Genomic DNA, 72089 nt, shown 5'->3' with positions numbered 1-72089 from the left:
AATCCGTTTGTTTCATCATATTTTTCGATGAGGTAAAATTGTAGCTCTCACGTGGTACCACAAAATTGGTCGGACACAGGAACCTGCCAACACAGGATTTGGCCGACCACTTTTTTTTTACTGTCCTCAAAGGCAGCCATCGTACCATACCAGTTTCATACGATTTTTCGATAAAAAATTTTTGATGATTTTTTTATAAATTTGGTCGGACTGCAAAAACTGCCAGGTTAAGGTGAGGCCGACCAAGACATACGTCAACAGGCTTATTTTAGCTATTATAATCCGTTTGTTTCATTCTATTTTTCGATGAGGTAAATTGTAGCTCTCACGTGACCCAATAAATCTGGTCGGACTGCAAAAACTGCCAGGCTAAGGTGAGGCCGACCACTTTTTTTTTACTGTCCTCAAGGTCAGGTATCCTACCATACAAGTTTCGTTCTATTTTTCGATGAGGTTTTTTTTGATGAATTTTTGTCCAACGTTTTTGCCATTTGTACAAAATCTGCCAGGTTAAGCCTAGGCCGACCAAGTGCGTTGGAAGCTACTAAATGTCAGGTACCTCTACAGGGTAGGTATATTCTATTTTTTGATGAGGTTTGTTTCATGCAGCCGGCCACCGGACTATTAGGAGATAGACAAAGACCAACATTCACAGATATTAGAAAAAAATATTACTCACAACTCACAATCGGGAATCAATCCCGATCAATGTTTGAAAAATATACTCCTTTTTTTAGTAATACAAAATTATTATTTTTATCGTTTGCTAGAGCACTGGATAGAGATTCAGACGTAACACCCATACAAATATTGTACCTACGTTTGCGTGTAGGATACAATGTAGTTCTAAGTGAGAACACGAAGTTACTAATAACTTACTAGCTTTAGTTACTAATAAGTTACTAAGCAAAAATGGACAAGTGCGTATCAGACCAGACCACGCATAATAATTAACCACCCCTTATTCATAAAACTTTACGGGTCTGATTTAGTTAAATTATGTTTTAACCCTTTCTTACAAATACATAAGTCAAAATGGCAAATCGTTAAAATATTTTTTATAATACTTAATAGTTTCCGAATAACATGACGGACGGACGAACGGACGATTCACCATTCATAACAACAAAAAACTGTGACATTTGTATTATCATTCAATTGTTTACCGTGTGAAATAAATTCCGATGCGACGATGATTTTCCGTTGCGACACATAAAATGACTTCAATTTATAGTGTTCAAAAAACACTATAAAATTATGGTCATTAATCAAAACAAAACCTTATTATCTATAATTCAATACTAACCTACACCTTATTAACTATAATTCAATGATATTCTGACAACTGACGTAAATACAATTTTTTTTAAGTAAGTTGAAAAATTACCTTCTATTATTGAGCACTGTGCACTTGACATAACCCTCGTGTACCTACACAACTAACCTCTGGTCCGTTCACTTATATTGTGATGCAACTTAATCGACCACCTAGATTACCTAGAATATAAATCGTCGTAGTATATGGAGCTCGGGGTAATTTAAATCAGAAAAATCCTAACAACTTATAGGCTTTGTAATTTTATGTAAAGGACGTTTCCTTTCTACATTGATATCGTAATCGTTACACTCTAATTACATTCATACTGCTCTGGTAAAAAAAATCCAAAGTACTTTGGATCTCGGTCTTTTAAGTTTTTAGTTTCGGTCAAGATTCTAATGTAAAACACTTTTTTGATGGTATTATATCTACTTACTTAAAAAAAATACGTAATGTTTTAATTCTAATGATGAAATGTGGGACCGGCCCTTTATAAATGAGACACGTTCCTGACTTTTCTCATAATTTCATTCCTTTTTTCCGATGAATAGCTGCCAGATGTCTGCCGGGCTACCACATGATTGTCTCGACAGTATCTCGTGGCGAGATAAGACTATCCGTCCCTCTTTTATTAACATAGTTAGAAAAAGACGGGTAGTCTATCTCGCCGCGAGATACTGTCGCGCCAATCATGTGCTCGGCCTACTGGATCCAGTAATAGGGATAGCAAAATACCTCCGAGTTTTATTGCTCTCACAACTTCTTCAATCAAAAACGTCACTTTTGACACTGACAGATCAGTATCGTATCGGTGTGATATCCTATAAACATTGTATGAATCGGGTCGTATGGCTATTATTTCTTTCTGGTGACACGTTCTCCGACCTGAAAGGAAATACCTTGCGTGTTCTATTCAATGTCTGACCGGTTTAAGGCTAACGGTTTTCTAAGTAACTCAAGCACCTATAGGTAACATTATAATGCCTACACTTCTAGTTAAAGGGAAAGTATTCGACCTCGCTTAGCATTTTCGTAGATAATAATATTATTATTATCGAACGAGTGAGCGAAGCGAAGTGAAGTTCTTACAATCTACTTGAAACATTCGGCATTGGGCACGTTTTTTTTTTATACCACATCGGTGGCAAACAAGCTTACGACCCGCCTGATGGTAAGCAGTCACCGTAGCATATGGACGCCTGCAACTCCAGAGGTGTGTCCCGGCATTTCGATGTTTTAGGCTGATCTATTCAGCCGCGTGTTCCAATTTGAATGTAAGAACTTCGCTTCGCTCGCTCCTTCGAAATATTTCGGACGTCCAAGATGCTAACTCTTAAGGCCTGCGCAAACCGGCGGAGCGCAGCGCAGATCACCGAGTAGGATGTACGCCGGCGAGGTAAAATCCCCCGCGATACCGCGAGCGCCTGCCAGCTCGGCGCTGGCGGCCGGCGCACCAGGGCACACTTCGGGCGATTGTGCACTACAATGAATTTTACTGTGCGGCAGTCCGAGTTTTCATGGTCCGATATAGCATGAAAAAAACGGATGATTGGCTTGTGCACTTGTCCGTCTTTTTACTCGCAGGTGCGGCGCAGTGGCATGAAAAAACGGATGATTGGCTTGTGCACTTATCCGTCTTTTTACTCGCAGGTGCGGCGCAGTGGCATGAAACACACACCCCCCCTAGCCCGCCCCCGCCCGGCCAGGTCATGAATAATACTAATTCCAGACGCAGTGCACAAGCATAAACACGTTTTTCATAGCTGTCATCTCGGACCGGAAAAAAACTATCCGGAATGGGGAAAAGTAAAATGTCGGACGGTAAAATTACGTCTAGTGCACAAGCTACTATATACATTTAATGGCGTGCCATATCGGACCTTAAAAACTTGGACTGCCGGACAGTAAAATTCATTGTAGAGCACAATCGCCCTTCGGCGCAGCCCGGGGGATGCCGCGGCATGCCGCCGCGTGTACTCTATCAAAAGGGATTAGTGACTAGTGTGCACGAGTTCTCCCCCGTCGTTCCGGCGCTACCCCGGGGCACTCGGGAGGCCTCGGCGCATACCGGGGGATGCCGCGGCATGCCGGCGCCTACCGCCGCGGTATCGTCTAATGTGCTCCTCAATACCGCGGAGTAACAATACTCCGTGATGCTCCGGGGTCGGTTTCAAAGCATTTAAATGTATACCTGAAGGTAGGTACCTAATTGAAATAGGGAAGAAAATAATTACATTGATAATCTTAAAGTGATCTGCGCTGCGCTCCGCCGATTTGCGCAGGCCTTAAGAACTCAGTTCTTAAACTATATAAATGTTACACAACTCACTTCACGGATCACAGTGAAACATTAATTGATGTTATCTGTTCCAACATGCGCGTAAGCAATATGAAAGTAAATTATATTCCGACTCTAAGAACTCACGCATTCCTCACGTGTGAAATGCACGTAAAGAAACGTTTTAACCCTTAAACAGGCCTGACGCATTTTTTACTTTTGATTACTGATTCGGGTAAGTAATAGTAGCTTTATAAGAAAAGTAATTTCTCTTTTTTATTATTATGACTAATTCATAAAAAAACCCGTGGTTTTTATATGCCCACTGCCCGTTACCAATGGTGCTACGTGGTCCTTATATGGCCACTGCCTTGTTAGCCATACAGAGTACATTTAAGGGTAAGTCACGTACACATCACATTTACACTTGCGTTACAAAATGCACTAACTGCCAGCACTTGCTTGGCTCGCGCGGATATCGTGGCTCATAAGATTGACAGTTTTTAAATATTTAATTTAAAAACCAAAGGAAAATATATTAGTTTTGTACTGTGAGGGCTCATTCATACTAATAAATCTTACCCTTAAATTTCATGTAAACTCCCTGCAGGGCAGTGGCCACATAGAAACCACTTGAACGTGCCCCGAACGGGCAGAGGGCTCATACGAACCACAAACTTTTAGAGCGGATATTTTATCCAAAAACAATGATTAAGGTAAATTATGAATTACTACGGGTCTCTATTGTTTCCCAAATAGTTTTAAGTCATAATGTATTGTTTGTCAGAATTTTCGTTAGTCATAATTGGTTTTTCTCAGAAACGCGTAACTTTTCAGGATTGCCATAAAACAAACCTAACCTAACCTAACCTATCTATAGAATAACCTTACGAAAATCTACACATACATTATCCAATAATCTACCAAAAAAATACAACACAAAATACGTACAGTATTTGTTTTCGGCGTAACAAACGCACAGACGTAGATATGACCGATTTAGGCGGCCAAAAGTCGATTTTGCAAAAATCAACATATTGATAAAAAAATACCACGTGGAGATAGTCTATAGACCCAGGCATATTATATGACCCTCCCCACTCCTTATCATCAAACCTGAACCGCATAACAGGCAGTCGAACTCTGACTATCGCTCAGCGCGCAAGTTTCTGTTCTCGACGCTCCAAAATATTGCAAGTTTTCCCAAGTGTTTAATTGGTTTTTCTGACGTTTTCATAAAGTTTTTTTGATGGATTCCAGTTATTCAGGTAAGAATTTATATATCTCAATAATTTTATATTACATTTTTGACATTTATCATTTATTTTGAGCTCGTTAAATATGACCCTTCACAAAATGTTGTTTTTTCATAGATTTTGATTTTCAATGGTATTTTTGTTATACTTCAGGGTGCGTCCCTGTCTTGTATTGTATATGCCTGAACAGACTACTTAGTCGTCTTTATGGTGTCTCAGAAATTAGCCGCCACTAGCCGCCCCTATATGGTCTTAGAGGCTTTCAAAGATAACCTATGAAAAAAAAAATATTTTCGCACATTTAAAAAAAACATTGTTAATTTAGTTTTATCTTTTTACAGGTGAACCCAGTGCTTCGGGGAGAAAAGTATTTGCTCGAAAATATATTTTTGAGCAAATACAAGAGCAAAATTTGCCAAGTTTAAGTGAAAAGTGCGATTATTATGAAAATTATCTTGTGCTTACCTACGGAACATCGGAAGAGCTCAAAAATATATAAAACATGAATTTTCTTATGTGAAATCACAAATAAAACAATGGTGGTTGAAAGCAAACAAAACAATAGATAAGTTTTTTAAATTGAATGAGTCTTGGTTGGAAGGAACTTTTGAGATTCCAGTGGCATCCTCTAACACGTCAGGACGACCGTGTAAATCCTTTGGGGAATTAAGTGAGCGAAGCAAGAGAAGGAAAACCGAAAAAATTCGAGCTGCCCTACCTGATGAAATTATTGTTCATGCAGCACAATCGGTTCTTCAAACTAGTGGCAAACTAATACTCCAGAATGTGCTAGTAAATACAAAAGATCATCCAGCGTTAATGAAATAATCGCTCCACTGACACCACAAGAAGCTCTACAAATGTATGTAGATGCTGACCTCAGCAGGCATCAATACGAAATAATAAGGTCAACAAACAAAAAACAGAGTGATTCTGATGGAAATATATTTATGAGTTCTTTTGTGCCTTTACAGATCGTTTGCGGAGAAGAAGGCAAAAAAGTGGTTTGGAATAATCCGACACCGTTTTCGACACGATTTTGTCGTCCAATCAGATTTCGTTACGTAAAAGAATCAACAGATGTTACAAAAGAAGAAATTGATTATGTGCAGAATTCTGCTGCGCACCTAAATGATTCTAAAGTGACCTTGCATGAAAATGAATTTTTGTTTGGGTATATTTTTAAAATGACCATGGTTGACGGAAAGGTCTGTAATGCGGCAACAGATACAAAATCCACGAGCAAGTGTTATATATGTGGTGCTAATCAAACGAAGGATTTTAATGATCTCAACAAGAAAAATGAGGAGAGTCCGGAAGCTTTGGATTTTGGATTATCAGTCTTACATGCTAGAATCCGTTTTATGGAAAGCATCCTGCATTTAGCGTACAGATTACCTACAAAGAAATACAGACAGAGAAAAACACAAGAAGAAAAACTTATGGAAGAAGAGAGAAAAAAGGATATCCAAGAGAGATTCAAAACTGAGACAGGATTGCTGATTGATATGCCGAAGGCTAACTTTGGCAACACCAATGACGGCAACACCAGTAGGAGATTTTTTGATAATCCGGAATTGGCGGCTGATATCACAAAAGTCACGACTTGATTTTTAGGCTGAAAGTTATTTTAGAGGTAATATCTAGTGGTCATAGAATAAATATTGCTAAATTCGACGAATACGCTTATGATACAGCAACATTATATAAGAATTTGTATGGGGAATGGCATCCTATGACTCCAACCATGCATAAAATTTTGATCCATGGGGGACGCGTAATAGAAAACGCTCTATTACCCATTGGCCAGTTGTCGGAAGAAGCAGCAGAAGCCCGAAATAAACATTTTAGGGCATACCGACAAAATTTTGCAAGGAAATTTTCAAGAGAACAATGTAATTTTGACGTTTCTACTAGACTTTTACTAACATCCGATCCACTCATCAGCAGTATGAGACCAAAAAAGCAATCGCCTTGCAACAAAGCCTTTCTTCCTGAGACAATCGAGCTTTTGTTGCCTGCCGAACCATATATACCAGTGTAGATTTGTGTGTATTTTAATTTTGTATTAAATAAATTTAAAATATTTTTTTTCATATTTTTTTTTATATTTTTTTTTTGTTTTTAATTGACAGAATACAATTGATTTTAGTATAAAACAACGTTTTTACATTTTTTATCCCATTTTGTACCGAATTATACCCTAAAATAATTTTGGCCGCCTAAATCGGTCATATCTACGTCTGTGAAACGTTTATAAAGTCAGACCAAGAATAGTCTGCAGCGGATTTGATAGCCCACGCAGTGAAAGTATTATTTTAAACGTCAAACTTCTATGAAATTATGATGCATAAATGACACTTGCACTGCGTGGGCTATCAAATCCGGTGCAGATTTTTTTTGGTCCGACTCTAGCAGGAGAAACGTACAAAAACTGCCATTTGTTGTCGATTTGAAATTTACAACTAAAATGTCAAAGAACATTGTATTGACACCTCCTATTTTTTACGTTCGGAAATGACCCACTTTATAGTATTACGGCAATGACATTTTGCGGTCGTTGTATTTACTCTGCTCGTCAAAAAAAATCATTTGTTATGTGGTACCTGTTTAAGGGCGTTTTAATATTCATGGGTCAAGATCAACAAGTTTCCAAAATACCTATCAGAACTACTAGGATTTGACGCAAACGCAGTGTATAAAGTTACTGTAGTCATCTATTATAAGTTTATCTGAATCCAATGTGTGTAGTGTGGTGCTCGCATTTTTGTTACCGTTCAACTTCAATCGACTTCGCATGTACGGATTTTAAATACATTTAAACATTAATATAAATTTTACGACGAGAAAGCGTTAAGAGGTGAGTTAGTCAATACGGATATAATTATATTATATTAAATTATTTTAATTGACATTTGACACAAAAATTATAGTATATTTTTATTAGTATAATTTTGTTCCTTAGTACACCTAATACTATGACAAGAAATGTAACTAGCATAAAAGGGTAAACTGTGGTTTTTATATAAGACTTTCCATTCGAATAATATTTAAATAATCTTTAATAGAAAAAAAAAACGACTTCTCAGAACAGTTTGAAATGCCAAATAATTTTTTGGCTAGTATTTAACTGATCACCAGATAATCTGCTTCGTCACCTTTTCCTGACTATGTTTCTGTAAGGGTCTCAGTTCTAACCTAACCTAACATAAACCACAAATTCGAAATCGCCAAACGTGTAGGTACTATGCGTCGTTGAAGAGTTCTGTTTTGATCATCATCAGCAGTTCCACTTCATCAGATGCGACAGTTTTTAATGTAAATGCTTGATATTCTGATGAAAATACAAAAATCTCTATACGCATGCAAGATTTGAGGAATTTGACAAAAATATGGCTTAAAAACTTAACTAGCTTAACAAACATAACGAAGAGGACAAATCGCCAAACGTGAAATATGCGTCGTTGAAGAGTTCTGTTCTGATCATCATCAGCAGTTCCACCTCATCAAATGCGACAGTTTTTAATGAAAATGTTTGATTTTCTAATGAAAATACAAAAATCTATACGCATGCCTTTAAGATTTGAGGAGTTCCCTCGATTCCTCATGGATCCCATCATCAGAACTCGAGCTTGACAAAAATGTTGCTTAAAAACTTAACTTGCTTAACAAACATAAAGAAGAGGACAAATCGCCAAACGTGAACTATGCGTCGTTGAAGAGTTCCGTACTGATCACCATCAGCAGTTCTACTCGAGCAAATGTCACTTTTTTGAATGTATATGCTTGATTTGTTGATAAAAACACAAAACTCATTATATGTATGCCTTTAAGGTTTGAGGAGTTCCCTCGATTCCTCATGGATTCCATCATCAGAACTGGGTTTTCACAAGAACGGAACCAATCTGTATGCATATACTGTATGTATATGCATACAGATTGGTTCAAAACAATAATTTTCAAAATTGGTCCAGTAATGACGCAGATATGGAGTAACAAACATAAAAAAAACCACAACCGAATTGATAACCTCCTTTTGAGATTTGGAAGTCGGTTAAAAAAATTAGAATATAATTGTAATTTTTTAATCAAAGTTCCACTAATTTCAATATTAAAAAAACAGAAAGTGTGATTTACTAATATATGTATCTTGTTTAAATATTGAACATTTTACAGAAAAGGCAGATGGCAGAAAAGGTAAAATTGGGTAATAGTGCAAAAACTGAAAAAAAAACTAAATGTTTTGCAGTTTTTCACCAACTACGCATGGAGCACAACTTTTTTTGCTTGCAAAAAATATCATTTTACCTTCCTCTAAGGACTTTGCGTTATTAGGAGATTTTTTTGCAAGATTAGACTGATGTATATGATTCAACGACGAATAGGGATGATGACACGTGTTGAACTTTATAAGAAAATCTAGTAAAATAGATAGCAAATAAGCAATTTATCACAATATTGTAGATATTAAAAAAATATATGGAAATAATTCAAAAATACAGCACCTGAAAGTTTCAAAATTTAAGTTTATTTTAACTGCCAAAAACTAAATAAGTAAGGATACCATCCGATTCCTCACATTTTATCCAAAAAAAGATTACATACTATATACATTAAAGACTATATAGGTACATAAATGCGATATTTCACCGACAAAAACGCAATTTTCTTGTTTTGTTCACACTTCAAGATGGACTCTCAGTGACCTTGACGTCACGGTCACTTAGCCTTTTGTTAGGAGAGTTTTGCGAGTGAAGTACGACTGTCGGACTTTGACTATCATTTCTGACTTTTGTATTGCTTTAATGCAATGGGTCCCATATAGACATTTGATCCTAAAAACAAACCTGATTGATTGATACCATAAATGAAAATTTGTCATCTAGCCTATTGACGGAACTCCTTAAATTTTATAAGTATACGTAAAGCGGGCTTTTTTTTATTTTCTTCCAAATACCAAGCATTTGCATATTCAGTGGTATTTGGTGACAGGTTGATGAAGACTAGAATGGTGAACTCTTCCACGATATAAATACTATTTTATTTACATAGGGGCTCATTGTAATTGTTACGTGATGCACTATGGTCGTAAATAATTTCATTTCATTTCATTTCATTTATTCCTCGATTAGTGTGTGTACAAAACGTTTTATTTGTACCCTCTCTCAACACAACCCTGTGAGGGTATTTTAATACATTTAAGAGAATTTCAATGTCATTTCAATCTGTTTTGTGAAGTTTGGTTTGTATATTAAAATTTACACATAAGTTTGTTTAAATATTTGACCCTCGTAATTAACACGATTTGTTGGCACCATTTAAACATAACAGTTACCTAACATTTTATTTATTCCAATAAATATGTTTCAAGCATCCGCCAACTCACGTGCCGGTTCCGGAGCTTCCAGCGTTTCGTTTTCCATGGAAAGAACCACGTGATCACCGATCAGCCATCATAGAAAATGACATGTCGGACTCCCTGGCCTAGGCGTGGCCCGGCCTAGTGTGAGTCATCCTTTATTTGTCGTTTTTGTAAATATTTTTTCTGTTTACAGAATGATCTGTTTCATCGCCCTCGTGCTGTCTGCTGTGTCACTCTACTGGATGAGATGGCGGATTAAGAACAAGAAATTACTGTATATTTCAGATCAGCTCCCTGGTCCTCCTACGATACCGATCTTGGGTAACGCATTACAAATAGTGGGCCCTCCTGAAGGTAAGATTATTTCCTGTCCAACCTTAAAACATCGGAAAAAATACGTAGTATTTACTGAAACGTTTTTGTTTACCCAGTTGGAGACCTAAGGTTCTTTGAATCTGCTGATATGGAAGGCTCGTCAGTGGCCTGCTAAAATGACAAAGACCTCCGGTGATCCAGGTTGGTTTTGTACCAGCATCTTCAAAGTACATAAAATAAAATGTTTTATTGTTACAGAGTTAACAAATACTATTGGAAGGTACCTGCAAGAGTATGGTGACGTCTTCAGGGTATGGATTGGACCTGACCTTAATATTTTTGTGAACGACCCCGATGACATTAAGGTAATTATAATAAAGAAAGCAATTTGCAAAACACTAAGGCTGTAACATTATTTATCCTTTCTTTGGTTTTGTCATATCCCATAAGGGTACATTTCGGATTGCGATTGCAGTAGCGTTGCAACAGCAGAAAACGGGCCATCTCTATGAAACCGCAAAAATAGCTGACAGAATTTACTTATATTTAAATCTTTCGTTTCTCAGACGCTTCTCAAAAGTCAGAAGACCAGCATTAAAGGGCCCCAGTACAAGTACATAAAAGATTACTGCGGATCCGGCCTCCTCAGTGGCTCAGGTACCTCAGAACTTATTTATTTACAAATAAGTTTGTTGACGAAACTTATTGTAATGATTCAAAAGATCTCCTATTGAATATTTAAGTCCAAAATAAAAAATGTACTAGGTATTACACAATTTTCAATCGTGGCTTAATGAGGAGGCACACTGAAAGGTTAGGACAGATGTCGCCTCTGTAATCCGTCATTGTTTACGATTTGTGACAAGCGTATGGTTGCAAATTTTTTACTAATCTAATACTTACTTGCGGGACTTCCGGATCGAGCGCCATCTTGATGGCACGCGGCGAGATTAATTGATTCGTTTTTTGCTCATTAATATTGTTTAAAGTGTAATATCGATAGCCTATTATACAGTAAACTAATGTGGTAGTGTGCAGTGAATGGAGAATTTATCTTGAAGCGCGTTTAACCATCATTTTGGAATCTACGGCCGGTTGTCCACGTGTTTCTTGTAAAGCCCGCTATCGCTTTACAAGAGCTAAATCACCGTACACTGTCTTGTACTAACCGTACAATTTCAATCGTTTTACCCTGCTACTACGACCTTGACACTGGCGAAATAGCCCTGGGCTGAAGCCATAATTTTAAAAGAATGAATGAATACTTACTTGCGATTTATCAAGAAAAATGTATTCACTTATGACTGTACGGAAACTACAAACCGAGCTTCGAAGGAGAAATGCTACAGTTGGTGGAAAAAAGGCTGATTTGATACAAAGATAATCACTAAATATATTTGAGGTTATCTTGTATATTTTACCGTTTATTAAAATTTTCGAAGGCTCACGTGCAGTGTTTCCTCTTATATTACAAGTGTTCGATCGAAAACAAAGCTTTGGTGTATACCTGGATCACTTGGATGTACAAGAAGGCGTTTCATATACGCCCGCCCTACGACACGTCAAATAGGTACACAAAGTCGTGATGCGTATTGGTCTAAGAGCTAGCCACGGCAATAGGTATGCAATTTATAGAGCAACGAAATCCCTCTAGTTAGTATGCCATACTATCATTATTAATTAATCCGGGCGCCTGGCAGCTGTCTAGCGGTGGGTGTGGGAGTGGATGGGCAACAAAGTGGTTGTAAAATCAATTGAAGGTGTGCAGCTAATTATGTATTTAATTCAAATATAACAATGCCAGGCGTTTTATTTGGGGGAAAAGTAGTGCCAGGTGATGAAAATACACAATCACTTGTGCGCCTGCAGGAAGATCACGAGCAAATTTCACCTGACTCACAATTGCTTTACGAATAGTGTCGTAATATGTCTTCTACTTTTTCCTAATCCTAACACTTACCTAGGCGTAATTGAACAGAGTAGTACCTACTGTTATTTATTCTGTGACCGAGTACAAAAAGTAGAAGACATACGACACTATGCGTAAAGCAATTGTGAGTCAGGTGAAATTTGCTCGTGCCGACCCTGTCAAAAAAATACAACATGGCGGACGAATGTTTGAAATGTCACCGTATTTAAGAATTATTTCTCTTAAAATTATTTTTTTTATTCGCAAGTGTGATGAAAACAATGTGTGTAACTCCGGGGGTAACAATATTGCAAACTCGGGTTTTAAATTATTATATCGGGGTTAAATTTCACTTACCCCCACGTTGCACAAATGTAAGTACTATAAAATCCAACAATTCTAGGTCCTAGTTGGCGAATCTGCAGAAAGACGGTACTACCGAACTATGGCAAAAAAGCGTTAGAAGCCTACGACGAAGTCATCAACCACGAAGCAAATGAAACTGTAAAACGGCTTGTGACTAAATCGGGAGGAAAAACGTTTAACATCTACGATGACGTAGTCTTGGGCACTACTTACACTGTTTGCCGTAAGTGTGGTCTGAACATTAGTATCACTAACATTATACAGACCTACATATATTATGTAAGGAAAGGCCTTTTCTCGTTCTTTATATGAGGGGTTCCGTCTAAATAACAAAAAATCAATATATGTCTATTTCTTTTGTTATACCATAGAGAAATATAGCACGTAAGCCTAGAGTGTTCACCGCATACATACATAATTATTTGTTTCTTTGTTTTTTATTGAAGTGAAAACTTCTTTAGCGGCGCTGAGCACTTTTTGAGGTGGGGAAAAAATGATAAACTCGAGACAGCGTAACGCGTAACGCGTAAGGCGTCTCTCCTCTCTTTCTACCGCACGGCGAAAATGTATGCCTGAGCCTGCTGTTTCATGTAGGCGGCGCAGGGCGCTTGCGTGACTTTATGTTATGTGACTTATGTGTGACGGACAATGTTATTCACCAAAGAAGTTTAGTCATAGTAGTATAGTGACGTATCATAATCAGGTCAATTACTTAAAACTGGACTTTTATATTAAGCAATAAAGCTCAATGTTCTAATCTTGTACGAGCTGAAATACGAGGATCTCACAGTTACATTCTAACTTTATATCACTCCAATATAATTCAATAAAGCTACATCTTGATGAAATCGCTAATAAAAGTGAACTCTAGTACTGGTGAATAAAACTCAAAATATCATGACCAAATATATTTAGATGCGAGGTCTGCAAGGTAACTTTACAATTTCTATTCGAATTTTAAACAATTAACGCTACAAATTTAAGCTCACTGGCCAGCAATTTCGGTACTAAAGTTTTTCAATAGAAAGGAGGATGGGTCAATTATACATAGTGCTGCAGACATTTTGGACTAGTCATTGAGTTTTTACTTCTGTCGGCACTCCCGGAGTGCAACCCGTTGTTTTTTTTTGTTGTAGTATTTTTAGTCACCCGCGCGAGTGACAAAAAATACGTGAGTGACCCGTAAAATTAACTTAAAGTTATTAATTATTATGTCTCACGATAATTTACATTCGATTATTACAATAATATTATATTATTATTAGCCCGCAGGGCAGCTTGTGGCGAGCTGTTGGGGAGTAACGACCCCACGGACCCGAGTGCTCCCGAGAGTCGGTCAGGGTCTCCGTCTCCGGCGTGTCTTCGTCGGTCGGAGTGGACCCCAAGGGGACCCGCAGGACTCTCAGCTCTGGCTTGCCTTCATTGGCCGTCCAGAGAGGAGTCGCTAGAGCTATTATGCTCCAAGGGTGGAAGTGAAAGATACATAAGACGCGAGTTGGCACAGTGGCTGGTAACAGCCACCGGGTAGAAAGCGGCGCACACCTCTCGACACCCCTGAGCCGCTCACACCGATGTTGCTCCTGGTCGTCTTCGCGACGGCAGTTTCAGGGGCCCATCTAGTCAGCGGCAAGTCACCGCCTGCCTCGTTAACGTGTAAAACATTATGGCAGGTGTCCGACCTCTCTACAATAGCCCAGTCTCATTGTCCACCCAAACTTCAATCTAAATAATAGACCGGTATACTGTTCACTTTTTCTACAATAGTCCCAATGCCTGCTGAGACTAGTTCATGGGTGTCTATTGTTGCACCTGTGAACGGGTTTCAGCAGGCGTTCTACATGACATTAAAGCTCTCCAAGGGGCCTCTACGTGTTGGGTCTATATCCCCACGTAAGCCTATCAAAAGACCGGGATTTATAGGCCCGTGAAATCCAAAATGGAGTACAAATATTATAATAATAGGATGATATTTTTTTATAGGTATTTAATTATAACTATGTTATAGAAAATTGTAGTTTTGTAAGAAAACATTTTTTAGGCGCAAACTAATTTTCAAAAAGGTACCAAGATCCCAATGCAGATTTAATAAATTGTTACAGTTTTTATCTCATTTTGATACGACCTTGAAAATCACACGCTGGTTGGTGAATGCGAAATGACGTGAAATTTGTGCGTTATATGCGCGCCAATCATTAAGACTTTAGAGTTCAAGTCGATGGTCAAGCTCGTATCAAAACCAGTTCAATCAGTAACAATATATTAAATCTGAATCGGTACATCTTTCAGCAATGACTTTTAGAACGCTATTTATGACTTACCTACCTGAAAAGATTTTACTTTTTCAGAGACATTAATGGGATTGACAAGGGAACAGACCATAGACCTACCAAATATCAATGCCTTTCTACAAGATGCTCACGAGTAAGGAATCTTTTGTATTGCAATTTCCCATGGATATCAATTACCACAAAGTTGAAGATTGGAGTAGTAGTCGTGATTTCTCTCCACTATTAAAACAATTGAAGGACCAAATGAACGTAATAAAACGATTTTCAACTTGTTGGGAATCAATTTTTCAAAATTATCGAATATGATTGGCCTACAGTGAGTATTTCTATTGTTGAGAATATGAAAGCTACTCCTATCCATATAAAAACAAAATATTTTTTCGTGTACGTATGAAAGTAAGAAAGCCATTATTTTGTCTGGCCCAACTCGCATTTGAGAACTTTTTTAATACTTATTTGTTACACTTGCGTGTAAATTAGCTATTTTTTTTTAGTATTTACTTAATAGTTTTCATGAGAATGACTAAATGGTACCTTCAAGTTGATCCATTTTACTGGATGACCAAATATTACCAAAAACAAAAAACGTTGATTAAAAATATCACTGAAATTGCAAACACAAATGTAAAGCATAGACTGAAAATTCTGGAATCGATGGACGAAAGTATGGTCAAGGAAATCCTGAACGCAGAGGGTGACAGCACACATAACACAGAGCTCAGCGTCATCGACAGGCTCTTATTGTCTAATCAACCACCGAGCCACGAAGAACTGGCGAAGCAATGGTTCACCCTTTTTTCAGCAGTACGTATATACACATATCTATTACTTGTCAGCACATAGATACTAAACAGACTTCGCATTATGATTTCACAAAGAAGTGCCACGACGATGATGTCATCTTTGTGGGATGACCTGGCAACACATAACTTAAACATATAACAAAAATAAAGTTTACTGACATATTTATGATGTGCGTGTATCTGTGTGTGTATATTAGCTTAGTTACAAAATATAATATTTTACTCAGCTTCTCAACATGTTCACAGAGTCAAGAGGCGACTGCTAAGATAACATCATACGCTTTGCTAATGATGGCATTTCATCCCGAATGCCAGGTAGGCAACGCTTACATTATATAGGTAATCCCTTACCATTATGAGTTACAATTGGCGAGAGGTCGCACAGGACCGAGAAAAGTGGTGCTGTCTTGTGTCAGAGGCCAAGTCTCATTTTGTGTCGCTGAGCCAACGGAGTAAGTGAGTAAATATTATGAGTTTCCCACAACCGTGTACGCTTGTGGTTGACGCTAACGACTAGTGCATCTCAAGCATAGTGATGTCATCAGAATGAGCGAGACGCACTGATAGTCTAATCAAAATTCAAAATGGAATATCATTTATTATCAGGCAAGTAGTGGTAACTAAGGCCCAAAGCTATTAGCTACCTACGTACAGACTACAATACATTAAATAATAAATAATAATCTTCAAAATAAAGAATCATTCAGTTTAGGTGATACAACAGCTTTCCGCTGTTTCACCAATTCTGTAACGTATTTACGCATTCGCTAGCAAATGACACATACTACTTATATTTGGAGACAAACGGAAATCAAATATTATCTTACTTCACATAAAATTAACTATTACCAAAATGTAAGAAGCACATTTCAGACGGATACTCGTAGTTAACGGTCTGATGTTTATGTTCAGTCCACGTTTTAGATAAATTATAACGTACAAAAAAATGGTATGCGAATGTACTTACCTGTTAATAAAACATTGTTTTTTATAATCAGGAAAAAGTCTACGCCGAAATAAAGGAGGTTTTCGAAGATAATGTCCGAGATGTCACCGAGAACGACCTGAAATTGATGCCGTATCTAGACATGGTGTTCAAGGAAGTCATTCGGCTCTTCCCTATCGGAGTGATGCTCCAAAGAACCATAGCTGAAGACATTGAAATAAGTATGTACGGAATTCTCTTGTACAACAAGAGGCTTTGGGTATCTCTGACCTGAATCTCTTATATCTATGTTTAAAAACCCAGAGGGGTTTTTATAATTTATAACATTTACTTAGGTGACGAACATGCGTGAAAATATATTAAATTAATCAAACCAGTTCAAAATAACCCACGAGGGAAAAACTTGACTGATTTTATTAAAGGGAAATACGTAAACACAAACGTCGTTCTATTGGTGTTCTGTTACCCTTTATTTGCCTCAGTAGAATGCTAGCGAAGCTTTAGGATTAATTTTATTGTGCCCATGGATCTGAGAGAATAATATTAGAAATTCTTTGTGTTGCAGGCAAAGCGACACTGCCCGCTGGGAGCTCGCTCGTGGTGCCAATATACCACCTGCATCGTGATAAGCGGCATTGGACTAACCCGAACGCCTTCGAACCGGAAAGATTTAGACCTGAAAACTCCAGGCTACGCCATCCGAATTGCTATATGCCTTTCAGCCTTGGACCAATGGATTGCATAGGTAAGATTTTTTCATTTCTCATGCTCTGAAAGAGGGCATTGTTGTTCTAAAAGGTGTGCAGAAAATGATACGTTTCTGCACTAGAGCATTTTAGGTTCCAAGTACGATTTTTTTTACGATAAGCAATTGAAATTTGGGTATAAATAGATTTGTTATACAATTTCCATTCTGATATTTGACTCCCCATTCCATAAATAACTATACTTTAGCCTAAATTGTTAATTGAAAGTACCCTCAAAAAATAGGTACTATAAAAATTTATACTTAGTCATGTTTTAAAAAAAAACACATGCATTTTACTTTCCTCGTACCTATTCGAAATGAAAAGTAGAGTGTTTAACTCGGGTGAAAGGTATCATTTCATCGTGCTTTCATCCCTTGGTTAACAATCTACTATTTTCTGTTACACGCTCTTACCTGCACTGCGTGTATTTTAAGTACCTATTATGATTGCTGCTCTATTAAGAAGTTTATTTTGTGCAATGGTTTTATAATTAACTTCATTCGAATCTTTTAAGATGAATTTGAACAACTTGCTTGATGAATTTTAATAGAGATTAACAAGCAGTGGTAAAAAAGTGATCAATGATCAATAAGAAAAAAGTAGCAGGAGTTTTTCTCGACCTGAGTTCTGCATTTGATATGGTTAACCACGACATATTGCTAGGAATACTAGAGCACTACGGTATCATAGGAAAAGCACTGCCCTGCTTCGTTCGTATTTATTAAATTGGAAACAGTTTGTTCAGATACGATGGATGGAAAATGATCATATAAAATTCAACAAATCTAGTGTTGCTAAGAGAGAGAGAGAGAGAGAGAGAGAGAGAGAGAGAGAGAGGAGGAGTCCCACAAGGTTCCATTTTGGGACCCATATTTTTCATCATATTTACCAATGACTTGATATCTTTTGTACATAATAAAGTACAAAACACTAAATTAGTCCTTTTTGCTGACGACACAAACGCGGTTATTTTCGGGGATAACGTTTCACAGCTAAATTAAAGAGTTAATTATGCACTAGAAACATTTGTTGAATGGTTTGAAATAAATGGCCTTGAGTTGAACTGTAGTAAAACTAACGTTCTTTTTTTCAAACAGTTAGAACGAAAGACTCGCTCCAGCTTAAAATTAGAGGCGACACCGTTGAGCAAGTGGAGTCAGCTAAATTTCTTGGAGTTTGTATTGACAGTAGTAACTGCAGTCGTAGGCTCTGTAAGTTCCGCGTGCTTTGCTCTTAGGAGTCTTCGGGACGAGTTAGAGCTGGCACAACTAAGAATGGTCTACTACGCCTTAGTGGAATCCATGATACGCTATAGTATAAAATTCTGGGGTAATAGTTATAAGTATTATAATGTCCAGGCTGCATTTGTTGCGCAAAAAAGAGCAATTAGAATTATGGCTAAAATTCCTCAACAAACATCTTGCAGACCATACTTTATCAAGTTTAAAATTCTGCCTGTCTCCTGTCTGTATATTTAAGTGGTGCTTACAGACTTGATCAAGCACATGGACGATATTGAAACGCTGGAACAAAGAGTTAAACGCCTTGCGACAAGGCGGAAAGCCTTGCCACTACAAGGCATCACAAAAGTCAAAGTGGCCAAGCACTGTGCTAGTTAGTTACCAATCTGTCTTGTTATTTAATAAGTTACCTGCTGAGCTTATTTTCAATACAATCTTGTTTAAAAATAAATTGAATGCTTTTTTGGTAGAGAAGTGTTACTATACGGTAGAAGAATTTTTGACGTAGGTACATATTGGTAGGTATAAATTGGGTTTTTTTTAAATATTTATTGTATTTTAGTTTTTTTTTAATTATTACGTAGAATTTATTATTGTTACATTTTGTAATATATTAATGCTCTTGTAAATATTAATTCTGTTTATTTTTAACATGTAATTTATGTTGTTAAGTAATTTGAATATATTTTGTGTATTTTTATATTTCATACACAATTAATATTGTTCATGAATAAATAATGATGAATGATGAATGCAAGTGATTTTTTAACGGAATTTAGTTGGAATTTTAAATTTTACTTCTTCATATAGAACGTCAGATAATAATATACAGTAAGGAAATCTACTTAAATTCGTAAACATATAGGATTTGGTGGATCTTTAGTCCATTTTTCTCGCAGCCATGACATACCTAATGTTCACATTTTGATTACAGGGAGGTACTTCGCTATCAAACTTGTGAAGACTATATGCATCAAGGTACTTCAAAAATTCCGGCTGACTTCTCCAGAGTCGTACGAGGACATGCGGCTCGTGATGGCAATATCGGTTGTCTCCGTCAATGGCTACCCTGTTCAAGTGCATCCGAGGAATTAAATATGTGTTCGCGTTAACTGTAATACAGAAGAAGATGGTGTTCAGAGATTAAGCTGGCGTGCACGAACATAAAGTCAAATTTTATTGTCTGCTTTTAAACGCGCTCGTGTATTCCCTGTAGAGAGAAAGTTATGCTGTTCACAGTGACTGTAGTACTCAATACCTATTTGATATTGTACTACAACAGATTTTTATTACACTACAAAATTAAAAATAGGTGCCCATTATACAGGACGTCCCACGACATTGCCACATGGAGGGGAAGTACGTACTTTAAAATTTAAATACTGTAAATATGACATTTTACTGAATGAAGGCTTCATTTTTATTTTTAAAACAAAAGGAACTGCATTCATAGAATTTTCAATAATCGCCTGTCTGAACCGGGAATCGAACCCGCTAAATATGGTAATGGAAAAAAAGTCAGCCATTTTGAAAAATATAAATGCCAATCGCCTCGTCTCTGAGCCCGCTGTGACATTTGGTCGGGCACCCCCCACCCATCTCGCATAGTTTAAGAGTTGCCATACAAAAATAAAGTGGCCATATTTTACCATATTTAGCGGGTTCGATTCCCAGTTCACAAAGGAGATTATTTAATATTCTTTGAATGCAGTTCGTATTCTCTTAAAAATAAAAATGAAGTCTACTTTCAGTAAAATTTCCTATCCTATCCTACAGTATTTAAAGTACTTCCCCTCCATGTGGCAAAGTCTTGGGACGCCCTGTATACTACTCAAAAGAAAATAAGGGACACTTACCCCCTCATTCATAAACGCGCTACAAACCTCGATTAGCTAATAATCGTTTGTCTTTCTGTCTGTCATTTTGACTTATGTATTTGTAAGAAAGGGATAAAACATAATTTTATTAAATCAGGCCCGTAAAGTTTTATGAATAAGGGGGTAAAAATTTTGATAATTACAGGAAGATTACAGGAAAAATAATTTCATGTTTATTGAAATATGTGAGACAATTGACTACTTAATTAATTTTTATAAGCTCTAATAACAACCAAAGCCTGGTTTTACTCATGGTATAATAATATACTCCGCCTGGTACTCCATTCCCGTCTTTTCTAGGTCACCTAACTGACACGGGCCTACGTCATCATGCGACAGCGCTATATGATAATATGCGGTAGCGCTATATATAGCGGCCATGTTGTTGTGACGTAGGCCCGTGTCACTCTGGGAATGGAAGACCATGTTTTATTAGACTATGGTTTTACTGTTATTTATTAAACTTATTTAAATTTTACTACTATTTTACTAGCTTTTCGGTAAAGGAAAACATCGTGAGGAAACCTGCATACATCTGTGAAGAAATTCAAAGGTGTATGTGAAGTCCCCAATCCGCATTGGGCTAGCGTGGGGACTATAGCCCAAGCCCTCTCGCGGTTTTGTAATTTAGTAAAATATTACGGGAATTTTGGTTTAAGTGATTGTTATTATTTAAGAAAAGTAGGTTTTTTTCAATTGTTAGCAACAATCCACATGCTTTATTATTGCGACATTTATTTATTTTTTGTGTTTATATTAATTTTATGGTTTAATAGTACTTACATTAAATTATGGTATCTGGTGAAAGTTTGTTTTGTCTAAAGTAGCACTTTTATTTTATAAGAGAATGTAGAAACTACTTTTTTTAAATCAAACGACGTTGTTACATTCTGGTTAGATTTTGATCTTCCATTACGTTTTGTATCGTCCAAAGTGGACTTCTTATTAGGGTTCCGTACCTCAAAAGGAAAAAACGGAACCCTTATAGGATCACTCGTGCGTCTGTCTGTCTGTCTGTCTGTCTGTCCGTCTGTCACAGCCTATTTTCTCGGAAATACTGGACCAATTAAGTTGAAATTTGGTACACATATGTAAATTAGTGACCCAAAAATGGGCATGTAACGTAAACAAATTAATTTTAATCAAGGGGGCCACTTTTGGGGAGTAAATGAGAAATTTTAAAAACTGTTTTTAAAACTATATTGTGTTATATCAAATGAAAGAGCTCATCTTGAGAATTTCAAATTATATTTTATTTATAATTTTAAAATATATAGGTTGAAGTTGAAGTTATTTAAGAAAATATCCAAAAAATTACCACCCCCCCCCCCCCCTTTATCTCCGAAACTACTAGGACAAAAATATTGAAAAAATTAAATTACTCAATTACCTTACCTATAATAAATTAATAAAAATTAATAAATAAAATAAAAATAAAGATTATTTATTTTCAGATTCCTGAGATCCATAGATTGTTAGTTACATGACACTTATGAAACTTCATTAGTAAACTTAAAACATAAAAATACTTATTTTCTAGGTCGTAAGACATGAAGGTCGGTATATCGGCGGAGAATATCCGAGTCCCACCTCTCTGCTATCATTCTCAGGATGCTATTTCAGCTCCCCCTCATCCACATCACCACAGATGCCGCCGTCTTCTTCCTTACTATGGCATAAAAGTACATACCTATAGATGACAGGAAAACCTATTAGAAAATTGCAGTCAAGCGTGAGTCTGACTCACACTTGGCCGGTTTTTTTTAAATTGGTTTTACAAAAAGATATAAGATTTAATTATGTTATTGAATATCAAACAAAGGTTATATGTGCTTTGTTTGGTCTTAAGAATGCTCGTATTCATTTTAAGAATTCAAATCATCATAATAGATGTTTTATTTTCATTGGTGAATCCCGGAAACATCTTCACTTTTTATAAGTATACATTTAAAATGTTGTGCAATTTTCTTTAAGATGCCATTAACATCATTTTTAATATATATATTATATTCAGTTCAGTACAGCAAGAGGCAACGCACAGAAACTGCATATAACTTTAGATAATGAGCCTGTAAAAGAAGTGCAAAATACAAAGTTTTTAGGCATAATGATTGACAGTCACTGTAATTGGACGGAACATGCTGCTAATGTACGATCCAAACTAAATAGTTTTATTTTTGCACTTAGACGAATTAGCCAAACTGTTTCGACCCAAGCAGCGCTACTTGCTTATAATGGCTACGTAAATTCTCTCTTACGATATGGACTTGTAGTTTGGGGAAACTGTATTGAAAAAGACGCAATATTTATAACACAGAAGCGTTGTATAAGAGCCATATTTGACATACACTATATGGGCTCATGTCGTACTCATTTTATAGAAAATAACATACTCACTTTTCCTAGCATGTACATTTTCGAAGTGTGTGTTTTTGTACACAAGTATAAATACTTGTTTGTGGAGTTCCAAACAATGGGTCCACGCGCGACAAGGACACAATATAAGTTTACTTTACATAAAACTTCTGTTAATTTGGCACTTTCCTCAAGAAACTCGTATATTATGTGTATTCGTATTTATAATAAATTACCTGACAATTTTAAGAATAATAATTTGAATATATTTAAATCACAAGTCCATGCTTGGCTAATACAGAGATGTTTTTATAGTATTAATGAATTTTTAAATAATGATTTAATGGGATTAGATTGTGTATGACTTTGACTTTATTTGTATTTTATTTTATTTCGTTTTGTTATTGCACGAGTTGTTAATAAGACTTTAAGATTGTGATTTATGATTGTATTAATACTTGACATCATTTGCTATGTAGGTAACATAGGAAATATTTGTTTGTACACCTGTAAAGGTAGAGTCTTGGTGAGTCCGTGAAATATTGTTACAATAGTAATTACTGGCAATGTAACCCATTTCTCACAAGCAATAAAGATTATGATTATGATTATAAGGGTGTGGTGAAAATTTTTGGCAATACATTTAATGCATTCTAAATTACTTACAATAAGAAAAAAATATTTTTGTTTAAATGAATTTGTAAAAATAATTATACTTTAATAAATTTGGTATTAAGGCTAATACCGTCCGGCGACCTGGGCCTCTTTAGAGGATAAAAAGGCCTTGATTAATTTAAATTATTTATAGTAAATTTATTGATAACTCCAGATTTATGCAAAATTTTGGTCTCTGTTGTTCTTCGGCCTCCTCTGATAGACCCTGAGTCGGTACCCGTCGGAGAAGGAGACGGAGATGGCGACGTCGAGCGCCAGGTCCTCGAGGCGGCCATCGGCCTCGAGCCGCACGTGCCGCAGCGTGCGCACCACCAGCGTTTTCACCATCTGTATGGCGTACACGCGACCTGTACCAACACATGATATTTATGATCAAATTACCTATATTGCCTTTGTTTATGGGCGAATTGTACAACGGCACAGTCTATACAGTCGTTCGACGAGAGGTCGACGGGGGGTTCGCGTACACCCGAGCTGCATATAATTATCGTTATCATCGCATTGTTAGTAGCTCGGTACACGTCAAAGGCCGTCGGAGCACTGTGGCATAGAGAAAAAAATACATAGAGTGCTCACTCCATACATCAGTTTTGGTACCAAAACGACTATTATTTTCGTAGTCGACATCTAGCATCGAGTAGCAAAATTATCAGTACTGCTACTTGACAATAGATATTGCGACTACCAAAAAGTCTCAGCTCATCAATTTTCAGCTACTTGTATAACCGGTTTAACCGGAACTCTATTTACCTACATTGGTTAAAGCAAACAGAATGCGCCCTCGACGCTAACGCTGAACCCCATACATTTGTTTTCGGCATGGTATGGTAGTCGGCGTCAGGGTCAAGAGAGCAAAATCCGCGGCGCTCTGGACACTTTATAGGTTTTCCACTGGCAATCTATATCGTCAAGTAGAAAATTTTAGGGTAATCCTGCCATTCCATTTCTTCTGGAGAGAGCGATCGGTATTATTTTGTTTGAGCCTTATTACCTAGACAGTCCATTGGGCCCAGGCTGTAAGGCACGAAGGCGTTAGGGTCCCGCAGCTCTGCGTTCTCGGGCAGGAACCTTCCCGGGTCAACTTTGTCGGGGTCCGGCCAGTATTTCGGATTCCGATGGAGAATGTGAATAGGAATCGCCAAAGAGGTCCCAACCGGCAGAGTGATTTTTCCCTTAACATAATCATTTAACTTTAAATATTTTAGCATTTAATTTATAACAGACAGTTTGCAAAAACTATTGATATGACCCGTTTAAAATAATTATTTACGATACGGATAGTAGGAAATTCGCAACGAGTTGTGAATTACCTATTCACACGTGTATCATACAACGTTTTACAGTACATGTGGCTGTTTAAATTTTCGACATTGGCACGGAAGGTGCTTATTGACGCACTACTAGTTAAGTAGTAGCACGGGAAAGTAGCAACATAAAATGTACTGTAAAGACATTTAAAAACATAAATTCTGAAACAAACTAAATATTTTGTTTAAAAAAAATTGTCTCAAATATAATTATTTTACCGTTTTGTATCTTATAACTACAGGTCATTGACGCAGCTCATATCAATGATGTTGTTGCTATGTTATGGTCGTTATTAGCAAACTCTCGGCAGTAAAAGCTTGAGTAGATTGCTGTAGGTACAATACAATACAATACAATAGTTATTTGTACAACAAGAGATCAAAGTTTGATATTTCTTCGAGTGCTTATTTTGAGTCCCGTGCAAGCGAAAGATTCTATAGTAGATTCACGAGCGTAGCGAGTGAATCTAATTTAGAATCTTGAGCGTAGTAAGGGACTCAAAAGCGCACGAGATGTAAATAACTTTGATCTCGTGTAGTACACAAAATTTTTCATCTCAGCAGTGAGAACATACCTATTAGGCAACTTGAAAAATGTAATCCTTCTTCATCACTGCACTTATGTTTTCTTAAGATATATAAACAATTAAGTTTAATTACCGCAATCGACCACAAAAACAAAACTTAATAATAAATTTCAGTAAAATAATATGGAAGTAACCACCAACTGACACTTCAAACGACAACTCTTTTTTGTAAAAAAAATTGTATGATACGGTCCGAATTGCGGATACGTACTCGTACTATTTGTCAACTATGGTAGAAATTCTTAAAAGTAATATAATTAATTTTGCATGATAATCTGTATATTTTTTGAGTTAATTATTTTAACTGTACAATAAAATACCTAAAATATAGTATTTTATTCGTTTTTATCAAATCTACAACTTTATTTTTATTAATTTATTATTAAGAATTCATATTCGTACGTGGTTTGGAACGATGCGGTCTGAAGTTTTTCGGGGGTCTACTATGAACCGTCAATATAGCGTTGAATGTCGTTTTAACTTTTTTTGTCTGTTTCTTTTTGCTAACAGTGTGAAAGCGACAGAGATAATAGAACCCAAGTATTTCGATCTTATATTAGACCCCGCATGTTGAAATGACATTTGACTATAAAGGTCACTTGAATGTCATTTTGTCTCACTCAGTGAGCAAAATCGCATTTTGCTCACTGTTTTTACGAAGCAAAGTACCCTTGTTCGAGCTGCTGAGGTGAAAATACTCTTTTCACTTCTCATGCTCAAAAAGTGCACCTTTATGTCGTGCGTAGACGACATAAAATCGCATTTTATGCTCTAGAGCATAAAAGTAAAATTTTCTTCTAAGACTAAGGTAATCGGTCTCAACAGCCAAACAGTTAAAACATATTGCACAATTTTACTGAGCAATAAAATTGTGTAGATGACAAAACTTGTTATATTATTTTATTTTTGCTACAATTTATTAGAAATCCGTATTTTCTGTCATTAAATTTAGTAAATCACATAAAATAGGAGTCGATTATCGTTCAAAAATGCTCCGAAATGTTTGACTTGGCAGAAAACCTGAAACTCTGATCACATGTTGAAAATTAAAAAAAAAATTAAAAAGTTAGTTAGCGGAAATTGGTTATGTATTATGTTCTTTCGCTTTACGACAATTTCGTGGTGTAAATTGCCGTGAAAAATATAATTATTTTCCTCGCAATCGAAGTGAAAAGCAGAGTGTACAACAAGGGCATAAATGTCTACTATTATTGCACACCTCAATAAAAGAAGACAATACAAAAGAAAACAGAAATACAAGCAGAGGTAAACAACAGGCGGTACGTACGTACGTATATTTAGTATAATTTCATCTTAAAAACGTCAATTGAAAAGTGATAGAAATTGAACTTAAGTTGAAAAAACCTCAACTCAAAAGGGTCGCCCCTCCCACCGAAATAGTCGAGCTCCGCGATCGTTATGCTATTTAGGGTCTTAGCTAAAATAGTTGTTCAACACCCTTGCGCTATAGAATATACAATCTAGCTAGAATCATAAATGGCTCAACAATCTTCTTTAAAATAAGATGTGAAAATATTGCAATGAAAATACCAGAATTTATAGTGATTTCTTCTTCGACTGTCCTCTGGATCATGGCCGCAATGGACATGCAGCGCAGAACTTCCTTGTAAACCATATCCAGGTACAGGAGTGAATTGATGTGCTCGTCCGTTATGAATTCATCGTCCGGGCCCAGGCGCTCTCGGATCTCGTTGTACACTTTATCCTGTGAAATTAGTTTCAATTCAAACTTTTTGTTACGTAGAATCTTTAAGGCTTCTAAGCATGGCACCAATAATGAATGCATTACATACATCGCGGCATTTGGTCGATCGATTGAATTCGTTGCAAATATGTAGCCGACATTATTTATCTATAGTAGTAACGGATTCCATCCCTCAGGGGAGTGTGATTGGATGCGTACTTTTCATTATATATATAAACGACCTACCTAAAATATTTAAAATATTTAAAGAACCGTGTGTCATGTTTGCTGACGACTGCTCCCTATTGGTTTCATGTAAAAATAATGAAAATATGAATGAAAAACTATACGAAATCATGTCTAATGTTGTACTTTGGATGAAAGACCATAACCTTGAGATCAATTTTTCTAAAACAAAATTAATGCAATTTAGGCCTCATCAGAAACCAGATTTAGATGTAGATTTTACTTTTGATAATAGCAAAATTGACTGCGTTTCGATTTTTTCTCTTCTTGGTATAACAATAGACTGTAATATGAACTGGAAAGCCCAAATCCAGAAAATAAAAACAAAATTAAGCCAATTTATTTATGCATTAAGGGAACTTAAAAAGTCAACAAACATCCACACAGCTATGGTGGCATATTATTCGTTTGCACACGCATGGCTTTCTTACGGAGTTAATTTGTGGGGAAATAGTACTGATGTTCAAGAACTATTCATTCTACAGAAGAAATGCGTTAGGATAATTGTAAATATTAAACAGTTGGATAGCTGTGAACCCCACTTCCAAAGTTTAAGAATTCTAACTTTGCCATGTATCTACATATTTAAAATGTGTAAATTCGTGAAAAAATATACAGAGTTGGTGGCGGTAAGCCTTCCGATTTCAGGAAAATTCAGTCTTGACCGATTTGTGTAAAATCTTGTCTTATTTTTCAGTGGAAATCCGTGGAAGAGTCTGCTGCATCTCCTGACGGCATTCATCCTCGTGGGACTCATCATCTCCGCCCTCACTCCTAACGTCGTCACCATACACAGCACCGGCCCCGGCGGGCCGGGAATGGGGCCGGTAATCAGGCCAATGGGTCCGGGAGTTTCTGGCATTGAATCGTGAGTCTTATAGACTAGAGTTGATTATACTTGGTGATGTGCCACGTCGATTTGAATCACGTTATAAAAACAACTTGCTCCTAACGTCATCAAAATTATAACTTCAACTTCAACTTTCTATTAAGAAATGGACCATACTCTTTGCCATTACGAATTTACAATAATTTACCTGAAGTACTAAAATCTGAAGAAAATGATAGGTATCAAATTTATAAAAGCTCTAAAAAATTACTTAATTGAAAATGCTTTTTACACCGTTAATGAATACTTAAACTCATCAAAATGTTTACAATAACTATACAAAGTCCTAGCCATAACCATGTCATAATATTATGTTCACCTCCCACCCAAATTTAAATACCTACCTAACTACCGTATTGTTATTATATTATTACCTTGACAATTTTACAAATGCTTTATAAAATGTTTTAGGTTTTACTAATTTATTTTACAATATGTTTCCACTTTTACCATTATTAATAAAACTGTAGTTAATTTCATGTTATACCTTTTAAATTTAATTTTGTATTGACAACATTTTTATCTTTATTTTATCTAAAAATACTAATTAATTGTCTATTCTCGGGGGAGCCTCACCCCTAGAGAACGCGTCCCCAGGTGGCGGATATGGGAATGCTCGGCAGATGTGCCGGGCAGGAGGGAAATAAAATACCTCCCGCGGACCAACAGGCCGGAGAAGGTTACTCCGTTATCAAACCCCTGCTGCGGGCTTTCTCGACGTATTTGGGGACGAGGTCGCGGTCAGTGCTGGATGCTGGGTTGGAGCATCTAGAAGAGATGGCGGCGGATGAGCCAACTAAAAGGCCAACGGCGGCGCTCAAGCCCTCAAAGAAGGGCCACAACCTTGGCGTCAGGTGGCAACCGGCCGTAAAAACCAATTGCCAAACAAAACTTCTCCTTGTCATGAAAAAGTTAAGCAAAGATACACGATTACATGTTAGGGCGTACCCCGAAAGCGACGTCCAGGCGAGGGATGTATACACTAATGCGAATAAGAAAGAAGAATATACTAGGGCGTTCCCCGCAAGCGACGGACTAAGCACACAATGTTCGCGTACCATTGACAACCTAAGGATCGCTACCTGGAATCTGGGCTCATTAACTGGGCGCAGTAGCGAGCTGAGCGAAATCCTTCGAAGAAGAAATATCCACGCCTGTTGTATTCAGGAGACAAGATGGAAAGGTTCAAATTCGAAAGATATTGCACTAGGATATAAACTTATCTATCATGGCCTAGATGCAAAACGAAATGGAGTAGCTATCGTACTGAGTGATATCCTCAAGGATAGAGTAATTAACGTAGATAGAAAATCAGACCGCCTTATCGCAGTGAAGATAGCACTGGATAGTTTTGACGACCGGTCTGGCCTAGTGAGTAGTGACCCTGCCTATGAAGCCGATGGTCCCGGGTTCGAATCCTGGTAAGGGCATTTATTTGTATGATGATACAGATATTTGTTCCTGAGTCATGATTGTTTTCTATGTATTTAAGTATTTATATATTATATATATCGTTGTCTGAGTACCCATAACACAAGCCTTCTTGAGCTTACCGTGGGGCTTAGTCAATTTGTGTAAGAATGTCCCTATAATATTTATAATATTTATTTATAGTCAGTTACCTATTAATATAATATCTGCCTATGCCCCTCAAATGGGATGCTCACTAGAAGAGAAAACATCGTTCTGGGAAGATTTTGATGATTTATTAATGTCAATAAAAACTGGAGAACACAAGATAATAGGGGGCGATCTCAATGGCCATATTGGAACCACGATGGAAGACTACAAGAGCGTGCATGGTGGCTATGGTTTTGGAAGTATAAACCCTCAGGGAATAGAAATATTAGATTTTGCAACAAGACATGATTTACATTTGGTAAACACATGTTTTAAGAAGAAAGAGCATCATTTAATCACTTATAAAAGCGGCGGAAAGACTTCACAAATAGATTTCATACTTGGAGATAAAAGTCTAAGACGTTGTTTTCGAGACTGTAAAGTTATACCTGATGAGTCTTTGACCGCACAGCACAGAATTTTATTAACAAAATTTAAGCTTCCCAAACCTATCCGACATATAACCGATAAAACAGAAAGAGTCAAATGGGTAAATCTGACCGGCGAGAAGGGCGGCACACTGATTAGAACACTGAATAATTATCTAGAGGAAGATATAAATGTAGAATATAATAATAGTTCAGATATGTGGCTCAAGTTTGAAGATAAGTGTAAAGTACAAGCGAAAATTTGTTTAGGTGTCTCTAAAGGCATTATCAAAGATAAAGATCCCAGTTGGTGGAACAAAACCGTTAAACAAGCTATCCAAAACAAGAAAGACCTTTTTAAGACATGGCAAATTAGCTGCTCTAACGAAGACCACGAAAACTACAAGAAAGCCAAATTAGAAACTAAAAGAACGGTTGCACAAGAAAGAGCTGCTGCCAGGGTGGGTTTTTATAACAAAATCGAAACTGCTAAGGAGGACACCGAAATATTCAAAATTGCAAAACAACGTTTTCGAAATACATTGGACATCAAAACAAATAAATATATCAAAGACAAATTAGGAAACCTTCTTACCTCTGATGAAGCCATAAGAACGCGGTGGAGAGAATACTTTGATGAACTCTCAAATGAAGAATTTCTTAGTGAGGCACTACCAGATTTAATACCTACCTCTGGACCGATTCCAGCTATTAGTGAAGATGAAGTGATACTCGCAGTAAGAAAAATGAAGAATAGGAAAGCAGTTGGCCCAGATGAAATCCCGGCCGAAATCTGGAAAATGCTGGGTAATATTGGGATTAACTGGCTTACGAAATTATTCAACCTTATTCTCTCAACTGGTAGTATTCCTAATTCCTGGCGAAATAGTTACTTGGCACCCTTTTTCAAAAATAAAGGAGATGTTAGCGAATGTACAAATTACAGAGGAATCAAATTAACATCACACACCCTCAAAATTTGGGAGCGAATTATAAGTAGACGTTTACTAAACCAAATAACACTATCTGAGAATCAATTTGGCTTCACAGCAAATAAGTCGACTTCAGATGCTATTCAGGCATTGCGAATCGTTACGGAAAAACACAGAGCAAATAAAGAGAACCTGCATGTTGTCTTTATTGATTTAGAAAAGGCCTTTGACAGAGTCCCCCGAAAATTAGTGTGGCAAGCGATCAGGGCGCAAAACATTCCCGAAAAATATATCAGCATAATCAGGGACATGTACTACAACTGCACAACTCGAGTCAAAAGCCCAGGTGGCCTTAGCGAACCGTTCGAAGTCCAAGTTGGTGTTCATCAGGGGTCCACTTTAAGCCCTTTACTGTTTAATTTAGTAATGGATTATTTAACCAAGGATATACAACTGCCGGTGCTATGGTGTATGCTATACGCGGACGACGTAGTACTCTTAACCAAGTCAGCTGAAGACATGCAAATCCAGCTTACATCCTGGATTAAAGCATTGGAACAAAATGGCCTCAAGATTAGCGAGAGCAAAACCGAGTATATGCAATGTTTAAATACCTAGGATCTGTCATCTCATCCGATGCCAATATAGATGCAGACGTCTCCCACAGAACACAAGCGGCATGGCTCAAATGGCGAAGCTTATCAGGGGTTCTATGTGACAGCCGTATGCCCATTAAAGCGAAAGGAAAGGTGTATAAAACTGCCGTGAGACCTGCCATGCTATACGGCTCTGAGTGCTGGGCCATAAAGAAATACCACGAGCAAACCCTTCACGTAAATGAGATGAAGATGCTACGCTGGGCTGGTGGTGTCACAAGACAAGACCGGATAAGAAACGAGTACGTTCGCGGAAGTTTCAAAGTGGCACCAATTCAAGACAAACTCCTTGAATCTCGTCTACGATGGTACGGCCACACTCGAAGAAGAGGAAATGACCATATTGTAAAATTTGCGCTAAACCTTCCTGAACGCCCTAGAGGAAGAGGCAGGCCAAAATCCACGTGGTGGTCCAATGTTAGAAACGACCTGAAGAACCTGAACATCGAAGAACAGACAACCCAGAACCGACCACTCTGGCGCAAACTGACAAGGAGACCCGACCCCATATAGGTGGGATAAGGGAAGGAAGAAGAAGAAGAAGACTAATTAATTGTGTATCTACTGGTAGAAAGAATGAATGAATAATTATTGCTACTGAAATCTAGATTAGGACAAAGGGTCTAGCAGGCTAAGCGAACAAGAAGTGCCCCCAACGACGGATATGGTCATTCGTTCAGGTGGTGTACAAGCAGGTCTTAATAACACTCTATGCTTAATATCAGTCCTCGATGTTCTTTTGTTTTCAAGTTATTCAGGTTAAATACCTATATTAAATATATTAAAAACGGGTCACTCACGTATTTTGAGTCGAAGAACGCTGACCCGTTTTTAATATATTTAATATGTCTGTGTCTCACGGAAGTTTTGTTAGTTAACTATATTCTTGACTTTTGTTGTAGAATTATGAAAACTAGTTATTTAATAATAAATTAGCAATATTTATTGTAATTTTACATCAATATGTTGACATTAATGGTATTGTTTTTCTTGTGATTGACATATTCGAATATATTTCAAAAGTAGAATCCGCGCCGGATCGTAGTTTCTTCTGGCGGCGCTAATGCATAAAGGTTGGATTATTGATATTCTGCCCGCCTTGAAAGCCTAGCTTTATAAAGGTTGGATTATTGACACATTAAAAGTGTCATATTTTGCAAACTGTTCAAGTTAGATTAACCAAACAAAATTATATTTGACAATAATAAAATAGACTACAAAATGCATATTTTTAACCTGCATCATGTCCTTATACTTCATTAAGTATAAAAAATACATTTTTTTCTTTCTTATATTTTTGTTGTTACTTTTTGCGGAGGTACACCTACAAAAAACTACTTACTTATAATTATATGCTAGTAACTACTAGTTAGATAATGTTTTTTTGACATGACGCACGAAGATTTCTGCAAGTATTTTTATATGTGTATGTAGTGGGTATTAGTGGCTACTCATGTATTTTTTTTTGTAGGTCCGTGAAATTTAGTAAAAAAATAAATACGAAGAAAAAAAACTGTTTTTTCTTTTTATAATGAAGTATTATACGCAGGCTAAAAATATGCATTTTGTGGTATATTTTTTTATTGTCAAATATAATTTTGATAATCTAACTTGAACAGTTTACAAAATATGACACTTTCAATGATACGCTGATTATTTTACATTATCCTAAATAACTCGAAAACAAAAGAAGATCGAGGACTGATATTAAGCATAGAGCGTTCTTAGGACCTGCCAGTACACCACACCTGAAAGAATGACCTAATCCGTCGTCGGGGGCACTTCTTGTTCGCTTAGCCTGCTAGACCCTTTAAAACCTTATTTTGCTAAGCCCTATCCGGGTCCTAGTCGTTATGTATATGCCTATCTAGCATTAAGTTGCTGTGCCCACTGTATCTACTTGGTTGCAAATAAACATTGAAATTGAAATTGAAGTCACGCGTTCCTCACGTGTGAAATGCATGCAAAGCAAATGGATGTAAAGAAACGTTTTAATATTCATAGGTGAAGATCATCAACAAGTTTCCAAAATACCTATGAGAACTACCGGATTTGACGCAAACGCTAAGTGTATAAAGTTACTGTAGTCATCTATTATAAGTTTATCTGAATCCAATGTCTGTAGTGTGGTGCTCGCATTTTTGTAACCGTTCAACTTCAAACAAGTAAATGTACGCATTTTAAATACATTTAAACATTAATAGAAATTTTACGACGAGAAAGCGTTAAGAGGTGAGTTAGTCAATACGGATATAATTATTTTAATTGTCAGTATTTGTTAAAAACATTATAGTATACTTTTATTAGTATTAGTTTATGGTTTGACTGTGAAAGTGTGGTTTTTATATACTTACATTTGAATAATATTTAAATAATATTTAATAGAAAAAAAAAAACGAATTCTCAGAACAGTTTGAAATGCGAAATATTATTATTATTTGTATCTCCGTTTTAAAACTCTCGGGTCTTTCGAGCCAGGTCATTTATAAGGCGTGCGTGGGGATATGGATCCAACACATAGAGGCCGTTGGGAGAGATTTGATGTCATGTAGAACGCCTGCTGGAACCCATTCACGGGTACATCAATAGATACCCGTGAACCGGTTTCAGCAGGCATTGGAAGCTATTGTAAAGAATATGGACAGAGTACTGGTCTATGGTGAACTTAGCATATCATTTTGTGAAATTCCATAGTATTGGTTTTCACGGTAAAAACGCCAGAACTATTGCTAAAAAGTATCAGGAACTCTAGAACTATGGTGCATGCTAATAGAACTCCAATAAAAACGTGATCTGCTAGACTTTGATATGCCAACTTCACAGACATTCTATGGTTTAAGTTTGGGTGGAAAAAAGACTGGGCTATTGCAAAGAAGTCCGGACACCTGCCATAACATTGCTTACACAAGTTATCGAGGCAGGCGATGACTCGCCACTCGTTAGATGGGCACCTGATGCGCCATCGTAAAGACGGCCAGGCGCAACACCGGCGTGAGCGGCTCAGGGGTGTCGAGAAGTGGTGCTGCGCTTTCTCCGAAGTTACTCGCGGCGTTATGCCCTTTAACACTTCCACCCCTGGAGCATATAGCTCTAGCGACTCCTCTCTGGACGGCCAATGAAGGCAAGCCAGAGCTGAGAGTCCTGCGGGTCCCGTTGGGGTCCACTCCGACCGATGAAGACACGCCGGAGACGGAGACCCTGACCGACGACTCTCGGGAGCACTCGGGTCCGTGGGATCGTTACTCCCCAACAGCTCGCCACAAGCTGCCCTGCGGGCTTATTATTATTATTTTTTTTTTTTTAATTTAGAACACAAACAGTCACATAATGCAAATGGATTTTTAATACAATGTAGTGTACTTAACATACTTAAGAAACAGACCTGGAGGTTCATTAATGGGTAGGTACATAATGTTAACATACATAATAACCACAGAAAGAAAAAGAAATTTGAAATTATGAGCCATACCTACTTAAATTATATTTACCAGTCTTCCAAAGAAAAACAGTATTGTGTGAAATTATATAGAGGGTAGGTAAGTTGAGGGTCAAACAGATCACTGTGTTATGTCTTTCCTGTAGACATACACAAGAGTTAAGGGCTATAAAGGTTAATTTTCTCATTTAACCCTTATCCACGTGAAAAGGTCCTCCTTTTATTTAAAGAACTATGATAAAATCATTACTTACATGCCCACAAGCTGTTAACTATTGCCCACAGGAGAGAAAACTACTGTGTTATCGCGAACAGTACATTTTTCTCTCCTGTGGGCAATAGTTAACAGCTTGTGGGCATGTAAGCAATGATTTTATCATAGTTCTCTAAATAAAAGGAGGACCTTTTCACGTGGATAAGGGTTAAATAAGAAAATTAACCTTTATAGCCCTTAACTCTTGTGTATGTCTACAGGAAAGACATAACACAGTGATCTGTTTGACCCTTGAAAATTGGTAAATAGGTTTAACATCAATATCTATTTTAGTAATCGGATAAGTAGTCGTCAATTTATTTTACTATTTGGTAGGTAGGACAATCGGAAAGTTACATTTATACATTTTGTTATTTAAAACGACGTTTAAGACTTAAAACTAAAACAATTTACGTTTAAGTTCAATTTTGAGACTAGACAAGGAAGAGTGAAAAGGATCAATATCATGTAAGTGCTTATTAACATAACTAGGGACTCGTCTGAAAAAAGTGTGCCGAGAGTAATTCTTACGAGCAAAGCTGATATGAAATAGAGATCTGGAACGTAGGGGGAGGTGCGGACAACTGAAAGGTCTGAAAGTGACTAATTCTAAGAGATTCGGACATTTTATTATTCCATTAAGAATTTTAAATAAAAACATTACACCTAAATAGTGTCTTCGGTTATAAAGGGAAGGAACACAAAAAAGCTTCGCTGCTAACGAAGTACGTTCGAAATAATTGCCCGTTCTGTAACAGAGAGATTTTACAAAAATATTTTGGATCCTTTCCAGGCGATCAATATGAACTTGATACTGAGGTGTCCACAACACAACCAAATTCAAGTATACTCCTAACAAAGGAATAGAATAATAGTTTATAAGTATTAGGGCGCCTGAAGGGCTGTCCGATCCTGAGAATCATCCCTAACTTCTTATAAGCTCGCTTACATATATTATCAATATGTAAACTAAAATTTAATTGTGAGTCCAAAGTAACACCTAAGTCCCTAATGGAAGATACCCGGGCTATATTTTTCCCAGCTAAGGTGTAATTGAAAAGTAACGGATCATTTTTACGATTAAAGCTGATTATGAAACATTTTTCATTATTCAAGAAAAGATGATTATCTGAACAATAGCGGGAAAAGTTATCCAAATCATGCTGTAATGCACGGCAATCTGCTTCCGATGATACAGCTTTGTAGATTTTTGTGTCATCTGCATAGACGAGGTGCTCCGAGTTTCGAAAACAGGTTGCCATATCATTGACATATATGATAAATAGTAAGGGACCAAGATGCGATCCTTGGGGTACTCTGGAAGGTATAGGAAGAAAGCAAGAAGTATAACCCTTCAAGGCAACCGCCTGACTGCGATTAGACAGGTAAGACTTAATCCATCTAAGGAGATCGCCGTGTATACCGAGTTCAAAGAGTTTCTTGATTAAGTTATTATGGTTAATTTTGTCAAAAACATTTCGAAAAATCAGTATACACGACGTCCACCTGACAGCCAGAAGATATCCTATTGATAATAAAATCGGTAAAGGTCAGGAGATTTGTATCCACGCTATGACCTTGACAAAAACCGTGTTGGCTAGGGGCAATGTGCTGAGAGAAAGCAGAAGTAATCTTGTTGTAAACGATCTTCTCAAAGATTTTAGCAAATATGTTTAATTTACTAATGGGCCTGTAATTAGTGACTAGGTTCGCATCACCACTTTTATAAATTGGTGTTATCAAGGCTTTTTCCCAGGAAGGGGGAAACTGGGCTGGTATTTAACTGATCACCAGATAATCTGTTTCGTCACCTTTTCCTGGCGATGTTTCTGTAAGGGTCTCATTTCTAACCTAACCTAATATAAACCACAAAATCGAAATCGCCAAACGTGTAGGCAGGTACTATGCGTCGTTGAAGAGTTCTGTTCTGATCATCATCAGCAGTTCCACTTCATCAGATGCGACAGTTTTTAATGTAAATGCTTGATATTCTGATGATAATACAAAAATCTCTATACGCATGCAAGATTTGCTTAACAAACATGACGAAGAGGACAAATCGCCAAACGTGAACTATGCGTCGTTGAAGAGTTCTGTTCTGATCATCATCAGCAGTTCCACTTCATCAAATGCGACAGTTTTTAATGAAAATACTTGATTTTCTGATGAAAATACAAAAATTTCTATACGCATGCCTTTAAGATTTGAGGAGTTTCCTCGATTCCTCATATTTCCCATCATCAGAACTCGAGCTTGACAAAGATGTTGCTTAAAAACTTAACTTGCTTAACAAACATTAAGAAAAGGACAAATCGCCAAACGTGAACTATGCGTCGTTGAAGAGTTCCGTACTGATCACCATCAGCAGTTCTACTTGATCAAATGTCACTTTTTTGAATGTATATGCTTGATTTGTTGATAAAAACACAAAAATCATTATATATATATATATATGCCTTTAAGATTTGAGGAGTTCCCTCAATTCCTGATGGATTCCATCATCAGAACTGGGTTTTCACAAAAACGAAACCAATCTGTATGCATATACATACAATCAAAATAATAATTTTCAAAATCCGTGCAGTAATGACGCAGATATGGAGTAACAAACATAAAAAAATACAACCGAATTGATAACCTCCTTTTGAGATTTGGAAGTCGGTTAAAAAAATTAGAAGATAATTGTAATTTTTTAATCAAAGTTCCACTAATTTCAAGAGAATTTCAATCTTAAAAAAGTTTTTGGCAAAAATTTCATTTCTGGTACAAGCTTTTATCGCTGACTGTAGGTACTTTTTACGACAGACAACTAATACTCATCGAGACAATTATAAAAACCCCAAACACAATTACGTTGCGTTGTTTCATAACAGAGTTCCTTTGGCCACCTACTGTCTCCATCATCAGATCAGCTCGATGGTACCATAATATTGCATTGTCATCCAATTTATCCACGCATGCAAAATTTCAGCTCAATCGGACACCGGGAAGTGGATCAAATTTAACTTGCAAGATTTGATTACAGACAGACAGACAACGGTCAGGTGAAAGTAAATAAAAGCTTGTAAAAACAGAAAGTGTGATTTACTAATATACCTCTGTATCTTTTTTAAATATTGAACATTTTACAGAAAAGGCAGATGGCAGAAAAGATAAAATTGGGTAAAAGTGCAAAAACTGAAAAAAAAAAACCGAAATGATTTGCAGTTTTTCGCCAACTACGCATGGAGCACAACTTTTTTTGCTTGCAAAAAATATAATTTTACCTTCCTCTAAGGACTTTGCGTTTTTAGGAGATTTTTTTGCAAGGTTAGATTGATGTATATGATTCAGCGACGAATTGAAGGAACTTCTTAAATTTTATAAGTAGGTTTACGTAAAGCGGGCTTTTTTTTTTATTTTCTTCCAAATACCAAGCATTTGCATATTCAGTGGTATTTGGTGACAGGCTGATGAAGACTAGAATGGTGAACTCTTCCACGATATAGTATTTTACATAGGGGCTCATTGTAATTGTTACGTGACGCACTATGGTCGTAAATAATTTCATTTCATTTAATAGTGTGTACAAAACGTTTTATGTGTACTTAAATCATTACATGTCTCAACACAACCCTGTGAGGGTATTTTAATGCATTTAAGAGAATTCCAATGTCCTATTCAAACTTTTTTGTGAAGTCTGGTTTTTATATTAAAAATTTACACATAAGTTTGTTTAAATATTTATTTTGACCCTCGTAATTAACACGATTTGTTGGCACCATTTAAACATAACAGTTACCTAACCTTTTATATTCCAATAAATATGCTTCAAGCATCTGGCGGATTCTCACTCACGTGCCGGTTAAATATCACCTGTCAATGACTCATTTAAGGATGACTCACGCTAGGCCGGGCCGTAGCTTCCGGCGCTTCGTTTTCTATGGAAAGAACCACGTGATCACCGATCAGCCATCATAGAAAATGACATGTCGGACGCCCCGGCCTGGGCGCGGCCCGGTCTATCGTGAGACATCTTTTGTTTGTCGTTTTTGTCAATATTTTTTAGTTTACAGAATGATGATCTGGTTCATCGCCCTCGTGCTATCTGCTGTGTCACTTTACTGGATGAGATGGCGGATTAAGAACAAGAAATTGCTGCATATTTCCGATCAGCTCCCTGGTCCTCCTACGATACCGATCTTGGGTAACGCATTACAAATAGTGGGCCCTCCTGAAGGTAAGATTATTTCCTGTCCAACCTTAAAACATCGGGAAAATACGTAGTATTTACTGAAACGTTTTTGTTTACCCAGTTGGAAACCTAAGGTTCTTTGAATCTGCTGATATGCGATTTTCTTGGAATTTTTTATCATTGAGCACACAACTGGTTTCTACACATTCTTACACTTACACGTTCTAACACGAAACCTTTCTCGGGTTTAAATTATGAAAATGCTGCTTCCTCCTCTTTCTTCCTCAAGTTATCCCGGCATTTTACCACGGCTCATGGGAGCCTTGGGTCCGCTTGGCAACTAGGCCTTGTTGGAATTAGTCCGGTTTCGTCACGATGTTTTCCTTCACCAAAAAGCGACTAGTAAATATCAAATGATATTTCGTACATAAGTTTCGAAAAACTCATTGGTACGAGCCGGGGTTTGACCCTGCAACTCCGAATTGAAAGTCACACGCTCTTACCGCTAGGCCACCAGTGCTCCCAAAAATACCACTTCTAAAAATCAACATCACTCCCAAATACATGGTACCTCAAAAAACAGACAGTTATATCTACAAACAATAAACTTTGTCTTTTACTGTGCACTGCGTGATCTCTATTATGGCTCATTATAGAAACTGTCAGTATGACCCATATATGTCGATTTTGCAGGGATAATTCATTAATATATGAACCAGTTTCAGCAACTTTTTATATTTGAAAGTAATTATTTAGCTTAATATCACATAATTTCTATAATAATAAACAAATTCTGTTAAATTGCGAATTAAGTTTGGAAATGTGTGTTGGTAGGTAATCAAAACTAATTAAGATATATATGAAATTATATTATTCCAGTGTCTAAAAAAATCATAAAAAAAAACATAAAATACTTTCAATGCGTCTGGACTAACCTTGTTTATATTGTAACTGTTCTAAATTTCGAATCGATAGCATAACTGGTTCTCGAGATTTGACCGACTGACAGACAGATTAGGATACCTTTTTGATTTTTTGGTACAGAACCCTAAAGGTGGCCACTGACGAGCCTTCCAACAGTCCATCTAGCGTCGCTGCAATCCAAAATCGGTACATTACTTTTCTATATGACTGCTGTATTTTCAAATGTATATTTGACAGACTTCAATAAAAATTGTCCTAGAGGAATATTTGTTTCAATAGAATGTCAAAAACGTACAATGTTTAATATTAGGATGCCGTCCATTTGGATGAATCCATTGTAACGGCATCCAATTGGAAGGCTCGTCAGTGGCCTGCTTAAAAATGACAAAGACCTCCGGTGATCCAGGTTGGTTTTGTACCAGCATCTTCAAAGTACATACAATAAAATGTTTTATTGTTACAGAGTTAACAAATACTATTGGAAGGTACCTGCAAGAGTATGGTGACGTCTTCAGGGTATGGATTGGACCTGACCTTAATATTTTTGTGAACGACCCCGATGACATTAAGGTAATTATAATAAAGAAAGCAATTTACCTGCAAAACACTAAGGCTGTAACATTATTTTACCTTTCTTTGGTTTTGTCATATTCCATAAGGGTACATTTCGGATTGCGATTGCAGTAGCGTTGCAACAGCAGAAAACGGGCCATCTCAATGAAACCGCAAAGATAGCTGACAGAAATTACTTATATTTAAATCTTTCGTTTCTCAGACGCTTCTCAAAAGTCAGAAGACCAGCATTAAAGGGCCCCAGTACAAGTACATAAAAGATTACTGCGGTTCCGGCCTCCTCAGTGGCTCAGGTACCTCAGAACTTATTTATTTACAAATAAGTTTGTTGACGAAACTTATTGTAATGATTCAAAAGATCTCCTATTGAATATTTAAGTACAAAATAAAAAATGAACTGGGTATTACACAATTTTCAATCGTGGCTTAATGAGGTGGCACACTGAAAGGTTAGGACAGATGTCGCCTCTGTAATCCGTCATTGTTTACGATTTGTGACAAGCGTATGGTTGCAAATTTTTTACTAATACTTACTTGCGATTTATCAAGAAAAATGTATTCATTTATACAAACATCATCATCATCTTCATTTTTTTTTTGTTTTTTTTTATGTATTTATTTATTTTTTATGTTTTCACTTTTATTTTATTTTCGTTTTTCTGTACGGAAACTACAAACCGAGCTTCGAAGGAGAAATGCTACAGTTGGTGGAAAAAAGGCTGATTTGATACAAAGATAATCACTTAATATATTTGAGGTTATCTTGTATATTTTACCGTTTATTCAAATTTTCGAAGGCTCACGTGCAGTTTTTCCTCTTATATTACAAGTGTTCGATCGATAACAAAGCTTTGGTGTATACCTGGATCACCTGGATGTACAAGAAGGCGTTTCATATACGCCCGCCCTACGACACGTCAAATAGGTACACAAAGTCGTGATGCGTATTGGTCTAAGAGCTAGCCACGGCAATAGGTATGCAATTTATAGAGCAACGAAATCCCTCTAGTTAGTATGCCATACTATCATTATTAATTAATCCGGGCGCCTGGCAGCTGTCTAGCGGTGGGTGTGGGAGTGGATGGGCAACAAAGTGGCTGTAAAATCAATTGAAGGTGTGCAATTTATAGCTCTGTGTTTGGTGTGATATAATAGCTAATTATGTATTTAATTCAAATATAACAATGCCAGGCGTTTTATTTGGGGGAAAAGTAGTGCCAGGTGATGAAAATACACAATCACTTGTGCGCCTGCAGGAAGATCACGAGAAAATTTCACCTGACTCACAATTGCTTTACGAATAGTGTCGTAATATGTCTTCTACTTTTTCCTAATCCTAACACTTACCTAGGCGTAATTGAACAGAGTAGTATACTACATTTCAAATACCAAGGCCCGATTGCACTTGAAACTTAACAATGAGGCTCATAATGTTTGCCTTTTGTTATCTAATTTGGAGCACTTCAAATTGGCATGCGTCGGTGCAATCTGCATGCAACTAAAGCGTGACTAAGAAATTTTGGTACTTGAAAATAAAAATACGTACGATTAGTTTTTTACATTATTGTTTATATATAATAGTATGGTATCTTTATATTAATTGAACAATATTACATGTAACGTCTAATAATTAACAAGATACAGACATTCAGATAACTTAAGTTACGACTATTTTAATTTCGATAAAAGTCGTACACAGTTCTTTTCACAAATTCTTCTGTAAAATTATCAATTTTTGTAAAAGAAGCTTTTACTTGTGTTCGAGGAAGATATCTTGGTCCTGATGAGAGTGATGAGACAATCGTTTTAACTGTCCTTTCCGGAACATTGGTGAATATCGATGTTTCTTTAATTACACCTTTTTCGCCCATTCGATTTAACAAAGTTTTATAAACACTTATCACCACATCTTGGGCGTCCTTGCTTAAAAATCTTTTCTTACGTTGCTGCGAACTAACTTCACTACTAGACGGGTCAATTGTGGATGTTACCCATGGTCGAAACATTGTTATTGACAGTATACGTGTATAATCACTAACGTAGTCAGGTGACAACTAACATGAAATATTGTTTACATTCATAAAGATTACTAGGTTAAACTATCAAGATCATTAGGTTGCGTGTAAAATACCACGCCGCAAAAGGGTCTAGCCAGGTATCTTTTGTTATCACTAATCCTATTGTTAACGTCCAATGACCGTCTCAAGTGCAACCGGGCCTTGGTATTTGAAATGTAGTTATACCTACTGTTATTTATTCTGTGACCGAGTACAAAAAGTAGAAGACATACGACACTATGCGTAAAGCAATTGTGAGTCAGGTGAAATTTGCTCGTGCCGACCCTGTCAAAAAATTACAACATGGCGGACGAATGTTTGAAATGTCACCGTATTTAAGAATTATTACTCTTAAAATTATTATTTTTTATTCGCAAGTGTGATGAAAACAATGTGTGTAACTCCGGGGGTAAGAATATTGCAAACTCGGGTTTTAAATTATTATATCGGGGTTAAATTTCACTTACCCCCACGTTGCACAAATGTAAGTACTATAAAATCCAACAATTCTAGGTCCTAGTTGGCGAATCTGCAGAAAGACGGTACTACCGAACTATGGTAAAAAAGCGTTAGAAGCCTACGACGAAGTCATCAACCACGAAGCAAATGAAACTGTAAAACGGCTTGTGACTAAATCGGGAGGAAAAACGTTTAACATCTACGATGACGTAGTCTTGGGCACTACTTACACTGTTTGCCGTAAGTGTGGTCTGAACATTAGTATCACTAACATTATACAGACCTACATATATTATGTAAGGAAAGGCCTTTTCTCGTTCTTTATATGAGGGGTTCCGTCTAAATAACAAAAAATCAATATATGTCTATTTCTTTTGTTATACAGAGAAATAAGCACCTAAGCCTAGAGTGTTCACCGCATACATACATAATTATTTGTTTCTTTGTTTTTTATTGAAGTGAAAACTTCTTTAGCGGCGCTGATCACTTTTTGAGGTGGGGAAAAAATTATAAACTCGAGACAGCGTAACGCGTAACGCGTAAGGCGTCTCTCCTCTCTTTCTACCGCACGGCGAAAATGTATGCCTGAGCCTGCTGTTTCATGTAGGCGGCGCAGGGCGCTTGCGTGACTTTATGTTATGTGTGACGGACAATGTTATTCACCAAAGAACTTTAGTCATAACGTATCATAATCAGGTCAATTACTTAAAACTGGACTTTTATATTAAGCAATAAAGCTCAATGTTCTAATCTTGTACGAGCTGATATACGAGGATCTCACAGTTACATTCTAACTTTATATCACTCCAATATAATTCAATAAAGCTACATCTTGATGAAATCGCTAATAAAAGTGAACTCTAGTACTGGTGAATAAAACTCAAAATATTATGACCAAATATATTTAGATGCGAGGTCTGCAAGGTAACTTTAAAATTTCTATTCGAATTTTAAACAATTAACGCTACAAATTTAAGCTCACTGGCCAGCAATTTCGGTACTAAAGTTTTTCAATAGAAAGGAGGATGGGTCAATTATACATAGTGCTGCAGACATTTTGGACTAGTCATTGAGTTTTTACTTCTGTCGGCACTCCCGGAGTGCAACCCGTTGTTTTTTTTTGTTGTAGTATTTTTAGTCACCCGCGCGAGTGACAAAAAATACGTGAGTGACCCGTAAAATTAACTTAAAGTTATTAATTATTATGCCTCACGATAATTTACATTCGATTATTACAATAATATTATATTATTCAGTCGTCTTATACTTTTCAGTCGTCTGCCGCGCGGCATCGTATGCGCACGCAGTATCGAGAGAACGGGTTAAAAAAATGACGTCGAACGTAGTAAAATGTAAAAATTGTAACATTGTGATAAGTGAAGTGCTTGCTTTTACGCAAAACAAATATGATGTGATGGATGACGAGAGCCTGGCGCGGATTTGTATAACAGCTTTCTCAGCGGCGGATATCAAGACTGCAAAAAACCTGTTGTTCGAATCTGTACCGGTAAAAACAATTCGCAAGATCAACAGAAAAGGAGACGGCCAATGTCACAGGGATATAGATGACATAATTGATTTCTTCAGACGGGTGGATCCAGAGTTATTTCCTATATTTGTGGCAAAAGATCTGCACAAACTACCTCCGGTTACGTTCAATAGTCTGGATGCTACTAAGTTTCTGAAAGACATGTTAATAATGAAACGCGAAATAGACCAAATAAGAGAGGACTACGCGACGACTGAGGATATTAAAAAGATTAAAACTGACCTGGAAATCCTAAAGTCATCGTCAACTGTTAAAAAATTAGACTGTAATGTAAATGCCAAAAGAGGGGCTCATCTGTCAGTTTTATCGCACAATAGTTTTAACAATGATAGTGGTCCTATGGGCTTAGTAACTCTAACAGACCATAACACTCGGACAATAACAACAGCTGATGAGTCATGTTTACAACGGTCACAAGTACAGGCAGACGTTTGTAAAAATAATGAGGGTAGTCGTGGGTCGCCGCCAGCGCATGATTCGACGCAACATATTGAAACGGCGATGGCTAGTGAGGCGGGGGGGAGTGGGGACGAAAGCGAGATGGCGGCCGCTACTAGTGATAACGAACAGCTGACTTCGAATACAACGACCCGTCCCCGTACCAAGAGACGGCGACAGAAAAAACGCCCGCGTACCAAGTTATCGGAGGATCGGAATGTAAACAAAGACATGCTCATTTCAGATTCACATACGAATAAATCATATGTGGAGATGGCTAAAAAAGAAGGTGTTTGGAAAACAAATAAACCGGAAAACGATTGGATAGTAGTACAAAGAAATCGGTTAAAAAATCGTTTTATTGGTAAATTAGGCACGGCACAAAATATTAGTCAGTCAAAATTTCGAGCTGCAGTGACAAGTGTACCACTTTTAATTTCGAATGTACACAAGGAGGTTGAGGAAAAGGATATCGTTGAGTACATATTTTCCAAAACTCAAGTTCATGTTCAGCTGGAGAAAATTATGATGAAATGGGAGAAACGTCATAACGCTTTTAAGTTGAGTGTGCCTTTCAACAAGTTGGCATTATTTTTGGACGATAACTTATGGCCGGATTCAATATCGTTTAGGCGTTTCGTGCAGTTTAAGCAAGGGCGACAGGAAGGGAGTAAAGTAGTTACGAATGGAAAATACAACGAATAAGGTGGTATTCGCTTCTTTTAACTGTAAGAATGTTATAACATCGAGTGAAAGTGTCAAACGACTGTGTCGCATTGCGGATGTAGTCGCTCTGCAAGAAACATGGCTCTGGCCTCATGATGTGCCTCATCTTGGTACTATAGACAGCGAGTTTGCCTATACCGGTAAGTCTGCTATCGATACGTCGGTGGGCGTTATCAGAGGACGACCGTACGGCGGAGTGGCGTTGCTGTGGAGAAAGGCGGCGTTCCCGAATGTGTCAGTGGTATCGTGTAGTAGTGATCGGTTAGTAGCAATAAAAATTGAGTTTACAAGTCGCACTATACTGGTGTTGTCGGTGTATATGCCAACTGATTCCGCTGATAATCTCGTAGAATATACACAGTGCTTAAGTGAGATGGTAGCAATAATTGAAACGCATGACGTCGAGGCCGTGATCATGCTGGGAGACTTTAATGCGCACCCAGGTGAGAGATTTTGTAATGAACTAATGACTTTTTGTAACGAACAATCGTGGTCGTGCATTGACCTTGAATTCTTGCCGCGCAGTACGCACACTTTTCTTAGCAGTGCTAACGAGGCCTTGAGATGGTTGGACCACTGTGTGGTGACCAACTCGGCGCGCCGTTTTGTAGTAAAGGTTTCCGTTTTATATGACGTGTACACATCAGATCACTATCCTATGTTAATAGAATGTGACATAGATATAATTAGACATGTTAGAGATCTGCCCAACTACCCCTGTAATAAAGTTATATGGGGGGAGAGGGACAGTGAGCAGATTGAGAAATATAATGATTTTTGTAATAATAGGTTAAGACTTGTGGTTATGCCAGAAGAGTTATACCAATGCTCAAATAATTCGTGTACGAATGCTGGTCACGTATCGTTATTGGATACACTGCATCATAATATAGTAAGTACTCTTAAACAGGGCGCCGAGTTTTCTCATAAAGGTACAAATCGGCTTAAAAAACGCTCAATGCCAGGTTGGAACCTGCATGTCAGCGACGCGCACAGGGAGGCGAGATTGCGTTACCAGATGTGGTTAACGTGTGGTAAACCTTTGCATGGCGATGTGTACAATAGCATGCGAGAATCAAGGCGATTGTTTAAGTTGAAACTGAAATATTGTCAGAATAATCAGCAACAAATAAAAATGGATATGATAGCTAGGAGTCACTCTAAAAAACGTTTTGGTGAATTTTGGAAGCGAACAAAAAGCCTAAATCCTAAGTCGAGCCTTCCTGCGAGCGTTTCTGGTCTGCATGATCCTGCGGATATAGCTAATGCTTTTAAAGAAAGTTTTAGGGTGCATACGCCGCTCTCTGAGCGGTCGGCGGTGGGTGATTCTGAGGCCGTCGACACCACGAATCTCGCTGTAAAATTTTCAACAAAGGAAGTTGCCACGGTGATAAATAATATGGTTAGAGGAAAATCTCCGGGGTTCGACGGCCTCAGCGTCGAACATCTAAAGTATGCAGGTCCCCACCTACCCAGAGTACTTGCTTTGTTTTTTAATTTGTGCATTGCCCACTCTTACCTTCCCAATGAACTAATGTACACGGTAGTCGTACCAATAGTGAAGTATAGGACTGGAGATGCCTCTGACATGTCCAATTACAGGCCGATTTCGCTAGCTACTATTCTGGCCAAGGTTCTGGACAGTTTGCTTGATAAACAACTCGCTAAGCACCTAAACTTGCACGACTCACAATTTGGTTTTAGGCCGGGGTTGTCCACGGAGAGTGCAATATTGTGTCTCAAGCAAACTGTTCAGTACTACACTGATAAAAATACACCTGTTTTTGCCTGTTTTTTGGACTTGTCAAAGGCATTTGATCTAGTAGACTATAATGCGCTGTGGAACAAGTTGCAGCATGAAACCACACTACCGCCAGAGGTCGTCTTGATGCTTCGCTACTGGTACGGCAATCAAAAGAACAGAGTAAGATGGGGTGGGTCATATTCAGATGAATATGGGTTGGAGTGCGGGGTGAGGCAGGGGGGGCTAAGCTCGCCCCGGCTCTTCAATCTTTATATGAACCGGCTAATCGTTGAGCTCAGCAGCACTAATATCGGATGTCACGTTGGCGATATCTGTGTGAATAACATTAGTTACGCAGACGATATGGTGCTGCTGAGTCCATCGATTGGCGCGTTACGAAAACTGGTCGCAATGTGTGAGTCGTACGCTGTGACCCATGGACTCAAATATAATGCCAAAAAGAGCGAGACGATTATTTTTAAGGCAGGGTCAAAGACCTATACGGACGCTCCTGGTATCTCGCTCGGTGGCACACCTCTGAACAGGGTGCAAAAGGTGAAGTATTTGGGTCACTGGGTCACGGAGGACTTAAAAGATAATTGTGACGTGGAGAGGGAGCGCAGGTCGCTGTCTGTCCGTTGTAATATGTTGGCTCGCAGGTTCGCAAGATGCTCACAGCCTGTGAAAATTACATTGTTCAAGGCATATTGCCAATCTTTTTATACATGCGGTCTGTGGGTCAACTTTACGCAGCGGGCATATAGCGACTTGCGAGTCCAATATAACAACGCGTTTAGGGTTCTGTTGGGGTTGCCGCGGCACTGTAGTGCGTCGGGCATGTTTGCGGAGGCGCGGACCGACGATTTTGCTGCCATAATGCGCAAGCGGTGCGCCTCCCTGCTAGCCCGAGTTCGCTGCAGCACCAACGGGCTCCTGAGCGCGTTCGCGGACCGCTGGGATTCCGCGCTGATGCGGAGATGGACACAGCTCCATGTATCGCGCTCCACGTAGGTAGGTTATAAGTTTTATTTGTTAAATTTTATTTATGTTGTTTTGCACTAACACTAAATTTAAGTAGTATAAACTTGTTACTAACATAATATGGGACTAGTCCTGAAATAAATATTATTCATTCATTCATTCATTATTATTAGCCCGCAGGGCAGCTTGTGGCGAGCTGTTGGGGAGTAACGACCCCACGGACCCGAGTGCTCCCGAGAGTCGGTCAGGGTCTCCGTCTCCGGCGTGTCTTCGTCGGTCGGAGTGGACCCCAAGGGGACCCGCAGGACTCTCAGCTCTGGCTTGCCTTCATTGGCCGTCCAGAGAGGAGTCGCTAGAGCTATTATGCTCCAAGGGTGGAAGTGAAAGATGCATAAGACGCGAGTTGGCACAGTGGCTGGTAACAGCCACCGGGTAGAAAGCGGCGCACACCTCTCGACACCCCTGAGCCGTTCACACCGATGTTGCTCCTGGTCGTCTTCGCGACGGCAGTTTCAGGGGCCCATCTAGTCAGCGGCAAGTCACCGCCTGCCTCGATAACGTGTAAAACATTATGGCAGGTGTCCGACCTCTCTACAATAGCCCAGTCTCATTGTCCACCCAAACTTCAATCTAAATAATAGACCGGTATACTGTTCACTTTTTCTACAATAGTCCCAATGCCTGCTGAGACTAGTTCATGGGTGTCTATTGTTGCACCTGTGAACGGGTTTCAGCAGGCGTTCTACATGACATTAAAGCTCTCCAAGGGGCCTCTACGTGTTGGATCTATATCCCCACGTAAGCCTATCAAAAGACCGGGATTTATAGGCCCGTGAAATCCAAAATGGAGTACAAATATTATAATAATAGGATGATATTTTTTTTATAGGTATTTAATTATAACTATGTTATAGACAATTGTAGTTTTGTAAGAAAACATTTCTTAGGCGCAAACTAATTTTCAAAAAGGTACCAAGATCCCAATGCAGATTTAATAAATTGTTACAGTTTTTATCTCATTTTGATACGACCTTGAAAATCACACGCTGGTTGTGGTGAATGCGAAATGACGTGAAATTTGTGCGTTATATGCGCGCCAATCATTAAGACTTTAGAGTTCAAGTCGATGGTCAAGCTCGTATCAAAACCAGTTCAATCAGTAACAATATATTAAATCTGAATCGGTACATCTTTTAGTAATGACTTTTAGAACGCTATTTATGACTTACCTACCTGAAAAGATTTTACTTTTTCAGGGACATTAATGGGATTGACAAGGGAACAGACCATAGACCTACCAAATATCAATGCCTTTCTACAAGATGCTCACGAGTAAGGAATCTTTTGTATTGCAATTTCCCATGGATATCAATTACCACAAAGTTGACGATTGGAGTAGTAGTCGTGATTTCTCTCCACTATTAAAACAATTGAAGGACCAAATGAACGTAATAAAACGATTTTCAGCTTGTTGGGAATCAATTTTTCAAAATGATCGAATATGATTGGCCTACAGTGGGTATTTCTATTGTTGAGAATATGAAAGCTACTCCTATCCATATAAAAACAAAATAATTTTTCGTGTACGTATGAAAGTAAGAAAGCCATTATTTTGTCTGGCCCAACTCGCATTTGAGAACTTTTTTAATACTTATTTGTTACACTTGCGTGTAATTTAGCAATTTTTTTTTTAGTATTTACTTAATAGTTTTCATGAGAATGACTAAATGGTACCTTCAAGTTGATCCATTTTACTGGATGACCAAATATTACCAAAAACAAAAAGCGTTGATTAAAAATATCACTGAAATTGCAAACACAAATGTAAAGCATAGACTGAAAATTCTGGAATCGATGGACGAAAGTATGGTCAAGGAAATCCTGAACGCAGAGGGTGACAGCACACATAACACAGAGCTCAGCGTCATCGACAGGCTCTTATTGTCTAATCAACCACCGAGCCACGAAGAACTGGTGAAGCAATGGTTCACCCTTTTTTCAGCAGTACGTATATACACATATTTATTACTTGTCAGCACATAGATACTAAACAGACTTCGCATTATGATTTCACAAAGAAGTGCCACGACGATGATGTCATCTTTGTGGGATGACCTGGCAACACATAACTTAAACATATAACAAAAATAAAGTTTACTGACATATTTATGATAAGCGTGTATCTGTGTGTGTATATTAGCTTAGTTACAAAATATAATATTTTACTCAGCTTCTCAACATGTTCACAGAGTCAAGAGGCGACTGCTAAGATAACATCATACGCTTTGCTAATGATGGCATTTCATCCCGAATGCCAGGTAGGCAACGCTTACATTATATAGGTAATCCCTTACCATTATGAGTTACAATTGGCGAGAGGTTGCACAGGACCGAGAAAAGTGGTGCTGTCTTGTGTCGGAGGCCAAGTCTCATTTTGTGTCGCTGAGCCAACGGAGTAAGTGAGTAAGTATTATGAGTTTCCCACAACCGTGTACGCTTGTGGTTGACGCTAACGACTAGTGCATCTCAAGCATAGTGATGTCATTAGAATGAGCGAGACGCACTGATAGTCGAATCAAAATTCAAAATGGAATATCATTTATTATCAGGCAAGTAGTGGTAACTAAGGCCCAAAGCTATTAGCTACAATAGCTACCTACGTACAGACTAAAATACATTAAATAATAAATAATAATCTTCAAAATAAAGAATCATTCAGTTTAGGTGATACAACAGCTTTCCGCTGTTTCACCAATTCTGTAACGTATTTACGCATTCGCTAGCAAATGACACATACTACTTATATTTGGAGACAAACGGAAATCAAATATTATCTTACTTCACATAAAATTAACTATTACCAAAATGTAAGAAGCACATTTCAGACGGATACTCGTAGTTAATGGTCTGATGTTTATGTTCAGTCCACGTTTTAGATAAATTATAACGTACAAAAAAATGGTATGCGAATGTACTTACCTGTTAATAAAACATTGTTTTTTTATAATCAGGAAAAAGTCTACGCCGAAATAAAGGAGGTTTTCGAAGATAATGTCGGAGATGTCACCGAGAACGACCTGAAATTGATGCCGTTTCTAGACATGGTGTTCAAGGAAGTCATTCGGCTCTTCCCTATCGGAGTGATGCTCCAAAGAACCATAGCTGAAGACATTGAAATAAGTATGTACGGAATTCTTTTGTACAACAAGAGGCTTTGGGTATCTCTGACCTGAATCTCTTATATCTATGTTTAAAAACCCAGAGGGGTTTTTATAATTTATAACATTTACTTAGGTGACGAACATGCGTGAAAATATATTAAATTAATCAAACCAGTTCAAAATAACCCACGAGGGAAAAACTTGACTGATTTTATTAAAGGGAAATACGTAAACACAAACGTCGTTCTATTGGTGTTCTGTTACCCTTTATTTGCCTCAGTAGAATGCTAGCGAAGCTTTAGGATTAATTTTATTGTGCCCATGAATCTGAGAGAATAATATTAGAAATTCTTTGTGTTGCAGGCAAAGCGACACTGCCCGCTGGGAGCTCGCTCGTGGTGCCAATATACCACCTGCATCGTGATAAGCGGCATTGGACTAACCCGAACGCCTTCGAACCGGAAAGATTTAGACCTGAAAACTCCAGGCTACGCCATCCGAATTGCTATATGCCTTTCAGCCTTGGACCAATGGATTGCATAGGTAAGATTTTTTCATTTCTCATGCTCTGAAAGAGGGCATTGTTGTTCTAAAAGGTGTGCAGAAAATGATACGTTTCTGCACTAGAGCATTTTAGGTTCCAAGTACGATTTTTTTTACGATAAGCAATTGAAATTTGGGTATAAATAGATTTGTTATACAATTTCCATTCTGATATTTGACTCCCCATTCCATAAATAACTATACTTTTGCCTAAATTGTTAATTGAAAGTACCCTCAAAAAATAGGTACTATAAAAATTTATACTTAGTCATGTTTTAAAAAAAACACATGCATTTTACTTTCCTCGTACCTATTCGAAATGAAAAGTAGAGTGTTTAACTCGGGTGAAAGGTATCATTTCATCGTGCTTTCATCCCTTGGTTAACAATCTACTATTTTCTGTTACACGCTCTTACCTGCACTGCGTGTATTTTAAGTACCTATTATGATTGGTGCTCTATTAAGAAGTTTAATTTACGCATTGGTTTTATAATTAACTTCATTCGAATCTTTTAAGATGAATTTGAACAACTTGCTTGATGAATTTTAATAGAGATTAACAAGCAGTGGTAAAAAAGTGATCAATGATCAATAAGAAAAAAGTAGCAGGAGTTTTTCTCGACCTGAGTTCTGCATTTGATATGGTTAACCACGACATATTGCTGGGAAAACTAGAGCACTACGGTATCATAGGAAAAGCACTGCCCTGTTTCGTTCGTATTTATTAAATTGGAAACAGTAATAAAGTACAAAACACTAAATTAGTCCTTTTTGCTGACGACACAAACGCGGTTATTTTCGGGGATAACGTTTCACAGCTAAATGAAAGAGTTAATTATGCACTAGAAACATTTGTTGAATGGTTTGAAATAAATGGCCTTGAGTTGAACTGTAGTAAAACAAACGTTCTTTTTTTTAAATCAACAGTTAGAACGAAAGACTCTCTCCAGCTTAAAATTAGAGGCGACACCGTTGAGCAAGTGGAGTCAGCTAAATTTCTTGGAGTTTATATTGACAGTAGTAACTGCAGTCGTAGGCTCTGTAAGTTCCGCGTGCTTTGCTCTTAGGAGTCTTCGGGACGAGTTAGAGCTGGCACAACTAAGAATGGTCTACTACGCCTTAGTGGAATCCATGATACGCTATAGTATACAATTCTGGGGTAATAGTTATAAGTATTATAATGTCCAGGCTGCATTTGTTGCGCAAAAAAGAGCAATTAGAATTATGGCTAAAATTCCTCAACAAACATCTTGCAGACCATACTTCATCAAGTTTAAAATTCTGCCTGTCTCCTGTCTGTATATTTTAGTGGTGCTTACAGACTTGATCAAGCACATGGACGATATTGAAACGCAGGAACAAAGAGTTAAACCCCATGCGACAAGGCGGAAAGACTTGCCACTACAAGGCATCACAAAACTCAAAGTGGCCAAGCACTGTGCTAGTTACCAATCTGTCTTGTTATTTAATAAGTTACCTGCTGAGCTTAAGACAATAATTTTCAATACAATCTTGTTTAAAAATAAATTGAATGCTTTTTTGGTAGAGAAGTGTTATACGGTAGAAGAATTTTTGACGTAGGTACCGGTATAAATTGGGTTTTTTTTTAATATTTATTGTATTTTAGTATTTTTTTATTTATTACGTAGAATTTATTATTGTTACATTTTGTAATATATTAATGCTCTTGTAAATATTAATTCTGTTTATTTTTAACATGTAATTTATGTTGTTAAGTAATTTGAATATTTTTTGTGTATTTTTATATTTCATACACAATTAATATTGTTCATGAATAAATAATGATGAATGATGAATGCAAGTGATTTTTTAACGGAATTTAGTTGGAATTTTAAATTTTACTTCTTCATATAGAACGTCAGATAATAATATACAGTAAGGAAATCTACTTAAATTAGTAAACATATAGGATTTCAAAACTAAATATTGGTGGATCTTTAGTCCATTTTTCTCGCAGCCATGACATACCTAATGTTCACATTTTGATTACAGGGAGGTACTTCGCTATCAAACTTGTGAAGACTATATGCATCAAGGTACTTCAAAAATTCCGGCTGACTTCTCCAGAGTCGTACGAGGACATGCGGCTCGTGATGGCAATATCGGTTGTCTCCGTCAATGGCTACCCTGTTCAAGTGCATCCGAGGAATTAAATATGTGTTCGCGTTAACTGTAATACAGAAGAAGATGGTGTTCAGAGATTAAGCTGGCGTGCACGAACATAAAGTCAAATTTTATTGTCTGCTTTTAAACGCGCTCGTGTATTCCCTGTAGAGAGAAAGTTATGCTGTTCACAGTGACTGTAGTACTCAATACCTATTTGATATTGTACTACAACAGATTTTTATTACACTACAAAATTAAAAATAGGTGCCCATTATACAGGACGTCCCACGACATTGCCACATGGAGGGGAAGTAGGTACTTTAAAATTTAAATACTGTAAATATGACATTTTACTGAATGAAGGCTTCATTTTTATTTTTAAAACAAAACGAACTGCATTCATAGGATTTTCAATAATCGCCTGTCTGAACCGGGAATCGAACCCGCTAAATATGGTAATGGAAAAAAAAAGTCAGCCATTTTGAAAAATATAAATGCCAATCGCCTCGTCTCTGAGCCCGCTGTGACATTTGGTCGGGCACCCCCCACCCATCTCGCATAGTTTAAGAGTTGCCATACAAAAATAAAGTAGCCATATTTTACCATATTTAGCGGGTTCGATTCCCAGTTCAGAAAGGAGATTATTTAATATTCTTTGAATGCAGTTCGTATTCTCTTAAAAATAAAAATGAAGTCTACTTTCAGTAAAATTTCCTATCCTATCCTACAGTATTTAAAGTACTTCCCCTCCATGTGGCAAAGTCTTGGGACGCCCTGTATACTACTCAAAAGAAAATAAGGGACACTTACCCCCTCATTCATAAACGCGCTACAAACCTCGATTAGCTAATGATCGTTTGTCTTTCTGTCTGTCATTTTGACTTATGTATTTGTAAGAAAGGGATAAAACATAATTTTATTAAATCAGGCCCGTAAAGTTTTATGAATAAGGGGGTAAAAATTTTGATAATTACAGGAAGATTACAGGAAAAATAATTTCATGTTTATTGAAATATGTGAGACAATTGACTACTTATTTAATTTTTATAACCTCTAATAACAACCAAAGCCTGGTTTTACTGTTATTTATTAAACTTATTTAAATTTTACTACTATTTTACTAGCTTTTCGGTGAAGGAAAACATCGTGAGGAAACCTGCATACACCTGCGAAGAAATTCTAAGGTGTATGTGAAGTCCCCAATCCGCTTTGGGCTAGCGTGGGGACTATAGTCCAAGCCCTCTCGCGGTTTGTAATTTAGTAAAATATTACGGAAATTTTGGTTTAAGTGATTGTTATTATTTAAGAAAAGTAGGTTTTTTTCAATTGTTAGCAAGAATCCACATGCTTAATTATTGCGACATTTATTTATTTTTTGTGTTTATATTAATTTTATGGTTTTATAGTACTTACATTAAATTATGGTATCTGGTGAAAGTTTGTTTTGTCTAAAGTGGCACTTTTATTTTATAAGAGAATGTAGAAACGACTTTTTTTTAATCAAACGACGTTGTTATATTCTGGTTAGATTTTGATCTTCCATTACGTTTTGTATCGTCCAAAGTGGACTTCTTATTAGGGTTCCGTACCTCAAAAGGAAAAAACGGAACCCTTATAGGATCACTCGTGCGTCTGTCTGTCCGTCTGTCACAGCCTATTTTCTCGGAAATACTGGACCAATTAAGTTGAAACTTGGTATACATATATATGTAAATTAGTGACCGAAAAATGGGCATGTAACGTAAAAAAAATAATTTTAAACATGGGGGCCATTTTTGGGGAGTAAATGAGAAAGTTTAAAAAAAAAAGTTTTTAAAACTATATTGTGTTATATCAAATGAAGGAGCTCATCTTGAGAATTTCAAATTATATTTAATTTATAATTTTAAAATATATAGGTTGAAGTTGAAGTTATTTAAGAATATATCCAAAAAATTACCATCCCCCCCTCCTTTATCTCCGAAACTACTAGGACAAAAATATTGAAAAAATTACTCGAAATAGTTCTTTACCTGTAATAAATAAATAAATAAAATAAAAATAAAGATTATTTATTTTCAGATTCCTGAGATCCATAGATTGTTAGTTACATGACACTTATGAAACTACATTAGTAAACTTAAAACATAAAAATACTTATTTTCTAGGTCATAAGACATGAAGGTCGGTATATCGGCGGAGAATATCCGAGTCCCACCTCTCTGCTATCATTCTCAGGATGCTATTTCAGCTCCCCCTCATCCACATCACCACAGATGCCGCCGTCTTCTTCCTTACTATGGCATAAAAGTACATACCTATAGATGACAGGAAAACCTATTAGAAAATTGCAGTCAAGCGTGAGTCTGACTCACACTTGGCCGGTTTTTAGTGTTCCGTACAAAACTTTGTTCACGGAACACTTATGGGATCACTTCGGTCTTGCAAATCAGTTAAATGCGTTTTTCTCAGAGACCGTTTGACGTAGATACCTAAAATTTGGAATACTTATAGCAATTACCACTACTCATATTGTAAATTAGTCAAAACTGCTTATTTTTTAATTGGTTTTACAAAAACATATAACATTTAATTATGTTATTGAATATCAAACAAAGGTTATGTACTTTGTTTGGTCTTAAGAATGCTAGTATTCATTCAAGTCATCATAATAGATGTTTTATTTTCATTGGTGAATCCCGGAAACATCTTCACTTTTTATAAGTATACATTTAAAATGTTGTGCAATTTTCTTTAAGATGCCATTAACATAATTTTTAAGGGTGTGGTGAAAATTTTTGGCAATACATTTAATGCATTCTAAATTACTTACAATAAGAAAAAAATATTTTTGTTTAAATGAATTTGTAAAAATAATTATACATTAATAAATTTGGTATTAAGGCTAATACCGTCCGGCGACCTGGGCCTCTTTAGAGGATAAAAAGACCTTGAGTTGTTTAAATTATTTATAATAAATTTATTGATAGCTCCAGATTTATGAAAAATTTCGGTCTCTGTTGTTCTTCGGCCTCGGATAGACCCTGAGTCGGTACCCGTCGGAGAAGGACACGGAGATGGCGACGTCGAGCGCCAGGTCCTCGAGGCGTCCGTCGGCCTCGAGCCGCACGTGCCGCAGCGTGCGCACCACCAGCGTTTTCACCATTTGTATGGCGTACACGCGACCTGTAACAACAAATTACTGATTAGATATTTTTGATCATTTTACGTATATTGCCTTTGTTTATGGACGAATGTACAGTAAAGGGTTAATTGGTTAAAGCAAATATAAGGGCCCACAGAATGCACGCTCGACGCTAACGCTGAGCGCCATACCTTCGTTTACACTAAATGCATGGTGGGCGACATCAGCGTCGAGAGTAATCGACGCTCCGAGACACTTTATAGGCTTCCTATTGGTAATCTACATGATCAAGTAGAAAATGAGAAGGCAGGTTTTCCATTTCTACTTGAGAGAGTGATCGATATTATTTTATTTGAGCCTTATTACCTAGACAGTCCATTGGGCCCAGGCTGTAAGGCACGAAGGCTATAGGGTCCCGCAGCTGCGCGTTCTCGGGCAGGAACCTACCCGGGTCAACTTTGTCAGGGTCCGGCCAGTATTTCGGATTCCGATGGAGAATGTGAATAGGAATCGCCAGAGAGGTCCCAACCGGCAGAGTGATTTTTCCTGTAACGGGTCAATTTTCAAATAGGCATTTTTTGCTGTCCCACGGCTATAACTCTAAGTCCATAGGACTAAAAGACTGGTTATGTATATATTTTCATCCAATGTATTGTGAATTCTAAATATAATGTACAACTGTACCTTAAGTATTATTTGTTTCTGACAAAATCGCATTTCAAGTTCCAAAAACGGCGAAATTTGCCGTTTTTTGCGTGTCCCAGTGGCGAGACACACCCAATAAAAAAATCATAACTTTGGATGTAGGCAACGTATTATGAATATCTTTATATTTTTATAAAGAGCATTTTCTAGACAATTGATCTAATAATCGATAATTTATGGCGTTATTTAATAAAACAGGGGAAGCCTTTTTATCGTTGTCCCACGCGGCACTTGTTTTGTTATGACTTAAAGATACCCCCCAAAATTTTATTTTTCTATTGAATAACGGTTAAATTAAATTTACGACGCAATAGTGCGGTTAGTTGGGCGTCGATCAACATCGAATGTGGACGTGGAAGCAGTATTATTTATATAAAAACAGGTAAGAATCTCTTTCGATATATTTTGGTACAACTACAACGACATTTGTATGGACGCTTAATATGTTAGTATAGAGTCGAAATAAAAATGTGTATTTTACAATAATAGTTACAAATACAGTGTTAAAATATATCGTAAACTGAATAAGTGAATCGGTTATATTGAGTAGGAAATTTCGCAAAAAAATATTATTGGCAACATTTGTATGGCGACATTTGTACGGCTATTTTGACCATATAAATGTCGATTGTGGTATACAAATGTCTATATACTGCCATACAAATGTCGAAAAGGTGCCATACAAATGTTGTTAGGGTCATATAAATGCCACAAAAACAATAAATAGTGCCATAAAAATGTTGATACTGCCATACAATATCGAAAAAATTCCATATACATGTCAAAAGCGCCTTACAAATGGCTAAATAGTGCCATAAAAATGTCGATATTTAAACGTCCATATCTAACTAACTATAAAAAGTAGAGTGGTGCCTCGTACAGTATATTTTTTGTTGTTAAAAACCCTTTCTAAAGCGATGATTATAAATCTGATTTTCTAAAAATAAAAAATTGCCATACAAATGTCGAAAAAACACCCTCTTCAAAAATTGACCCTAACATAATCATTTAACTTGAAATATTTTAGCATTTAATTTATAACAGACAGTTTGCAAAACTATTGATATGATCCGTTTAAAATAATTATTTACGATACGGATAGTAGGAAATTCGCAACGAGTTGTGAATTAGCTATTCACACGTGTATCATACAACGTTTTACAGTACATGTGGCTGTTTAAATTTTCGACATTGGCACGGAAAGTGCTATTGCCGCACTACTAGTAGTAGCACGGGAAAGTAGCAACATAAAATGTACTGTAAAGACATTTAAAATCATAAATACTGAAACAAACTAAATATTTTGTTTAAAAAAAATTGTCTCAAATATAATTATTTTACCGTTTTGTATCTTATAACTACAGGTAATTGACGCAGCTCATATCAATGATGTTGTTGCTATGTTATGGTCGTTATTAGCAAACTCTCGGCAGTAAAAGCTTGAGTAGATTGCTGTAGGTACAATACAATACAATACAAATACTCTTTTTCACCTCAGCAGCTCGAACAAGGGTACTTTGCTTCTTAAAAACAGTGAGCAAAATGCGATTTTGCTCACTAAGTCGTTTTGTCTCACTCAGTGAGCAAAATCGCATTTTGCTCACTGATGAGACAAAATGAGTGAGCAAAATCGCATTTTGCTCACTGAGTGAGACAAAATGTCATTCAAGTGACCTTTATAGTCAAATGTCATTTCAACATGCGGGGTCTAATACAAGTTCGATATACTTGGGTTCTATTATCTCTGTCCCTCTAGGTATGTTCTCACTGCTTAGGGTGAAAAATTTTGTGTACTACACGAGATCAAAGTTATTTACATCTCGTGCGCTTTTGAATCCCTTACTACGCTCAAGATTCTAAATTAGATTCACTCGCTACGCTCGTGAATCTATTATAGAATCTTTCGCTTGCACGGGAATCAAAATAAGCACTCGAAGAAATATCAAACTTTGATCTCTTGTTGTACAAATAACTATTTCACTTCTCATGCTCAAAAAGTGCACCTTTATGTCGTGCGTAGACGACATAAAATCGCATTTTATGCTCTAGAGCATAAAAGTAAAATTTTCTTCTAAGACTAAGGTAATCGGTCTCAACAGCCAATCAGTTAAAACATATTGCACAATTTTACTGAGCAATAAAATTGTGTAGATGACAAAACTTGTTATATTATTTTATTTTTGCTACAATTTATTAGAAATCCGTATTTTCTGTCATTAAATTTAGTAAATCACATAAAATAGGAGTCGATTATCGTTCGAAAATGCTCCGAAATGTTTGACTTGGCAGAAAACCTGAAACTCTGATCACATGTTGAAAATTAAAAAAAAAATTAAAAAGTTAGTTAGCGGAAATTGGTTATGTATTATGTTCTTTCGCTTTACGACAATTTCGTGGTGTAAATTGCCGTGAAAATATAATTATTTTCCTCGCAATCGAAGTGAAAAGCAGAGTGTACAACATGGGCATAAATGTCTACTATTATTGCACACCTCAATAAAAGAAGACAATACAAAAGAAAACAGAAATACAAGCAGAGGTAAACAACAGGCGGTACGTACGTACGTATCTTTCGTATAATTTCATCTTAAAAACGTAAATTGAAAAGTGATAGAAATTGAACTTATGTTGAAAAAACCTCAACTCAAACGGGTCGCCCCTCCCACCGAAATAGTCGAGCTCCGCGATCGTTATGCTATTTAGGGTCTTAGCTAAAATAGTTGTTCAACACCCTTGCGCTATAGAATATACAATCTAGCTAGAATCATAAATGGCTCAACAATCTTCTTTGAAATAAGATGTGAAAATATTGCAATGAAAATACCAGAATTTATAGTGATTTCTTCTTCGACTGTCCTCTGGATCATGGCCGCAATGGACATGCAGCGAAGAACTTCCTTGTAAACCATATCCAGGTAGTGGAGTGACTTGATATGCTCGTCCGTTATGAATTCATCGTCCGGGCCCAGGCGCTCTTGGATCTCGCTGTACACTTTATCCTGTGAAATTAGTTTGAATTTAAACTTTTTGCAACGTATAATATTTAAGGCTTCTGAGCATGGCACCTGGCACCAATAATTGCAAGCGGTTTGCATTACATTGCGGCATTTGATTGATCGATTGAATTCGTTGCAAATATGTACCTAGCCGACAGTTATCTATAATCGGATGCAATGTAATGTGTTGTATGTGGATGTTTGTTGTAATATGAGTGGAGCCCTTAAATCTTCGGGATAACTGTCATGATACATCGGTACATACTCGTAGTTGCTTTTATCGTGTGTCAAAGAAGGGCATAGATTTATGTAGATATATTATATCAGTATCATCACGTTCGTTTTTGTATACTTATTGTTTTGAGTAGTTTTATAGGCAAAGTATATATATTTGTGAAGGTAAATGTTTGGAAATATAATATCTTAGTAAAATACATCAAAAAAAAAATTAATGACGCCCTTTTCATCGCTTTGTTGACTGACAATTACCTTAAAGTGGCATCTTATAAAAATTAATGGATGCCTTTAAATATTAATAGGTATGTTATTAAATTTATAATCTCGTATTTTGGACCTTTACCTGCCACTCCGGTAAATGCGCTAAGTACAAAAGAACAGCAGATGCTATCTTTGCCCCGGCTTCTTGACTCTGTTACAAAAGACAGAATATAAAATTAACGAATTATGTTGTAATCGATGTACCTACACCAAAAGTATCTTTATGTATTTAAGTAGTATATAATAATTAAATGAATGCGTATGAGGTCTCATTTTTATTTTATATTGATTTCTTTGGTTTCGAATGCTACGCCTAAATAATCTTTTATGCTTTTCCCCAAGGTTAATGGGCAAAAGAATACCACAAGGCATTAGGTTTTTATAAATAAAATATAATAATATTTTGGTATAGCAATTTTGGGGCCAAAAAACATGGCTATGGGTTGAAAACATACCGTGAATATATAAATACTTACAGTAGTAAACAGAGCTAAAGTCTGATTCCTTATTTCCTGCTCTGTGAGGTATCCACTTAAGATGAGTCTGTCAACGATGCCTCGAACCTCCTCCTCTGTACTTTCGTTTCGCGCCAAAGCATTTTTTCTTTTATCCACTATATCTTTCGTCAAAATATGAAACTCCTTCATCATTGTATCTTCAAGCTTCTGAGCACCTGTGATCCAATAAATAAGCGGTACTTGAAGCCACCACTTAGTCATTTTGGCAAAATATAAACTGTACAGTCTGTGGAAAAAAATACAGATAAAAAATAAATAGCGTTGGTAATGTACAAATAAGCATGCAACTTTAGGTAGGTAATTGTTTATTAAATAAAGTAGTACATAAATTCGTCTTTTACTAGGGCGGTTTGATAAGTAACTTGGTTCGACCTAAAAACAAATGTGTTGAGGAATGTTGTGTACTTTATGAAAAATGTAAAGAACTCACTCAGTTGAGAATAAGGCTTCATCTAATTCGCGTAAGTATCTACTTTTATTCTTCTGCTAAATAAAACCATATCCTGAATTTCTATCGAACCAAGTTAATTCTCAGACCACCCTTGGAGTTATTTGCGAGTTTTACGACTTTAGCCGACTTTAAAATGATAGAATATGTATTTAGTTAGTATAAATATTAAAAAAGTACCTGCGAGTGTTTGAAACCACGTAATCAAGATTTGCCAAATTCAGTGTGTCATCTTTTGTGAGACCCATTAGTGTTTCTGTTATAAACGATAGGACACACATATAATGAAAAGCCATAGGTAGACAATAACACATAATTATAGGCATAATAAAACGTGATAATGAAGGGCGGGAAATCATCATTCAATCAATCAATCAATCTTCCATGCCGTATCCGGCAATGGCGCCTCCATCTACAATACTTATCCGAATTATGAAATCCCCTAATGTGGCCCTAAAAACCAAACTTTGTCTTTATGATGCGTTCACACGATGCGCAATGCAGTTGGCCAGAGTACATATATAATAGAAGCGCGAAGGGCGACATACTCCGAGTTTGCAAAATCACTCCTATTTGGGTCAAACAGATTACTGTGTTATGTCTTTCCTGTAGACATACACAAGAGTTAAGGGCTATAAAGGTTAATTTTCTTATTTAACCCTCATCCACGTGAAAAGGTCCTCCTTTTATTTAAAGAACTATGATAAAATCATTGCGTACATGCCCACAAGCTGTTAACTATTGCCCACAGGAGAGAAAACTAGTGTGTTATCGCGAACAGTACATTTTTCTCTCCTGTGGGCAATAGTTAACAGCTTGTGGGCATGTAAGCAATGATTTTATCATAGTTCTCTAAATAAAAGGAGGACCTTTTCACGTGGATAAGGGTTAAATAAGAAAATTAACCTTTATAGCCCTTAACTCTTGTGTATGTCTACAGGAAAGACATAACACAGTGATCTGTTTGACCCATTTATTCCATCTAGAAAAAATGTCTATGACACCCGTGGACAGACAGACGGACATGACGAAATCATTTTGGCGTCGGAACCCTATTGTTGTTTTGGATGACTCACGCTAGACCGGGACAGGGCCGGGCCGCAGCACACGGTGCTTCGTTTTCTATGGAAAGTACCACGTGATCACCGAACACCCGTCATAGAAAATGACGTGTCAGACGCAACGGCCCGGGCTCGGCCCGGTCTAGTGTGAGTCATCCTTCATGTCATGTACCTACGTAATGTAAGAATTAGAATAACGTATTTAATAAAAGAAATAACTTACGACAAACACACTGCGTAGTGGCGTCAACAACGTCGTGAAAGACGTCGAAGGTGTTAGCGTCGCGTGCGCAGAGCCGCCGCGCCAGCGCCGCCGCCTCCGCGTTGAACACGCGTCCGAACGCAGCCACTGCCTTCTTGTTGTACGATGGTGTCACTGTCTTCCGACAATGACGCCAATGTTCACCTGTGATGCCGATTTATTTTTATTTTGACGTGCATTTTGTAGCCATTTTTATACCCAGATGAACACCAAATTGCAGATTTTTAAAGTCAACTAGAAGTTGAGTACGTGCTCATAATCTAAGTACCTAATATATGAAATAGGGCAGTGAGTGATAAAAATACCGAATTTTGGGTGTAGGACCGTTTGAGGTTATATTTTTAAATTCTGGATGTTAGAGACACAACGTCGGTGCGAATAAAAAAATCGCCATGTATTTTTTAGCTACTTTTCAGGAGACAAAAAAAAGCTGTTTATTTTCCTGTTTGTAATATATTTGTTGCACCTGTATTTTTTTTCTGGTAGATCAATGGTTTTACATGATACTTATGAAGAAAATAAACAGTTTTCTTCGTAAATTTTTACAATATTAATTATTGTAAACAGAATTTTGCTACATATTTAGCGACTTACATTTGGTTCACTTAAAATCGTCATGTGTAAAGTTTACACATAGTGATTTGTTGCCAAAGTAACGTAGTACGATAAATGATACATAGCGGATTTTAGGGTCAATAAATCGCCATGTCACCACCCTCACCCTCGACGGAAAACAAGGCATTTAGTTTCGTTATGTGCTAAAAAATCACATAGCTGTTTTTTTTACATAGTTTGTTAGTTATTTCCAAAACTAATAAAGATATAAAAAAAATATTGATATAGGTCGACGGAAAATTGAAAAAGGAATTAAAATATGCCAAAATAAAAAAATCGTAAAACAACACATAGCGATTTTTTTATTCGCACCGACGATAATTTAACCGTGGTTTGTAAGAGGTAACTAAGTTTAATGCATGAATAAGGGGGTAAGAGTAAGACTATATTTTACTTACCTCCAGTTAGTATTCCAGTGCCTATCATGGGTTTCATGAAGTTGTAAACAGGCCCTTTTTTGGTGACTTTGTTACTCGTTAGAATCAGCTGTAAAATAATAAAGATACAATAAGTTATATTACATCCCATTTTTTGTAATGTGGCTTCATAATGAAAACTTCATAATGTATTAGCAAAGATATATGTATTATATAACTCCGTATACGATGAATAAAGTCTAAGGAAAAAACGTGCCTTGGATATCAAGAAAAAGTCATTCTCGGATAGATGGCGCACACACCTTTGGCCTATGGTCGGCTAGATGGCGTTGACGACACCGTTTCATATTTAACAATTTTAACAAATAGGTATCAGTGAAAGAACGCGGGTCGAAATGATATAAAAATAATAAAATCATTTTTCCATATATATTTTACAAAATTTACTATAACAGGACCCCTCTATACTACGAGTATCTATTCTCTTTGGTAGTAGTAACCCTCTTAAAGTCTTAACCTCCTAAGAAAAAGGTCCAAAATTTGCCAGTGAAATTTGACTATACCTAATGTAGAGAATAGAGTTGATGTGATTTTGTTTAAAAGTGGTAGTGTTTAAAATTGAACTGTTTCAATAGAACATGATTTCATTGAACTTATGCGAGCACAATAAGTAGGACCGTGAGCGGAGGTTAACGAAACCTTTTACCTATCTTGTAAAACAAGAGAAAGTCAAAAAAACGAGTTATATCTAAAGAGACTTCCATATTAAAGTCTACCATGTCACGCTATCAAAAGAATAATAAAAATTACAATAAAAAAACCCCAATTGATTCGGCGCGATTCGGGAAATGAATTATAGATTCACTAGATATGAAATAGTAAAGATATTGTGACGTTCGACGGCAAAAGGTACCTTATGGCGGTTGGCGCTTACGCTATTATTAACGCCACTCCAATATTATTGCGGCCGCCATAAGGTACCTTTTGCCGTGGAACGTCACATATCTTCACTATTTCATATCTAGTGAATCTCTAATTCATTTCCCGAATCGCGCCGATTACCTAAGTTATTCAAGCTAGGAACAAGATAACTGTACAGATCCCATGATTATGTACACATCAGTACACCTTATAAAACAAAGCCCCCCGCCACATCTGTCTGTTTGTGTGTTTGTATGTTCGCGATAAACTCAAAAATAATGGATTAACATGCGGTTTTCACCTATCAATGGAGTGATTCTTGAGGAAGGTTTAGGTTTATGTAATGTATAATTTGTTAAGGTTTTGTGAAACCCGCTAGTTCTAAATTAAAGCCAATATTTACCTTTATATCTTCCGGGTTAGAGACAACTATGTTCAGCTCTGGCCCCAACCAGAATCTCACGTACTCGCCGTATTTGGCTATAATATCCGCAACCAATTTTAATTGTTCTGTAATAAATGACATTGTTAAACATAATAGTAACTGAGTTTTACCAAAAGTATTTTGATTTGATTAAGTGGCCCTTTGCGCATTCCAGGGTTAGGCAATAAGGCGTTACCCGATTAAGTATATACAGTACAGTTTAACCGTGTAGGTATAAATAAACGTTTAACTTTGAGTTAGTTGGCTAACACTAGATCGCGCAAGTGGTCCGTAGTTCCGGAAGTAATTTCTTTTTTTTTTCATTTGAGACCTTAATATTATTTGAAATGATACATAAGGGAAGTCAAATCAAACCTCTGTATACGATAACTCTTGAAACGGGTTACCTAATACTTTCACTACTATGTTTCATGTCTGAGTTATGAAAGTTTTGCTAGAAGCCTTAAGATATTCAAATGTGCTGTACTATTTAACAAGGGTAAAATAAGCCAGGATAACGCTTTCGATATCTTACCATTAGGCTTAGCCATGAAGAGCAAGGCATTGCCCAGCAGCGGCAGCGCCGGCGGGCCGGGCACGCGCGCCGCCAGCTCCAGCCGCCGCAGGTTGCGAGCGCGCCACCGCAGCCACAGCAGCAGCGTCGCCAGCACCGCGCCCAGCGCGGCTGTACCGCACCACACCATCATTGTCTAAGCCAACCGAGAACAACCATTAATGTGGCAATCTTTATGTGAGTTAGCGAAAAATGGATTTCATAAAAAAATGGTATATAAGTATCTCCTAGTACTATACCTAAGATGTGGATACATACAGTCAGCCAAAGTATAATTATCTAAACACAAATAATTTTGCTGAGTGTACATTTATAAATTTGTTTTTTTTTTAAGCCTCTGCAGCGGTGCAGCGAAGGTGAAATACTTATACAGTAAAACCTGGATAATTGCAATCTCAAGGGACCGGCAATTTTTTGTCAATTATCCAGGTTTTTCATTTAAGCAGGTCGTGCCAATTAACGAGGTTCAAAAAATCGTTGTGTCAATTATAGAGGTTTTCATTAATAGAGGTTGCGTTCTGACAAATTTCTTTTATGGAGGTGCAAATAACCATTGAAAGTAGATTTACAAGCTTACGTTCTGGGTTTCTGGTCTATATATTATATAACTTGCACTTTTATACTACCTACATTAATTACTGCTTTATTTTCTTATTAATCATTTGGGTTTAAAAAAATCCTTGAATTGTAGGAGAAAGTTTTATTGGAATGTAAACATCATACTTTGTTTTTGATTTAATCAAAACTATTTCACCTACTACAGGCTGTGATAGATACCCAATAAATAAATTGAATTCTAGATGAAGATTTAAAATAGAATGATCACTGCTATTATAACTAAAATATTGTTTCTGCTCTCTACAACTACATTATTTCAATTACAGAGGTAAGTAATAAGTAAGACTCGTTTCAATAATAGAGGTAATAAGAAGAGCTAAAATAACGAATTTTTTTAGCAGAGTGTCAATTATAGAGGTCTTAGTTGCGATGTAGTCAATTACAGAGGCAAAATTACGAAAACCGCTAAAATCTAAATTGCAATTATAGAGGTTCCAAAATTTCAATTATAGAGGCCTTTTGGTCTCAAGGGACCGGGACCGGACCTTTGGTTGCAATTATTGAGGTTTCCCATTTATCCAGGTGTCAATTAACCAGGTTTCACTGTACCTACAATAGCCGCCGAGAAATATTGCAAATCAGTATTTTGAAAGAGACTCGACTAATTTCGATTACGTAAAGAGTTGTCGCACACTATCTTTGTACGGTTTTTTATAAAATGTCAATTAATATTTAAAGTTTACATGGATATACTCATTGTTTTGACTAGCGCCACTTGCACCATTCTACTAACCCGGGATAACTGGTTAAATCTGTAGTTACCATGGTTACTAGTACAATTTGACACTAGGTTAACCGCTTAACCCCGGGTTAGTGTGATGGTGCAAGTGGCCCTTAAAGTAAGTATTAAAGTCCATAAACTGGCAAAAAGTGCAGGATTTATTGCCGGGTGCTACGATACGTATATGTATATACTCGTAAGTCCATCTAGCGATTAAAATATTAAATATCAAGACAACGACAAAACATATAGGTGCCTATTATCATCCCTAAGTATTACTTCATCATCATTTACAAAAGCTCTTCAGATTACCCACATAAGTTTGTCTATAAGGACCGAGATATTACTGATAGTTTAGAAATTTGTAACCTATTTAATAAATACTTTAACTCCGTTTTTGTAAAATCTAGTAATTCTGATACTATACTTACTAACGAGAATCCTAATTCACCCTTAAATATTAATTCAATAAAAATCAATTCTGAGATTGTTTTTCAGCAACTAAAATCAATTAATGTAAATAAAGGGGCGGGGGCGGATGGAATACATCCTCTTTTCATTAATAAATGCGCAAAGGAACTGACAATCCCAGTAACGTATATTTTTACGAAATCATTAACGTCGGGAATTTTTCCTGACCGCTGGAAACAAGCTTTAATAACTCCTATACCCAAAAACAATAGAAAAGACGATGTATCCCAATACCGTCCAATCTCAAAGTTATGTATATTTGGCAAAATATTAGAAAAAAATAGTTGTTAATGACCTATCCTTTGCAGTTCGCAACTATTTGTCTCCAAATCAACACGGTTTTTTCAAAGGTCGTTGTGTCGAATCCAATTTGGTCTCCTTCACTGATTTTTTACTAACCGCACTAAATAACAAATGCCAAGTTGATGTCGTGTACACGGACTTCTCCAAGGCTTTTGATAAAATCAGTCACAGAATCTTATTGGAGAAGCTCTGGAGTGCCGGAATACATGGCGACTTGTTCCGATGGATCAAGTCATACATCACAAATCGCTCACAAGCCGTTTCGATCAAAGGTTTCATGTCAGATTTTCTTTACATTCCTTCAGGTGTCCCGCAAGGGTCGCATATCGGTCCACTGCTGTTTACACTTTATATAAATAATATTGGTGATGTAGTTAGCAGCAGTCATCACCTGTTATATGCTGATGATGCAAAAATTTTTAAGATTATTAACACAGTCAATGATTGTTGCGACCTTCAAGCCGATATTAATTCTCTGTCTGCATATTGTGAGAGTAATCAACTATTTCTTAATCCTGATAAGTGCAACATTGTCACATTTACACGTAATAAAAATCCAATAACATATAATTACATATTAAATAATCAACACATAAACAGGGTTGATAAGGTCCGTGACCTTGGGGTTATAATAGATGATAAACTTACATTTAATAATCACATAGATGTTGTTGTTCAAAGGGCTTACAAACAACTTGGTTTTATATTAAGGGTTTGTAAGCCTTTTCAACACGAAATGACATACAGGATATTATACTACAGTTTAGTCAGATCAATCCTAGATTTTGCGTGTATCATTTGGAACCCTTTCTTTAAGTGTCATATCAATAGGATAGAACGTGTGCAAAAGAAATTTCTTAAGTCCATCGACTTCCGTATGGGACGGGGTCGGAAATCATATAAAAACAGTCTTTCTCACTATGGATTGCTGACACTTGAAGATCGTCGAGCACAGTTTGATATAATGTTTCTTTACAAAATCATTAACAGCTTTATTGACTCCCCCTCACTTCTTGGTAGGTTATTATTTAAGACACCTCAACGCACTGCACGCCATAAGAAACTATTTGCTATCCCTTTCTCTCGTACAAAATATTGCTCAAATTCTTATTTCAACCGTTGTCTCAATTATTATAATATAAATGTATCCCACATTGATCTATTTTCGTATAAAACCTGTGAAAGTTTTAAAAAACAAATTATTACTCACTTTAAATTGAAATTATAAACAATAACAAACTGTATATTTAAGTAGGTAACGATAATTAAGGATAAAATAGGTATAATTGAAAATAACTTATGTATATTAGTTAGTATAATTTATGCACTCATTGATAACTTTGTTATTTAATGATAACTTTGTTTTCCGCTTACTGCTCCTACACTTAGATTAAAAATTGTTTTATTAAGGTAGGGCACTCAAGGTCTATTAACACATATAATATTATTATATAAGTTTTTGTACAAGACTGTTTGTTGCCTAAATAAATTAAAAAAAAAAAAAAAAAAAGCTTCGTCGCTTTCCAAAAAAATGCACGAGTTACTAAAAAGAAATACCTACTTGATTATTGTAGGTACTACTAGTAGGTACTATAAAGCACACTTTTAATATTGGAAAAGTTTCCTCGATTTCACCAAATATAAAATAATTTTCAAAATCGGCCCAGCCGTTCTCGAGAAACCGAGGAACACACATTTAAAATAATATCCCGGGAATTTGTGGCCTGCTTCGTAATTTTGAAGTCGGTTAAACTGTTTACTGTCGATTGTTATGATTATGAATTTAATCTACTTACATGAATGGAATTGAACATTTCAGTCACTGGACGTAGTAAGAATATACATCGTCACTACCAGTAGCTCTAAATGAGACCTTATCACTGCACCAGCAAAACGGAATGTGTGAGGAGGAAAGAAGCACACGTTTACGTCATTACAGCGGTTACGAAGACATACGTACAAATGTAGTCCACAAATTATTTTACATCGTATTTTCACGGAAACGTACGAACGTGTCTTGCTATTGCAGTCAGTCTCGGTACAAAAAGTACTGAGGTTGACTGAAGTAGCATGATAAATACGAACGATTCTGAGAAAATACGATGGGAAACAAAGCCTCTGTACGAGTGTGAGACGAGTACCTACGTATCATCACAGATATATTAGAGGTTTTAAACCAGGGCTGTAAGGTATGGATATTATAATGCAAGTCACTTTCCACTATGTACATACGTCTGTACTTTAGTTACTTTCTTAACTT

General features: G+C 36.9%; 5 protein-coding genes and 1 long non-coding RNA gene across 6 annotated transcripts in view; 3 read left to right on the top strand and 3 right to left on the bottom strand.

Annotated features, from left to right (window-relative positions):
* The window catches only part of LOC134800198 (cytochrome P450 4C1-like), a 17451-nt gene extending 15998 nt beyond the window's left edge, over positions 1 to 1453 (bottom strand). Inside the window, exon 1 of the mRNA XM_063772688.1 lies at positions 1388 to 1453. The gene's annotated coding sequence lies outside the window, so the exon portion shown is untranslated. The remainder of the gene's footprint in view (positions 1 to 1387) is intronic.
* Positions 1454 to 7704: 6251 nt separating this feature from the next.
* LOC134800363 (cytochrome P450 4g15-like) lies at positions 7705 to 15229 on the top strand. The gene is made up of 6 exons (XM_063772863.1): positions 7705 to 7712; positions 10408 to 10568; positions 10788 to 10894; positions 11096 to 11186; positions 12842 to 13027; positions 15150 to 15229. Exons 2-6 carry the CDS (start codon positions 10409 to 10411, stop codon positions 15227 to 15229), a joined length of 624 nt encoding a protein of 207 aa, XP_063628933.1. The 5' UTR covers positions 7705 to 7712; position 10408.
* Positions 15230 to 16143: 914 nt separating this feature from the next.
* On the top strand, positions 16144 to 19964 carry LOC134800259 (cytochrome P450 4C1-like). The gene is made up of 4 exons (XM_063772768.1): positions 16144 to 16210; positions 16894 to 17062; positions 17407 to 17586; positions 19766 to 19964. The coding sequence occupies exons 1-4, from the start codon at positions 16184 to 16186 to the stop codon at positions 19924 to 19926; spliced, it is 537 nt and encodes a 178-aa protein (XP_063628838.1). The 5' UTR covers positions 16144 to 16183; the 3' UTR covers positions 19927 to 19964.
* Positions 19965 to 22111: 2147 nt separating this feature from the next.
* LOC134800286 (uncharacterized) lies at positions 22112 to 24909 on the bottom strand. Its single transcript, XR_010145519.1, has 2 exons — positions 24730 to 24909; positions 22112 to 24085 (listed from the first exon to the last, which is right to left on the bottom strand). It is a non-coding gene; the product is annotated as an uncharacterized LOC134800286 (long non-coding RNA).
* Positions 24910 to 39802: 14893 nt separating this feature from the next.
* Positions 39803 to 55323, top strand: LOC134800362 (cytochrome P450 4C1-like). Its single transcript, XM_063772862.1, has 10 exons — positions 39803 to 39956; positions 41299 to 41405; positions 41611 to 41701; positions 43979 to 44164; positions 50619 to 50694; positions 51042 to 51366; positions 51612 to 51680; positions 52374 to 52542; positions 52887 to 53066; positions 55080 to 55323. Exons 1-10 carry the CDS (start codon positions 39845 to 39847, stop codon positions 55238 to 55240), a joined length of 1476 nt encoding a protein of 491 aa, XP_063628932.1. The 5' UTR covers positions 39803 to 39844; the 3' UTR covers positions 55241 to 55323.
* A 2845-nt stretch (positions 55324 to 58168) lies between these two features.
* On the bottom strand, positions 58169 to 71658 carry LOC134800194 (cytochrome P450 4g15-like). Its single transcript, XM_063772685.1, has 11 exons — positions 71626 to 71658; positions 67678 to 67852; positions 67122 to 67228; positions 65819 to 65906; positions 64767 to 64949; positions 63663 to 63738; positions 62993 to 63260; positions 62599 to 62667; positions 61847 to 62021; positions 58684 to 58863; positions 58169 to 58358 (listed from the first exon to the last, which is right to left on the bottom strand). The coding sequence occupies exons 1-11, from the start codon at positions 71641 to 71643 to the stop codon at positions 58171 to 58173; spliced, it is 1527 nt and encodes a 508-aa protein (XP_063628755.1). The 5' UTR covers positions 71644 to 71658; the 3' UTR covers positions 58169 to 58170.
* Positions 71659 to 72089: the final 431 nt, after the last annotated feature.

Source organism: Cydia splendana, chromosome 19, assembly GCF_910591565.1.
Source record: "Cydia splendana chromosome 19, ilCydSple1.2, whole genome shotgun sequence".
Lineage (NCBI taxonomy): Eukaryota > Metazoa > Arthropoda > Insecta > Lepidoptera > Tortricidae > Cydia > Cydia splendana.
The sequence above is the reverse complement of the archived record's forward strand: the minus strand, read 5'-3'. Positions and strand labels throughout refer to the sequence as shown.

Coding starts and splice junctions, on each gene's coding strand:
- LOC134800363 (XM_063772863.1), top strand. CDS start 10,409: ATGATCTGTTTCATCGCCCTCGTGCTGTCTGCTGTGTCACTCTACTGG. Junction 11,187..12,841: donor CGGCCTCCTCAGTGGCTCAG/GTACCTCAGAAC, acceptor CAACAATTCTAG/GTCCTAGTTGGCGAATCTGC. Junction 13,028..15,149: donor CACTACTTACACTGTTTGCC/GTAAGTGTGGTC, acceptor TTACTTTTTCAG/AGACATTAATGGGATTGACA.
- LOC134800362 (XM_063772862.1), top strand. CDS start 39,845: ATGAGATGGCGGATTAAGAACAAGAAATTGCTGCATATTTCCGATCAG. Junction 41,406..41,610: donor ACGACCCCGATGACATTAAG/GTAATTATAATA, acceptor TTCGTTTCTCAG/ACGCTTCTCAAAAGTCAGAA. Junction 53,067..55,079: donor TGGACCAATGGATTGCATAG/GTAAGATTTTTT, acceptor TTTTGATTACAG/GGAGGTACTTCGCTATCAAA.
- LOC134800194 (XM_063772685.1), bottom strand. Junction 64,950..65,818: donor CACTGGAATACTAACTGGAG/GTAAGTAAAATA, acceptor TCGGCATCACAG/GTGAACATTGGCGTCATTGT. Junction 58,864..61,846: donor AGAAATCACTATAAATTCTG/GTATTTTCATTG, acceptor GACCCGTTACAG/GAAAAATCACTCTGCCGGTT.
- LOC134800259 (XM_063772768.1), top strand. CDS start 16,184: ATGATGGCATTTCATCCCGAATGCCAG. Junction 17,063..17,406: donor AGCTGAAGACATTGAAATAA/GTATGTACGGAA, acceptor TTTGTGTTGCAG/GCAAAGCGACACTGCCCGCT. Junction 17,587..19,765: donor TGGACCAATGGATTGCATAG/GTAAGATTTTTT, acceptor TTTTGATTACAG/GGAGGTACTTCGCTATCAAA.